Source organism: Dromiciops gliroides, chromosome 1 (genome assembly GCF_019393635.1).
Source record: "Dromiciops gliroides isolate mDroGli1 chromosome 1, mDroGli1.pri, whole genome shotgun sequence".
NCBI classification, from domain to species: domain Eukaryota; kingdom Metazoa; phylum Chordata; class Mammalia; order Microbiotheria; family Microbiotheriidae; genus Dromiciops; species Dromiciops gliroides.
In genome coordinates, this window is record NC_057861.1 from 467,791,587 (window position 1) to 467,842,081 (window position 50,495).

At 36.2% G+C, this 50,495-nt stretch overlaps 1 protein-coding gene across 1 annotated transcript; it reads right to left on the reverse strand.

Annotated features, from left to right (window-relative positions):
• Positions 1-5,550: 5,550 nt before the first annotated feature.
• On the reverse strand, positions 5,551-47,412 carry PGGT1B (protein geranylgeranyltransferase type I subunit beta). The gene is given in 11 exon segments (XM_043976881.1): positions 5,551-6,953; positions 16,996-17,104; positions 17,810-17,994; positions 18,867-18,912; positions 26,098-26,230; positions 27,563-27,714; positions 32,520-32,543; positions 32,545-32,580; positions 32,582-32,589; positions 41,517-41,635; positions 47,263-47,412. Coding segments are annotated over 11 exon segments (1,134 nt in total). The 5' UTR covers positions 47,403-47,412; the 3' UTR covers positions 5,551-6,771.
• Between the last annotated feature and the right edge of the window lie 3,083 nt (positions 47,413-50,495).

The following is a 50,495-nucleotide window of genomic DNA, read 5'->3' on the forward strand; positions in this document are numbered from 1 at the left end:
CCTCTAAGGCTAGCTTCCTTATACACTGTGCCACACTCTTTTTACCATTAGATTGAAAAAAAAAAGTTAAAATTTTCTATACCAAAATTAATAAAAATGAAAGGTAATACCTGCCTGATTGGCAACCAATAATTTGGGTAAAATATAAAGGAAAATCTACTTGGAATATGTAGCAGCAGAGAATGATTATTTCTGAATGCTTTAAGGAAATCGTGTAATTCATGACTATTTTGAGAGCTAAGATTAAAACAAAAAGTCAAATGTTTACTAAAATTGTTCAGTTATAGATGACAATTCTCTCTTAATTTTTTAAATGAACTTCCTTCTTCTCTCTCTCTACAGAATTCATCCTGAGTACATATTACACCTTCTTCTTTGGATTAGAATTAGCCTTAAACTAAAAGTCAGTGCAACTCCCACCTCACTCCCCATCTTCAACACCCCACCCCCACAATTTCTTCATCAAAAGCATTCTATTTCTTTCTGGTTTATATATCTCCTAATATAGGTTAAGACAATAAAAAATTCTAAACAATGGAATATGTAAATCAAATTTACTACATGAGATTGAAAACTATGAAGTTTCATGGTGTCTTTTTTGGGGGGGGGGGCAGGGCAATGAGGGGTAAGTGACTTGCCCAGCGTCACACAGCTAGTAAGTGTCAAGCGTCTGAGGCCAGATTTGAAATCCAGGACCAGTGCTTTTTCCACTGTACCACCTAGCTGCCTCTCTCTATGAACAGTTTCAGTGGCCATCTCCCTCCTGTGCAAAGCAATACTTGGGAATTTTAGGAGTACTAAATTAGTTATCTCGAAATCTGGGTTCTGCTCCTACCTCCACAATCTCTTGATTTTGCTGAGTCTGAGTTTCCTACTTTAAAAAAAAAAAAGATTCTATTTAACTAGATTAATTTCTACCTTTCTCCATTCATTTAGGTGTTAGGTTTGAGGAATTCAATGAAGTGTTTTGGAAAGTTCTGGATTTGAAATCAGCAGAGAACTAGGTTGAACCTATTTACTAGTTTTGTGAATTTTTAAGTCCCTTCCAACTTTAAGAGTCTGTGATTTTTAAATCAGAAGTTGAGAATTCACTGGCAGGTAATTCTCTAAGACAAGTTCATGATCTGCATTAGTAGAATGAGTTTCCACACCACAGTCCCAATGAAGTCCCCCATTTCTTAAAATAAGAAAATGCATATAGCATAATAATAATTTACATGTATATAGATGCTTCAAGACTTGCTATGAGAAGACTTCTACAAAAATACTTCAAAAGGTCATTCATAAGGAAGTGATTGATGTTTCTTTAAGATTATATGAGTGAGGGGCAGCTAGGTGGTGCAGTGGATAGAGCACCGGCCCTGAGTACCTGAGTTCATATCCGGCCTCAGACACTTAACACTTACTAGCTGTGTGACCCTGGGCAAGTCACTTAACCCCAATTACCTCACTAAAAACAAAACAAAAACAAAAAAAGATTATATGAGTGGACATAAGTACTCCCCAAGTCCTACCAAACTGGAAAGGCTTCAAGTATGGGCCTAGAATCATGTAAGGTATATTAAGCATATCCTTGATGAAAATGAGAAGTAAACACATGAAATTTCACAAATGTTCGAAAACAGCTAAACTTATACAATTAATTAAAAATTGGAGAGAACAGAAGATTCCATAGTGTGTTGACCATTAACAGAAAAGCATTTGATGTAGTAGATATGTGTATCGCACTTTAAAGGTTTCCTCCTTTAACAAGGCATCTCTCATGCATATATTAAGATAATATAAAAATAAAATTTTAAAAAGGATAATACAAAAATCTCTGCTACAACTGCAAATCACAAAAAGTAGATTATTGGGCAAAGAATTACCAAGAAATACACAAAAAGGAAGATGAATGTACACCAAAAAATTATGTAAATGTGAGCTGTTACTTTTGCTCAAAAAACATTCGCTCTATAAATTGAAACCTAGCCCCCAATCCGTTCTGGTTTTCACTGTGTTGAAAGTATTTTTAAAATGTGCTGGTCTGTCTTTCCTGCTTTTCCAAGAGCAATGATAGAACTAAATATTTCTTGATGACTGAAAATCTTAAAGTGTCTCATGGTTATTATCATTCTGAATGTCAATGATCATTTTATAATAGAGAATGTAAAAGATTCAGGGGATTCAACTTCAACATGCATCAAACTCAGGAATCATAGGATCACAGATTTAGAGGAACTTTAGAGGTCATTTAGTTCAACACCTTCATCTTATAGGTGAGAAAACTGAAGTCCAAAAAAGTTAAGTGACTTGTCCAAGGTAACATAGGAAAGTAAACATTAGATTTGAGATCTGAGCCTAGGTCCTACGATTGCAAATTGAACATTCTTTCCACTAAATCAAAAACAAAATACATCTATAATAAAGTTGTTTGGAATGCAGTAGTATTCCTATGGAAAGAATATTATAAATATGGATTGGGTTTCTAGGGAAATCTACCAAAGCCTACTTAGCAATAATTTAGTTGAACTATAATATTAATAACACTATAAAAACGAGTATCTCTTTTTAACACTGTGTCTCTGGGAAAACCGGAACTTAGAACACCAAGAACATCTCTCCTGACTTATCTTTGAAAGTAAGAATACTATTTGCTCTTTCTTCCTTAAACCAATTCTAACAGTAGGTGCTGGACTTCAGTAGTTCCAGTGACATTAGAAAGGGAAAGGAAGGGGGCAGCTAGGTGGCACAGTGGATTGAGCACCAGCCCTGGATTCAGGAAGACCTGAATTCAAATCTGGCCTCAGACACTTAACACTTACTAGCTGTGTGACCCTGGGCAAGTCACTTAACCCCAACTGCCTCACCAAAAAAAAAAACAAAAAGAAAAAAGAAAAGGAAGAGTGAGAAGCATGGAAAAGAAGAGAGTACAAGGATCACTAGTAGCTATGCTGCTGGGCAGAATAAAGTTAGATTAGGAAAAAATTTCAAAGCAGAAAAAGGCAAGGAAGTTGGAATGGAAATCAGTAGTTCTAGAAGATAATATAAGGTCCCCAGAGGCAATGGTAGTAGGATATGGAGGAAAAGAGTAGGAAATTTCCAGTGAGGTTTCTAGCAACTATGGTAGTGGAGAGGGGAAAAAAAATAAGGAAAAAGAGAGAAGGAAATCCCTAGTGAGAGCAGTAGGGATTGGGGAGTAAGGATGGAAGTAGAGATAGGCTACCCTAGCTAGGTAGCAATGGTTGCAAGTCATTTCTTAAAGGGGCCAGGATTCATAGTGGTAATAATGGCTGTAAGGAAAAGATAGCAAGGTGTCCCTGGCTGAAACATATGAGGGGTGTTTTAAGTCAGGGCCCGTCTGTACTTTAAAAAAAGAAAGAACAAATAGCAATTGGAAAGTAAGATTCATAAAGTTTTCTGCTTTCTTTAAAAATTTGAAAACTTAAATCCCTGGTGGCGGAGAAACCTTGTTTTATCATCAAGGTCTCTTCTAAATGTGGAATGCTAGAAAAATACAGTTAACTAAAGTTAGCTGAAGGTCTGTTTGAGGTTTTATTCTGTTTTATGCTTTTTCTCTTTTCTCCCTATTATTTCACCACTGGTAAAGAATGTGCGTGTACATGTGCATGCATGCACACACCCACACCCTATAATTTATTCATTAATACTTTTCTTGTAAAATTGAATAGAAAAAATTAGAAGTGGTTTTTATAGAATTACTTTTAGTCAAATAGTGCTTCTATAATACATACCTATGGAAAGCTAATATTGATGGGTCCAATAATAAAGGCAAAGATACAAAAAAGCCATTAACAATAAGCATATGGGGGCAGCTAGGTGGCGCAGTGGATAAAGCACCAACCCTGGATTCAGGAGTACCTGAGTTCAAATCCAGCCTCAGACACTTGACAAATACTAGCTGTGTGACCCTGGGCAAGTCACTTAACCCTCATTGCCTGCAAAAAACAAAAAACAAAGAAAAAAACCAGTAATTATATAATGAATCACTGCAGCTTATATATCTAGCCAAGTATAACATAGAATTTAAAGAGTTCTTTGAAAATGTCAAGAACTAAGGTCTTAGGGGCAGCTACGTGGCGCAGTGAATAGAGCACCAGCTCTGGATTCAGGAGGACCTGAGTTCAAATCTGGCCTCAGACATTTAACGCTTACTGTGTGACCCTGGGCTAGTCACTTAACCCCAATTGCCTTAAAAAAAAAAAAAGAACTAAGTTCTTTCATCATAGAAATCTCTTCTTTTTTGTTTAGGAATATTATTAGAAGTGACACAGAAGCTATTTTATGTATATTCACTAAATTTGGGGCTCCCCGACCCCCTCTCACCAACTCTACCTACATACACTGACTTAAATAACTGATATAGAAAAGCATGAATAGATCTTGAATATTTAATTGTGATTTACCAGTAAATGCCTTAAACAGAATTTAAATGAAAGGATTAACTAAGAAAGCATCAAGTTTTATTGCTGCCATTGCTTTTCTTCATTATTAGAGAATTTTTGTTTTCTCAATTAAAAAAGAAAGAAAAAAATTGGTTAAGTTTTGTAAATAAGTATGAAGGGAACAAACAACAGTTTGCTGATTTCACAGGATATCACTTCTTTATATTTATAGTATGCTTTTCTGGAAAAGGCTATTATTTAAAGAGTAATTTTGATGTCACGTTGGGAAAACAAAATGAACACTACTCTAGGCATGATACCTTGGTAATTTTGATAAAATGATGATTACTTACACAGGATGTTCCTTTGTCTTGGTGTAGTTTTAAGCCTTAATAAGGCTTTAAAAAAAATAGCTTGGGGCAGCTAGGTGACACAATGGATAGAGCACTGGCCCTGGATTCAGGAGGACCTGAGTTCAAATCTGACCTCAGACACTTAACAGTTACTAGCTGTGTGACCCTGGGCAAGTCACTTAACACCCCCTCCCCAATAGCTTAATAGCTTTAATTGCTTAAAACTTCACTAAGACTCTGGGGATATTCTGCATATAGAAAATATAACAGTCTGATCAGATGTAGAGAAAAAAACTTAAATCTTTCCTAAAGTCTACCCTACCCTCCTAAACTGCAGTAATTAGGCACTTAGATGGGAAGTGTGAGTCTTAATCTTAAGTCTGCCTATCTTTGAGCAGTATAGACAAGGTCTACAGATGAAGTGATCACCAAGAAAGACTCCAAATTACTACACTACCTCCTTCAAAAGAACACAATCAGTTTGCTAGTCAACATCATTCTTAGCAATCATTCAGGCTCCTCAACCTCTGTGGCCCATTTCATTCCTTTACAAAAAGGTTCATCAGAAAAAAAAATGCACATATCACACACACACACACACACACACACACATGCATGTATAGATACATACATACATAAATGTGTAGTAATAATAATAATAATAATTATATTGTGCCTAAGGTTTGCCAAGCACTTTAAAAATATTATCTCATCTTGTTCTCCCTAAAACCCTGTGAGGTGGATGCTATTATTATCCCCATTTTACAAATGAGGAAACTGAGGCAGGCAGAGGCTAAGTGACTTGCCCAAGGTCACAGAGCTAAGTGTCTGAGGCTGTATTTGAACTCATCTTTACAATGGCTGGTCTAGTGCTCTATCCATCATTCCAGATGCCATTGTTTATACATATATGCACTCTGGGAAAATATTATATTCCTGAATGTAGGTTTCAACTTGCTTAAGTAATGGATTAGTTAAACCAGGGAAGCACCATTTGCTGCTCACAAATAGATTAGAGGCAAAATATCAACAAAAACTCAAGTGGCCAAAAATATCCCAATCATAAAATTTTGAATTTCAAGTATGACATTATTATCTTTTTTAAAACTACTACCTAGTTACTTTAAAGCCATAGTTTTCTAAGATGTTGTTCTATTCTCCCAGAAAGGCAAAAGGGAACAAATATTTTGAAATCACAACAAAAAATAAATGGGACTTTTTCTGCACTTTGACTACACCCCCCCACCTAGCAAAACTGACTAAACAAATTAGGCTTAGTACAAACTTCTTTCGCAACTACATATGGTTCAATTTATATTACTCTCTTACTCTACTGCGGTTCAATTAAACACTTCATTATTATCTTATTTAGTAATAATCTCTCTTTAAAAAGCTTTCACAGTAAATAATAAGCCTACTTCCTCTTGGTACAAAATTGTTACTGAATTTCTTTAAATAGAATCTATATTTTTAAATGGCACACCAACTTAAGGATAAGACAGAATACTTCATTAAAAAAAAATTTGGAAACAACTCTGCTTTCAAAGAATAATGACTAGAAACATAATTTATCCCCCAAACCATCTATCTATTATAGGTAAATCAAGTTTGCAAAGGCCATTAAGGAGTCTCTGGAAGGTTGTCAGTGTTATATGAAGTGTAAACTTGTTTTAAAGATACTTTTTGATTAATGCACTTTGACATGGTTTGTATTGAAACTTCTAAAAAAATTTTTTAACAAATACACATATATATTTCATCTGCTTCAAGGGGTTTCTAGAAAATATAAGCCACTTGAAGAAGCATCTGATTCTACAGTGGCAAACATCAACACAAATGAAACACTCTTGAATCACAGTGCAAAGGGCTAAGCTCAAGACTATGTTTCAAAGTGACACCAGCATAAAATTTGATTGTATGACTCTATCCCTTAAAAAAAAATAGCACACTTGGTTATGCATGGCTTTTAGCCTTAGTCTAATATTATGCTATCAATTATTAACCCTATTCTTCTCTCACAAAATCCAAATCAGTCACGTGGAAATATACATATTCTCTGAACACTGTTTAGAGTCCTTGGTTTTCCAGCTCTGATGGAGATCCTGAAGGCGTTCAGAAGTCCGTGTGCTTATATTCAGGGCAGGATGAACTTTGCAAATTCCACTTTCCTCCATCAGTGACAGACCACAGATTCCAAAGTATGCATGCAAAGCATCTGAAAATACAATATTAATATTGTGATGGCTGTTTATTTTGGCATACACTGTAAGACACTGCATATCAGATTACAGTTCTTTGATTCAATTCAACAAACATTTACTGCGTGCCAACTATGTGCAATGCTATTTGCTTAGAGCTACAAGAGAATAGAACAGTGAATAAAATAGACTCTGACCTAAATGCAAACATTGTAGATGGGTAGATAAAACAGGTATACAAATAAAATACAAAACAGAATATGAAGTGTAGTCATACAGGCACAAATAGAGACAGAACTTCCTGCTTTGGAAGTGGTGGTAGTAGAAATAAAAGAAAATAATGATGAGGAAGCACCAGAAATGGGTCTTAAAGGATAGCCAAGATATCAATAAGAGGAGAGGAAATGAGGGAAAATATGTATATTACAAGGACAGAGGGAAGAAAAGGCAAGTGTGGATTGAATTTAGGCTATTAGTAAATAGTCTGGATGACCAGGGACATAAAATACATATATGAAAGCAAACAATTGTAAAATAATTTTGTTAACAATTAAGTCTTTTTTTAAAAAAGTATTTCTTTTAAAATCTCAAATGCCAGGGGCAGCTAGGTGGAGCAGTGGATAGAGCACTGGCCCTGGAGTCAGGAGGACCTGAGTTCAAATCCGGCCTCAGACACTTAACACTTACAAGCTGTGTGACCCTGGGCAAGTCACTTAACCCTCATTGCCCTGCAAAAATTAAAAAAATAAAATAAAATCTCAAATGCCATACTGTATAAAAGGTAACATCTGTAAAATATTCAGAGAACCTCAGATGGAGTTTGAATGTATTTTAAAGGCAACTGAAACCAATGCCTACAAGAACAAGACTCATATCTTAATAGATTGAAGATCTTAGGTGAGAGTGAATCTGCTACCTGTGGAAGCAGCTCATTCCACTTTTGAATAACTCCAATTGTTGTTAAGATTTTCCTTACAAGTCTAATACTGACTTTCTACAAATTCCAGCCACTGTTCCTACTTTTGCCCCATGAGACCAAGGAAAAGAAATCAAATCCCTCTCTTTCCTGTGAAATCCTCTCTTTCGTGTGAAAGTCATTCAAAATATCTGAAGACACTTATCATGTCTCCTTTTAAAGTTTTTATAAAAATGCATTTTTATTGATGTCACTTATTTTTATGTCATCAGTTTTCCCCAGTATCCCTCTCCCTCCCAGAGAGCCATATTATATAACAAATGGTATTTTTTTAAAGACACAAAAAAGGGGGAGGAAAAAAAATCAGCACAACCCATCAACACGTTGAAAAAGTCCAAAAACATGTATAATATGCAACACTTTCCACATATGGAAAGCAAGGGGTGGGGGACAAAAGGGAAGAGATTGGGAATATGCTTGATCTATGTAATTTTATAACATTCATTTCTTATTTGGGACAGGAGGTGTTCCTTCCATTTACATGGCTTCGTGGTCGTTCATTTACATTGCTTTGTGGGTCATTATGTACGTGATTTTCTTGGTTCTGCTCACTTCATTGTGAATTCGTTTATATAGATCTTTCCATGCTTCCCTATATTGTTCACATTCATTGTTTCTTACAACAGTAATATTCCATTACGTTAATGTATGACAATTTGTTTGGCCTTTCCTCAATTGATGGGCAACTAATTTGTCTCCAATTCTTTGCTATCACAAAAAGTGTTGCAATAAACATTTTGGTATGTATGTGGATGTTCTTATCAATGGTTTCTTTGGGGTATAAGTCCAGTAATGGAATCTCTGAATCAAAGGGTATGAACATTTTAGTCACTTTATTTACATAATTCCAAATCACTTTTCAACAAGTGGTTGTACCAATTCATAGCTCCATCAACAAGGCATCAGTGTGCCTATCTTCTGACAATCCCTCCAACATCTGAGTATTTACATTTCTGTCATCTTAGCCAATCTGTAAAGTAGAAACTCACAGGCTTGTTTTGATTTGCATAAATATTAGTGATCTGGAGCATTCTTTCAAGTGGTTGTGAGTAGTTTATAATTCTTATTTTGAGAACTGTTCATACCCTTTGACTACTTATCTAATGGAAAATGGCTATTGTTCACATATATTTACTGTTTATGCATCCTGAACATCAAACCATTAACTGATACTTTCTACAATAAATGTACACTCAGAAGAGGAAAGAACTGAGGAGTAAGATAGCACATTCATTTCCGGACATGTGGAGTGTAATAGGTTAATAGGACATCCATTAAAAGTTGTCCAACAGGCAGTTTGACTATAAGTCGGGAAAGAAGGTTAGGCTCTGAAAATGATCTGCATAGAGATAACTGAATCTATGGGAGCTGATGAAATCACCAAGTAAAATAGAACAGAGGGAGAGAAGAAAAGGGCCCAGGACAGAGCCTTGAGGGACACCCACAGTAAGCAGGTACAACTTGGATGAAGATCCAAGGATTCTTGTAGAACCAGGAGAGACTAATTTCTCAGAAACCTAGAGAAGAGAGTATCAAAGAAAAAAAATGGCAATCCACATTCTTTTTTTTTAATTAATAGAGTATTTTTCCCCATTACATGTAAAGATAGTTCTCAACTTTTGTTTATACAAGCTTGGCAATCCACATTCTTAAAGGTTTAAAGAGGTCAAGAGCAATGAGGAGTGAGAAAAGCTAATTAGATCTGGCAACTAAAGAGATCATTGCTAACTGGAGAGAGCAGTTTCAGTGGAAGAATAAGGGCAGAAGCCAAACTGCAGAGTTAAGAAGAGAGAAGAAAGGAAGTGGAGGCAGTGAGTGTAGGAGGTCTAAGATTTTAGCCACAAAATGGAGAGAAGATGTAGGAGATATAGAACAATAGCTAGTGGGAATGAAAGGATCAAGTAAGGGTTCTTTCAAAATAGAAAAGACATGGGCCTATTTGTAGGTAGTAGGGAAGTAGCCAGATTGAGAAACTGAAGGTAAGTGAGAGACTGGGGATGATAAAGAAACCAATCTGATAGAGAAGGATGGAATAGGATTATTTGTACATGTAGAAGAGTTTGCCTGGGTAAGTGGTTTGAAAGAGAAATGCGAATTTTGAGTGCATAATTTACGTCTTGAACAAAAATAATGAGCAGACTAGAAAAATGTGAAACTGCAATAGCAAGCCTCACCAAAGAAACAAAAGGCAGAAAAACAACAGACTGGGAATATAAATACATAGAACTGAAAGAAAACCTAGAAGAGAAGCAAAAAACAGTAACATCAAAAAGAAAATATGTGCTTACCATGCAAGCAAAACATACTGAACCTAAAGACAGGAAGCACAGAGACAACTTAAAGATCAAAGGTCTCCCAGACAAAAAAACCTTAACACCATAAATAAAGGAACTGTCTGGAATTCCTGTGTGTGAAAAGGATTCACACATCAGCTCTCCCCCCCCCAAAAAAAAATCCAATGAACTTTAAGACACATTTTGGTTAAATTTAATAATCCCATTCAGAAATATACATAAAACATTCAAATACATAAAACAAATCCATTCTGCACCCACAAGAAAAAGGGGTTTGTGTGAATATATTATGAAGAGCAATGAAGCTCAGAATGCAGCCTAGGGTGACCTATGTGGCAAATCTGAGTTTCACCATCCACAACAAAAGATAGATCTTTCAATAATAAACAAGAGTTTGAAACATTTTTCAAAAGAAAACCAGAGGGGCAGCTAGGTGGCACAGTGGATAAAGCATGGGCCCTGGATTCAGGAGTACCCGAGTTCAAATCCGGCCTCAGACACTTGACACTTACTAGCTGTGTGACTCTGGGCAAGTCACCCCGTTGCCTGGCCAAAAACAAACAAACAAAAAAAGAAAACCAGAACTGAGGAGATTATTTGCATCTCAAACACCCCAAACAAGAGAAATGAAGGAATGAATAAATGCAGCAGGCAAGGACAGTCAATCCCAGCAATAGAGTGACAATAGAAAGACCAAAAAAAACTTCTTTCTAAATATGCCCAAGGAGACAAGAGTAAAGGGAGAAATCTTGTAGAAGTAACAGTGAAGAGGTGGCCAGTAGGCATTATAGACAGAACGTGACATTCATTCAAGTAAATGAAGATGTTAAGTACAATATTTTGCATTTATTCCTATTAAATTTTCTCTTATTGTGTCTAGTCCATTGTTGTTGGAATCTTTCTGGATCTTGATTCTGTCATCCACAAGATGTGACCTAATGATTCCGGATGTTTATCTAGTTCAGATATGAAAACCATACTTTTAAAATGGTAACCAAATCACTTGGTCCTAAAGCTTCATTTATAAAATGGTAAAGTGCAGCTTTTACTGAATTAACATGTGTGTGTGTGTGTGTGTGTGTGTGTGTGTGTGCGAGAAATGTTCTTTTTTTAACTGGTCTGCATAACCACTGAGATATTCTTCTAATGTCCTTTTTTAAATTATGCATACCCTCTTTCAGAGTTACACATTTGTCATGGATGTCATAACAATGCAGGAATAGGTGGCACAGTGGATAAAGCACCAGCCCTGGATTCAGGAGGACCTGAGTTCAAATCCAGCCTCAGACACTTGACAAATACTAGCTGTGTGACCCTGGGCAAGTCACTTAACCCTCATTGCCCCACAAAAACAAAACCAAAAAACAGAAGTTAAGTACCACTCTTGTTGCACATCCTTGCTGTGTAAATAAATTGCCACAGATGAAGCAGAGTGATACACTTTGCTTCACCTTTTGTCCAGAGTTGCCTATTATGGATTGGGCAACTGTACAGACTGGTCGTGCAGAGATAGTTAGAGGACAGGAAGTTGCTATTACTAAATGGAAATATCACATTAGAAGTAACACTTATCTGGATCCCTCTGGTATTAATGTCCTTCACAAATAGGTGACAACTATTTCAGAGACTCCACTGCTGTAATGGATCCTCACCTCAAAGAACATGGCTCCTCAGGAACATGATTTTACCTCACTAACCAATGGTACTATCTGCTATGAGAGCATAATAAATGAAATGGTGGGCTGAAATTCAGATTGCATAGCTGGCATGTGAGAGAGCCTGGAGGGACAGGGCAGAGGAGATCTTTATTTACACTAATCCCTCAGCAGTAGCCATGAGTATGGCTAAATGGTCTTGATGTACAGAGGAAAGGACTAGAATAATTTTGCCAATGCTTCCTACTGTATGTAACTATTTCTGGATCATGTTAGCACCTATAAAAGACTTCATTAGCATACTAACGAAGCAGCATACCAATCATTTACCATATAAATAATAGGTTGGAGCTGTTATAAATACAACAGAGGTTGGGGAGTGGGTACAGTACGAATATGTACATTAGGGTGGTGACATCACGTTGTACTACTAAAAAACCATATGATCCCTTTAAGGACAAAAAGAACTAACTAGCTGAAAAGGAGCTAGTAAAGAGGGGAAGGAGAGACCCAGCAAACCCCTGGTAGATTTATAGGACATTTCTATCAAATTTTAAAAGAAAAACTACTAACAATACTACACAAATTATTTTCAAAAAATGACAACGCACCAATATAGTCCTAATGGCTAAACCATGGAAAGATAACACAATGAAAATTTATAGACCAAAATCATTAATGAACATAGACTGAAAAATATTTACTAAAATCCTGTGAATAACCTACAGAAATTCATATAAGAACTTATTCATTATGATTAGTTTGGATTTATACCAGGACTGCAAAGATAGTCCAACACTAGAAAAACAATAAACATCATCTATCATATGAAAAAAAAACATTTAAAAGCACATGATCATCTCCAAAAATACATTACAAGCCTTTGACAACAATACTGATCTATGCTTAAAAACAAAAACTACAAAATATCACCATGGAAAGATCTCTTTTTAATATTATAAAAATTATCTATCTAAAACCAAAAGCAAGGACAGTGCTATGCAAGCTTTCCAAATAAATAGAAAGAAAGCAAGGATATCCACTTTACTTGCTATTGATATAGTTCTAGAAATGTTGGCAATGCCCACAAGAAAAGAAAAATATATTAGAGGAATAAAGAACAACAAAGAAGATAAAACAGGGGCAGTTAGGTGGCACAGCAGATAGAGCACCGTCCCTGGAGTCAGGAGTACCTGAGTTTAAATCCAGCTTTAGACACTTAACACTTACTAGCTGTGTGACCTTGGGCAAGTCACTTAACCCCAATTGCCTCACTAAAAAAAAAAAGGAGGGAGGAGGAAGAGGGAGGAGGAGGGGAAGGAGGAGGAGGAGGAGGAGAAGAAGAATAAACTATCCCTATTTACTAATGACAAGATGTAGAAAATCCTAGGCAAATGACAAGATACTAATTGAAACAATAGCTTCGGTCAAGTTATAAAATAAAGCCACCAAAAACATTTGTGTAAGGATAAGAAAAAAATTCAAGAGTCAAAATAAAAAGAGTAAATAAATACCATTCAAAAGAAATAAAAAATGCATAAAATATTTGAAAGTGAATATACTAAAGTCCACAGAATCCTCATATAGGTTTAATTACAAAATGCTCCTTAAAGAAATAAAGAGCTTAAATATCTAGAGAAACATTCAGCACTCATGGCTGGGTTGGGCTGTGCCAATATAATAAAAAATAACAATGCTACTAAAGTTAATTTACAGTTTTAATTCTATATCAAACTATCAAAGTGATACTACACAGACCTTATAAAAAGAAAAAAGTTCATTTGGGAAAACAAAAATCTAGAATATCATGAGAAATAATGAAAAAGGGGAAAAGATGAAGGGGGAAATAGCACTTCTAGACTTCAACCTATAAAGCAACACTCATTAATACCATTTGGTATTTAAAAAAATAGAAAAATACACCAGTGGAATGGAATGGACAAGGAAGAATTAGACACAATGGAACTCAGTAATTCAGTATTTGATAAGCCTGAAAACAAATTATTTAGGAAATAACAATCGGATGAAAACTTTAGGAAACAAAGAAAACAGTCAGAGATTAGGCTTAAACCAACAATTTATACCATATTCCACAATAAATTCAAATACCTGACCTGAATATTAAAGAGCATAGCATAAGAAAATTAGAATAGAAGCAGATCACATACCTTTCACAGGGATAGGTAGATGATTTTTTTTTTTTTTAGTGAGGCAATTGGGGTTAAGTGACTTGCCCAGGGTCACACAGCTAGTAAGTGTTAAGTGTCTGAGGCCGGATTTGAACTCAGGTACTCCTGACTCCAGGGCCGGTGCTCTATCCACTGTGCCACTTAGCTGCCCCAGGTAGATGAATTCTTAACCAAAAAAAGATAAAGGTAAATGCAAAAGATAAAATAGACAATTCTGATGGCATGAAATTCAAAAGCTTCTGTGCAAAATTAATGCATCTAGAATAAGAAGTGGTTAAATGAGGAAAGGTGGTGGGGTTTTTTTTTTTTGGGGGGGGGTCATCAAATTATTTGTTAAAAAAGATACAAAAGCAGCTAGATTGCTCAGTAGATAGAGTGCTGAACCCAGAGTCAGGAAGACCCGAATTCAAACCCTGCCTCAGACACTGACTACTAGTTGTGTGACCCTGGGCAAGTTTACTTAACCTCTGTTTCCCTTAATCCATTGGAGAAGGAAATGGGAAACCACTCCAGTATCTTAGCCAAGAAAACCCCAGAGACAGTACTGATGTGATATGGTCCACAGGGTCACGAAGAGCCAGAAACGACTAAACAAATGAATAACAACAATCCAAGATACAGAGACAATTAATAGATATAAGACCAAGTGGTCAAAGGATAGGAACAAATAGTTCTCAAAAGAACTGAAAACAAGAACATGTATGAAAAAATGCTTCAAATCATTAAGATACATGTATATAAAAACAACCTGAGATTTCATCTCAGTCCTAACAAAAGATAGGAACAGTCAATGTTGGAGGGGTTATGGAGGGGTTATGGAATGATAGGCATGCTTACATTGGACATCAATACAACCACTCTGGAAAATAATTTGGAACTATGATAACACTCACCAAAATGTCCATACCCTTTTACCCAGAGATTTCACTGCTAGGCATATACCCCAAAGAGGTCAACAATAAGAAGAAAGTTTCCATTATACACCAAAATATTTATGATAGCACATTTTGTGGTAATAATGAACTGGAAATAAAATAGATGCTCTTCAATTAGGGAATGGTTAAACAAATTGTGATATATAAATGTAATGGAATATTACTAAGATATAAGAAATAATGGATATGTTAAACACAGAGAAGCATGGAGAGAAAATGAAGCAATGTGAAGTATGCAAAGTCTAGAAAACAGTAACGATATATATATAATTACAACAATGTAAACTGAAAAAACAACCATAAACAACCGAAAGTGAATTCTGTAAAATTACAAAAATAGTACCAAAAAAAGAGATATAAGACAACATTGCTCCCTCACTCCATAGGATTGATGGGAATTCATGGGTATGAAAAAGGGCATGTTTTCTTATTTTTTCAATGCATTTACCAGTTTTACTAATTGTTTTTTCTCTTCTTCCTCTTTCAAAAATATTCTTTGTCTTATGAAATGGCTCTCTCTAGGATGGAAATAGGAGGGGTACAGGAGGATGTTTAGTCAATATTAAAACAGAAAACATCAGTAATTAATAATAAAACAAAAAAAGATATCTAGCCATTCATTTATCTATCCATCTCTCCACCAATGAGCTTTCTATAACAAGATGGAAGGAGTTGTTGTTGCTAGCCCTGAATTCCAAATTTCTAGCCAATCATACTGTCCTATGATACATCTGACTTTGTAACCAAAAAGATTATTTTCCCCATCTACAATGCTGCCTTCTATTTTTTGGGGGGGGAGGGTGTTCTTCCTTTTGTCCATAAAAATGATCTGTCTGCTCTCATTTGAGGTCTTTTGGCTTGTTGAGGAGTTAAAGACCCCCTTTAAATTGAAAGTGCTCTAAACTTTGTGCCTTGGTTTACCTTAGTTTCCCCCCACAATATTCCCTAATGAACTTTCAATATCCCTTCATTTAGGATAAAATATCAACTCCTTTGTTTGGAAGTTAAAACCCTTTAGAATCTGGAACCAACCTACCTTTCCAGCATTATTATATATTATTTACCTTCTACCATGCTACTGTTCAGCCAAACTTGTCCTCCTACTGTTCTTCACACTTGACACTTTGTCTACTCTGTGTCTTTGCACTGTTTGTCCCCCATGTCTAGAAGAGTATTTCTCCCCCCTTCTCTTTACTGTTTGGAACCCATAATTTCTTTCAAAATTCAGTTGAGGTAGCACCTTTCTTTCCTGATTTCCTCCTCTTAGCTACTAGTACCTTCCTCAACATATATGCACATCTTCCCCAGAAAACAAACTTTAAATACGTATATAATTTTTTCCCAATTACATGTAAAGACGTTTTTAACATTCTTTTTTTTTAATTTTGAGTTCCAAATTTTCTCTCTACTTCCTGAGACAGTACACAATTTGATATAGGTTATACAAGAACAAACTTTTTAAGGGCAGGTATTATTTCATTATTGTCTGTATCCTAACTGACCAGCACAGAATTGGTACCTAATAAATACTAGATGATTCATAATCCAGGTACATAAAATACAGATAGGGCTCATTTAGCAGAACTCCATTAATTCAAGAGAAAAGTAGAAAAAAAAACAGCAAACGGGTTATCTTAGATGCAAAGTTATAATACCCATCAAGCTGGTAGTAGGCAGAGCCGACTACTAAAGATCACAGTGATAAAAGGTTTAAGGCAAAAAGCCTGAACAATACTTTTGTCATCAGACTATGAATTCTTTGAAAGAAAAGACTGTTTTTTGCCTCAGCTGATTTACCTGGTACATAGAAGGCACTTAACAAATGCTAGCTAACTGACAAGATGAGCTGTCCTAAGCAAAAAACCATTTAACATTTCTCCATATCTTCTGAAAACTTATACTTATTCTTAATTCCTTTTTTATTATTTTTAAGGAAAGTTTAATAATCCTAAATATTACATTTCTCCAAAAATGACAGGGAAACTCCTCAAATGAGAAAGAATAATTTACCTGGATGACTATCTGGCCACTTGGCAAATCCACCTACAAGGCGATCTTGAGTTGATAAGATATAATTTCTGTTTTTCTCAAAGTTTGTATACTGGAATATTTTCAGCAGCTGAAATGAGATCACAGAAAGGACATTTACTTATAGACAACAGTTTAAGAAACTATTTTGGTGCAAAATTCACTTTCTTACTATTTAAACAAGTTTCCTCCAGTTTTGTAGTTCTGAAAAATTAAGGGGCCAAGAGAACTTACATTAGAACAAATCTGGATTGTAGTTAAGACTTAAGCACTAAAAATCCTTGAAATCAGGAGAAACCCCTTGAAGCTTGATAGGAAAATAATACTTTATTTGAAGATTATCCAAGATAGTATGCAAGTTAATAACATAAATATCAATAAGTTCAAGAAAGTTCTAGAGAAACTAATTCATGAATAAAGCAACAATATATCATTAAGGCAAGATAAAGTACACCTTTAAAGGTTGATAGCACAAGGAGCCAAAGAGACTTTCTCATATTACCTTACTTCCACTGGTGCAATTGTCAAAGACAAAACACTTGGCTGATTGTCACAGTTTGATGAAATTATTTATTTCTTATTTCTGACAGTTAATTATTATTCCTTTTTTTGTTTAGTCTAGACTAGGAATCACTACCCTTAATACTAGAAGCTCAGTATCGTTACTATATAGTAATACTGAGAAAAAGCATGTACTATAAAACCAAACAATTCATCACATTGGTTGTTATTACATACTTTATATATCTTTCCATATTAAGTTTTTTTATTTTATTAATTTTTATTCCTGTCTTACCTTTAAAGTTGCTCCCACCCAAAAAGAATAGCAGGTATCTACAGGCTTATTGGGTCGTCCATGATAACCAGTTTGTTGCCTCATTATACACCATCTCTTTATCCTGTTCAATTCTTTTTCAGAAAAAACTTCTTCTAATTTATCCATGAGACATAATGATGCAATGCCACAAAAAGTTGATCCTCCTGTTAATCATAACCAGTCAATACTTTAAAATTCAAATAAATTAACTATTAAATATTTATAAAATGCCTCAGTCCTTGTCCTGACTGCCACTAACTAGATTTATGGCCTTGAACAAATTCACTTAATATCTCTAGGCCTCAGTTTTTTTTAACTTCTCTTAAGTTCCCTTTCAACTCCAAAATTCTGTAATTTATATAATCAAATTAATATTGCAGAGCTCTGTACCTAATGTAATGGTTTTATAATTTCATTTTATTTGGTCTTTTTTTGTTCTCTAGAATTTCCTGGTCTTTTCTCTAGTCATTTCAACATTAAAAGGTCACATAGTTACTCAGAACAAGGATTCTCTCAACATCCTTCCCAAGTAGTCAACTAGTCACTGGAGCTGCTTCAAGTGATCAGAAAATGTATCAGTTAAGAACCATGAGATAAACAGCTTTAATTGACAATTCTGTAAAGTCAATAGTTTCAGAAGAGGCTTCCAATTGTCACAGGGAGGTGGAGGAGGAAAAAAAAAAGACACACAGCAGAGACAGACTATGCTAAAAGAAGAATAAGGATGAAGTGGAAGAGTTTATGCCACTATATAGAATAAAATACTGTTGTATGAAAGTTGTCAAAAGGTAGCATTGCCAATGCTAAAATCCAACCTTTTTTTTTTTTTTTAGTGAGGCAATTGGGGTTAAGTGACTTGCCCAAGGTCACATAGCTAGTGAGTGTTAAGTGTCTGAGGTTGTATTTGAACTCAGGTACTCCTGACTCCAAGGCCTGTGTTCTATCCACTACACCATCTAGCTGCCCCATAAAATCCAACATTTTTAAAGGAGAAAAACCCCAACTCTATATTGTTAACTAGTTAAAGATATCTTACCATGAGATTCTAGTCCAGCTCCCTGTGCCAGTCCATTGTCATAAGACTAAAAAATAAAAATAATACTGTTTACTGTGAAATAGTAGTTAAAAAGCTATAAGGCTTAGTGGAAAGAAAATAAGAGAGTCATAAATTTCAGCCTCTGATACAAATTGCCTATGTGACTATGGGCAAGTCACTTTATCTCTCACTGTCCCAGGTAATTCTCTAAGACCATATGAACAGCTGAACAGCTAGCTGCATTGAGAGGGAATATCCCTGTGATTTTCCTATACCAATAGTCACAAGCTCGGACAAAATATAAGAACGCACTTCTTTAAAAGTCACCAATAGACAAAATTAAGTACTACTTTATCTCCTACTATTCTCTTTTGCGATTCCAAAAATACTATTTTTCCTCACAAATACAGGGCAGGATGGAGAGATGGACAGCCTTTTCAAGTACCTGACCTTCCTTTGCTCCATTAATCAGTGGCAAATTGAAAAAAAATGTATTTTAAAGTACTGCATATTGGAATTAATTTTCCATAACGTGATCATCTAAATTAGTTATGTAGGTCTAATTTTCTTTTTTTAAAAATCCATTCTCTCCCCTTAGAATTCTTAATTCTATTATCTTATGATGCATTAGGATAGTTCACTCTCTACATTATTATAAGCATGCCTACATCTCACACAACTGTCAGGAAAGTGTTCTGAAAAACTATCAACTTCTATATAAATATAGACTACTATTGTTAGAGTTAAATGTTCAAATAACTAATTTACAAAATATATTTACTATCATAATTCAAGTTTGTTGCTTCCAAAGGCTAATAATAAAAACAGTGATAGATGAACATTTGCATAAATAAAAATGAATAAAAATTCATTGATAAATAGGTCTTACTAATAAATAAATGATAGTCAAAATAGCACATCTTCATATAACAGTAGCCAAAAGACATGCTTTCCCTCCTATTATTAAAAGTATCATCTCACAGTGTGGCAAAGTGGAAAGAACACTGGATATGGACTGAGAGTATCTGGGTTGGAATTCTGGCTCTGCTACTGTGTGACTGACCTTGGGTAGTCACTTCATCTCTCTAGACTAGCAGAATTCTGAGCTCCATTCCAGCCCTTAATGTAAGCTTAAGTATATTACATTTAGGTCTTATTCTTTTTTTTTTTTTTTTGGCAGGGCAATGAGGGTTAAGTGACTTGCCCAGGGTCACACAGCTAGTAAGTATCAAGTGTCTGAGGCTGGATTTGAACTCAGGTCCTCCTGAATCCAGGGCCGGTGTTTTATCCACTGCGCCATCTAGCTGCCCCCAGCATATTACATTTAAATAAAAATATCCATAATGACATTTCATTTATTTACATTTTTATAAGCACAATTAAAAATTTAAAAAGCAAAAATTGGTTTTTGGCACAAAATCCAAGACTGATGAGACCTCAGAAGGTCATCTAGGCCAACATCTAACCTGATGGCCAGACTACATGTTATTCTTTATGATTTCCAGATGAAATATTGTTACTTCACAGATTCACAGAATTTGAAAGTCTGGAAGAGGCCATATACCCCAATTCTCTAATTTTTTTTTTTTTGATGAAGCCAAAGCACAGAAAATTTGCTTAAAGCCATATAATTTCTAGATTCTGGTCCCTCCTTTTATAGGACTATATACCTAATCCAGTATACTGTGGAAATTTATTTGATTTGGGGACCCTACCTTGGGCTGAGATTGCAAAGCCTTAGGCCCTCAGGGTCTCTTCTGTGTGGGAGGGGCTGGTGCCCCTCCCCTTCTGCTTCTGCTGAGCCAGAAAGCCCCATGGGCTGTGCAAGACGCTGGGTAGGACAGCTGGGGGGAAAAAGCCCCCAGCTCCCTCTGACCTGAGCGGAAGTATCTGAGAGATGCTGGGCTTTGGGTAGCCTGTGCTGAGGTACGTGAGGCTGGAGCGCACCCCCCCACCCCAGCCACAGCCCTGGCTGGCAGATTAGCTTGGTCTGTGGGGGCACAGGAAGCCCCGAGATTTGAGTGGAGAGAAGAAAAGGTATATATAGACCTGGGAGTTAGATTAAAGGGAGTTTGGTCTAGGAGACGGGGGCTGAGAAGGGTTCGGACGGACGAGAGGAGACGGACAAGAAGAAGTCAAGAGGCTGCTGACGAGATTAGAAAGGTTGGAGCATGGCAGACTAGAGATGGGGCTACAAGGACGCAGGAGAAGATGAGAAGGACTAGGAGCAGGGAAAAGAGAGGTCGAAGGTCAGACTGACGGAGCAAACAGACAGAAGGTCGGTGAGAGAGAAACACAGGGGTTCAGCAGTGGCAGTAAGGAAAGGAAAGTTAGAAGCAGGGGGATTTACAAAGTGAAAGGGGCTCAGAGTTAGAATAAAGGACCTGAATACCCTGAGGCGAGAGGTGGCTAGGCCCTTATTGTATTAAAAAAGGTCGAAGGCAGCAGGTGGGAAAGAGACACAGCAAAGCACTCAGGTTGTACATTTTATTTCCCTGTATTCTTAATTTTAAATAGTATCTCATAAATAAACTCTGCTTTGATTATTTAGTTAAGAGGCTTCTTAATATTTTGCTTATCAATTTGGGAGTGGAGCAGTGTGGTGGAACTTTATAAACGGCCCACATTAAATTAATAACAGTCAGCCCATTAGTCAAAAGTCCCCAGATTAGTCCTCCAATCAGCATTAGCCCCCAAAATTAGGCCTAGTCATCAAAATATTTTTACATTTAATGACGATCCAGATGGGACTCACGGCCCAATTATAATTTCTCTAAACCTATATCTTTTCATATAGTTATAATTTTTCATAAGTCCAAAATTATATAAATTTTCCAGGTTAGATTAGCTAGTGAATAATTATTTTTTTATAATACTTTCTGCTAAGTGATAGTGACTCCCTTGTAAACATGTTTCAGTGTATAGAAATCTTTATCTGGATTTATGCCTCACATAGCTAACATAGAGCTTTCTTTTGGGAATTAAAAAAAAATTTCCAAAAATGTCTTCCTTGTGGACAGAAACAATTAACAATTAAATTATCTTCATAAAAATCCTATTCATATATTTCAAAGTCAAACCACCTCTCATGACTAATTCACTCCTTTCTTTCCTAACACTTACTATTCTTATGTATTCTTTATAAGTCCTATTGTCCAGTCTTCCAGCCTCGTTATGTACCTCTGAATTATTATTATTATTATTATTATTATTATTATTATTATTTTTAAATGGTTCCTACCCTCAAAGAGCTTACTTTCTTTTTTTATTTTTTGGCAGGGCAATGGGGGTTCAGTGACTTGCCCCAGCTCACACAGCTAGTGAGTGTCAAGTGTTTGAGGCTGGATTTGAACTCAGGTCCTCCTAAATCCAGGGCTGCTGCTTTATCCACTGCGCTACCTAGCTGCCCCCTGAATTATTTTCATAGTTGTACTATTTATAAACTTTATTAAACACTTTCATATATTTAGTTAAAAGCAAACCTTCCTATACATTATCTTCCATTCTTTCTAAACTTTATTATGAAATGTTAAAACTTTTTTGTCCAAACTTGCAATTTTATTGGTGTAAGGAAATTACAGGGAATAAATTCTCTCTACTTATGCATACAGCAAGTGTTCTGCATCTTATAGTCTCAAGGGTGCCTAGGACACTTAGAGTTTAAGTAACTTGCCCAGTGTCAGCTAATATGTGTCCAGAATTCATTTTTTTCAGATTCCAAAGATAACTCTCTACACCAAAATACCTTGTTGACTTAAAAGCATTTAAAAACTTCATACTTGGGGGGGCAGCTAGGTGGCGCAGTGGATAGAGCACCGGCCCTGGATTCAGGAGGACCTGAGTTCAAATCCAGGATCAAACACTTAACACTTGCTAGCTGTGTGACCCTGGGAAAGTCACTTAACCCCTGTTGCCCTGCAAAACAAAACAAAACAAAACTTCATACTTGGGAAATAATATATTTTGCAAAGTGAAAATTTTTTTTAAATTCTACTCAACCTTATAAAAGAGAAAAAGAAAAAGGAATTTTGCAATGAAACTATATTTCCTTCTTAATGGTACTCTATGGGCTTTTTCAGTAAACTGCTTATACCAGAACTAAAGAGGGGGAAAAAACCCACATCTATTTTTCTCCTTAAAAAACAGTATAACTTACTGTTTCATTACAAATGCTTATAGGTCTTTGCTTTGCAAGGAACCAATTAAAAAATAAAATAATGATCCAATTACAGCAAAAGAATTTGTTTTTGAAACAGCAAGACACTTAAAAAAATTACAATCTTGTAAATCTATAAAAATCTAGTAAAAGGAAAAAATAGCAGGAAAAAAAGCACCAATTCATGTTCATGATTTTAGGAAAGTTAGTAAGGCAGCATAATGGGTAAGTTAGCCTTGGAGGTAAGAAGACCCAGTTTCTAGTTCCACCTCTGAAAATTACTGTCCATGTCACCCTGGACAAATCATTTCAATCAATCGATCAATCACTATTAAATGTATATGAGATTAATCCAAATATCAAGAGACAGACTCTCTGGGTAATTACTAATCAATTTATTAATTAGGCTAGCCAGCAATCAATAAACTGGAATTTCTCTCTGTAACCAAAACCTTCAAGGGAAACCCTAAAACACAGGTGAAAATAACCCATGACTGGTGGACATTTAATAAGGAGGTGGGCTAAAAGTCTTCAGTTCCTCCTACTGAGAACATGGCATGATCATGAGACTATAAAGTCTCAAGAATCTGGGCAAGGAGAAGCCATTCAGAGCTCTCTAGCTATTGTTCTCCTCCATGAGCTGGGTTGCCCTAAACTTTAATGGAGGGGAACAAGGACAGAGGGCTCGTCCTCCAGGTAAAGGCTTACCTAGAATGGATTCTGTTTATATTTTAAACAGAAATTAGGTTTTCCAGTTGGGTAGGAACTCCTTTTCAGGCACTGGGTTTTAACTAAAATTCAAAAAAGGTGGATCACAAATAATAACAGCATAATATTAATTTCTTTTACCTACTATGTGCTAGGCACTGTGCTAAAAACTGGAGATATAAAAAGAGGCAAAAAATACTGTCCTCCAAGTTGTGGTATATGAATACAATGGAATACTATTGTGCTGTAAGAAATGATGAGCAGGAGGAGTTCAGAGAAACCTGGAGGGTCTTACGTGAGCTGATGATGAGTGAGATGAGAAGAACCAGAAGAACATTGTACACAGTATCATCAACATTGAGTGCTGACCTACTGTGATGGACTATATTCTTCTCACCAATGCAATGGTACAGAAGAGTTCCAGGGAACTCATGATAGAAGAGGATCTCCAAATCCAAGAAAAAAAAGAACTGTGGAGTATAGATGCTGATTGAACCATACTATTTCTTTTGTTTTGGGTGCTATTGTGTTTTTTTTCTATTTTGAGGTTTTGCATTACTGCTCTGATTTTTTCTCTTATAACAGGATTAATGAAGAAATAGGATTAATGTTATTATGTGTGTATATATATATGTATATGTATATAGATATATAGATATAACCTATATCAGATTACCTGCTGTCTAGGGGATGGGGGAGGGAGAAAAATCTGAAATTGTAAAGCTTGTATAAACAAAAGTTGAGAACTATCTTTACATGTAACGGAAAAAATAAAATACCTTATATGTAATTAAAAAAAAAAAGAAAAAAAGAAAAAAAGAGAAAAAAATACTGTCCTCAAAGAGATTACAATCTAATGAGGGAGACAACATGTAAACATATACAAAGTAAGCTATATACAGCACAAATAGAAAATAATAAACAGAGGTAAGGTACTAGAATTAAGAGAGGTTGGGGAAGGCTTCCTGTAGAAGGTACAATTTTAGGTGGGCCTTAAAGGAAGCCAGGGAGGTCAATAGCAGTTCATAGTTCTCTAAGATTACAAGTGAAGAGGCTGTGTCCTGAATGTCCAGTCCTTATCCTATTCGTGATTTTATAAAGGAGAAGGAAAGGGAAAATAGTATCAATCTCAAATTATTGTCATTAAGAATTGCTAAAGAGGGGCAGCTAGGTGGTGCAGTGGATAAAGCATTGGCCCTGGATTCAGGAGGACCTGAGTTCAAATCTGGCCTCAGACACTTGACACTTGCTAGCTGTGTGACCCTGGGCAAGTCACTTAACCCTCATTGCCCCGCAAAAAACCAAAAAAAAACAAAAAAAAAAAGAATTGCTAAAGAGGGGGCAGCTAGGTGGAGCAGTGGACAGAGCACTGGCCCTGGAGTCAGAAGGACCTGAGTTCAAATCCGGCTTCAGATACTTAACACTTATTAGCTGTGTGACTCTAGGCAAGTCACTTAATCCCAACTGCCTCACAAAAAAAAAAAAAAGAATGGCTAAAGAAGATCTTAAAATTATATCAAGGCAAATCTCATTAAATACCACAGGAATTGGAGCTGAAAAAAGGTCATCCCTTTTCAAATATGGAAACTAGAATTAAGAGAGGTTTAGAAACTTGCCCAATGTTACATCAAAAGACCTAGCTTCCAACAATTAGTAGCAAGTCACCTAACTTCTGCAAGTCTAAGTTCCTTCCTGTAGGTTAATAACTATAGTACCTATTCTCATCTATAGGTTGTATGGGGTGTTCAGGAAAACTAGCACCTCGTTTGAGGGCTTGCCAAGGCTCTTTAGGGCTGCTCATCTACATTCAGTATCCACCTGATTCACTCAACTCTCACATGTGGCTCCAAGAAGCTGTAATATGGCGCAGCTGCCACACCCTGATAAACCATCTCAGCAGATGGGCTAACCCAGGGTGAGGGTAAGCAACAGGCTTCAAACCTGTCTGTAGGTTGGGAGATGTCTACCCCAAGTACATGAAGACTTTCCCTGGAGGAATGGGCAGATGAGAACAATTTATTCCAATGGACATGAAGCATGGTCAGGCATCAAGGACACCATGGTCATCTACTGCATTCCAGACAATCGTCAATCATCCTGCCACTTCAATGACTCGAGAAGAGACAGTGAGGCTGACAACTTTGTGCAACTCTGCCTCACTTAAATCCAATTTATGAACAAGTCAAGACACTGCCCCGTGATGTCGTTGGTCCTCTTCAAAAACGAAGGACAAACAACAACCATAGGGATGTTGTAAAGCTTTAATGGGATATGGTAGGTAAAGAAATTTGAAAACTTTAAGATGTTATATGTAATCGTTTCTATTAAGTAACAAAGGGGGAAAAAGCATTCTTCAGCAAAACTCACCATACTTCTTCTAATATAGTCTATGGCTTTCTTCATGTCCATGCCTGACCAATTGTTGAGCATATAGCAAATACAGGAAGCACAGTAGACAAACCTCATGTCATTCTCACTACCTTCAGGTATAGCACAAAAACTGAAAGAAATAAAGATTTTGCATATATTCATATTTATTCACTTCGTTTTTATGTTACACATACAATGGTTTCTCCCCATTAAAATATAAGTTCCTTTTGAGTAGGGATTCTTCATTCTTTGTACTCATGTACTCAGTTCTTAATACAGTGCCTGAGAGAGTTGGTGCTTAATAAATGCTTATTGTCTGGTATATTTCAATCAGATATTCTGTAGATACTGTCAAGTGATAGCAGGTTCAGTTAAATTCTCATCCGAGGTCCCCACCCTAGGATCCAATAAGGAAATCCTCAAGAAGAATATAGCCTGAGAACAATGCTTTACTTTTAAAAAATAAAGTCCTTAACTGTTTCACTTCAATTTCTTCACCTAGAGGATTCCACTAGATTAACCTTTAGGTCCTTTGTAGTTCTAAAAAGTACAATATATTAGTTGCAAAAAACCTATTCTTTATTTAGGAATATCCTGTGGACAGTAAAATCTTAGTAGCACTGAACTGGTTCTTCTATTAGAAGGTCAACCACAGATGATAAAAGCAGAGCCAGGAAGTAAATGAAAACTTGAATTTCGTGCTATTAAAGCAGTCTTGACAATGTTATTAGAGCCCCAAGTCTATATAATATGCTATTAAGTTCTAATTTAACCTCCACTTAAAAAAATCCCAGAATATATTAAATTATGTTTAAACTCAAACTAATACATTTATTTCTATATTTATACCAACATTTTCCTTTTATTATTACTTCACTACTAGATTTCTTTACTTCACTGGTTTCCTTTCTATTTTATTTTATTATTTTTGCTGGACAATGAGGGTTAAGTTCCTTTCTAATTTAAAAACAATAGTTTAGGAATTGTAAAATGCTTTAAGGTTTACAAAGCACTTTGTGATCACCACATGCTTCAAAAATTGTTTAATTATTTGTACTTTCACTTCTAGAGGGTAGAACAGTGCCCAATCCACAGAAGGCACTTAATAAATATCTGACATTCAAAAAAAACCCCATGTTTTCTTCAAAATTATCCACATACTTCCATTCTGAAGGAAAAGATTATTTAATTAGGTACTTACTCTATATTGTTTGGATCTAATAAAAAGATTATTGCCACTACAACAATCACCATTTTTAATCATGAAAGGAATCAGAGGCAATTTTCTTTATTAGGAATTCAACTACATACAGGTTGTCATTCATACCAACCTTTGGTTGGTTCAAATAAGAGTTTAAAATACTAAAAAGAAAAAACTGTTATACCCCCTCTTTTTATTTCATTCATATCTATTCAAATCAAGTAACTTATCTCTTAAAAAGTGACAAAGAATTAATCATACCTTCCATCTTCCAGCTGAAGTGCTCTCAATCCTGCTAAGCAGGCTTCTTTATTTACTCTACTTAAATCATCTCCAAGAATAACTAAACATGAAAGACCAGTATAAGTCATTGCTATATGTCCACTGTCGTAAGGATGAGCTGTGCCAAGATCCTAAATTTAAGATGATAATACAATTACAATTAGGAAATTGGTTGTCATACCAATAAACAAACTAGTGTTACATGACTAGTGAATAATCAGATTAGATTTAACTTCCTAATACTTTACAGGTGGAAAGCATCTTAAAGGAAGTCTAAGAAAAACCACAATTCTATCACATACAAATATCAATAACAATGGACATTACATGTATTCCAATATAAATTTAAAATTTATCCTGCTTAAGTTCAAAATTGCCAACATTATAAATATATTATAAATACTTCCTGTGATTCATTAGTTTATTCAAGCTATAGTTAAATCAGGTACTCTTTCTTCTGAATGATAAAGACTATACAATTAATTTTTTTCTAAACTTGAGCACTAAAAGTATTAATATCATGAAAATATTTGCAATAACTTTAATAAAATCCAGCCTCCCTCCCCAATTTAACATCCTGGAAATGAGAAAAATATTTACCCAGTTGATATGCTCCACTCTCCAAAGTATTTAAACAATCAGACACAACACAAAGGAACAGAAGAAATTGAGGGACTTTTAGACAGTCTACCAAAGTATCAGCTTAATCCTATTCCTCAAAGTTTAAAAATAAAAAGCTAAAAAAAAAAACCAAACCAAACAGGAGAAAACCAACTATAGAGAGAATTGGAATGGAAAACTGGGAAAACCTATTTGGTAGGAAATGGGTTTACATCGACATCTTGGATTATATTTTATAACGAGTTCCAAATGGATAAATCGCATAACTAAAAGGTCATATAATAAAGAAATGAGAGGCTAATAGAAGGATGTACCTTGTATAGCTAAAGGAAGAATTCTTAACAAGGGATAGGTTACACACCATATACCAAGACAAGAACCAATGGGTACATAATTTAGACATAAAGGCTGACATAAGCAAATTAGAAGAAATTACCTGACAGGTCTATGGGTGGGGGAAGAGTTCACAACCAAAAAGAGAGAAGAGAGGGAAGAAAGTAAAATGGACAGTTCCAATTATATAAAATTTAAATGTTTTTGCACAAATACAGTCAATGCAGCTAAAACTAGAGGAAAAAGGAAAATAGGGAGAAAAAAATGACAGCACCTAGCACACAGATAGTACTTAATAAATGTTTTTGATTGATTGCAGCAAGTTTCTTTGATAAAAGCCTTATTTATATCCAAGGTCTCATTTATATCTAAGATATAAAGGGGAGCAAGTCAAATTTAAAAGAATAAGTACAATTCTTCAAATGATAAATGATCAAAGGATATGAATAGGAAGTTATCAGAAAAAGGAATTCCAGCTATCAATGGTCATATAAAAATGCTCCAAATCACTAATAATTAGAGAAATGTAAATTCAAACAACTTTAAGGTACTCTCATCTGTCAGATTGGCTAGGCCAACAAAAAAGAAAAATGACAAATGCTGGAGGGACTGTCATAAAAGAGTATTTTAATGCACTATTGATGGAGCCGTGAATTGTCCAGCCATTCTGGAAAGCAATTTGGAACTAAGCTCAAAAAGTTTAAAGTTTAAAAACTGACTCAGTGATGCCAAATAGTATATCTATATCCCAAAGAGATAAAAGAGAAAAAGGACACACACACACATATTCTCTCTCTCTGTCTCTCTCTCTCTCAGCATCTTTTAATGATAGCAAACTGAGGGGGTACCCATCAACTGGGAAATGATTGATCAAATTATGCAATGTGAAAGAATTCTACTGTGCTGTAAGAAATGATGAAAAGGATGGTTTCAGAAAAACCTGAGACAACTTGTATGAATTAATGCAAAGTGAAGTGAGCAGAACCAAAAGAATAATTTATACAATAACAACACTTTAAAGACAAACAACTCTGAAAGACATAGGAACTCTGATCAACACAATGACCAACTACAGTTTCAGAGGACTCATGATGAAGCATGAAACCTCCATATAGACAAGGGATAGACTCAGAATGCAGTTTGAATTTTTTTTGACATAGCTAATACAGTAATTTATTTTGCACAACTATACATATTTTGTAATGGGTTCTATTTATTTATTTTGTTGTTGCTTTGTTTTGTTTTGATGGGTGGGGAAGGACATAGAGAAAATTCTAACTGAAAATAAAAATAAAACTGAATAAAAGGCAAAGGCTATGTGATTATAGTAGATTAAATGGGATAATTTTAATTCCATAAAATTGAAAAGTTTTTGCACAAATAAAATCAACACTGCTAGCATTAGAAGAGACAGTAAAACGGGAAAAATCACTGCAGCTATTATTTCTGATAAAAGTCTTGATGTTTGAGACTTATTGAAACAAATATGTAAGATAAAGGCCACTTTAAGGACATGAACGGGCCCTTTTCAAAAGAAGTCATCACTAATCATATAAAAGAATGTTCTAAATCATTAATAAAAAATGAAAATTAAGACAACTCTGAGGTTTCAATCACCTCAGACCCTGACTGACAAAAATAATCCAAAATGAAAGCTGAAAATATAGGAAGATATGTACATTAATGTACTGTTGGTGGAACCGGAAATTAGTCCAGTCATTCTGGAAAGGAATTTAAAATTATACTGAAGAAGTAACTAAAACTACCGCTATTCTATTTAGCATATGACTACCAGGCATAGGGAGGCAGCTAAGTAGCTCAGTGCACAAAGCACTAGGCCTGACTTCAGGAAGATTCAGTTCAAATCCAGACTCAAGACACTAACTAGTTGTGTGACTGTGGGCAAGTCACTTTCTGTTTGCCTTAATCTACTGGAGAAAAAAATGGCAAACCACTTTCTTTGCCAGTAAAACTCCATGGACAGTATGATCCACACTTGACTAAAAAACAACACTAAGTCAAGAATAAATGAAAAGGTCTCATATATACAAAAGTATTTCTAGTGGTGCTTTTTGGAGTAGCAAAGAACTAGAAGCAAAATTGTTGCCCAGTAACTGGGGAATAAGTGAATACTTTCTGTGGTATATGAAGGTAATGAAATATTTTTTAATGAAATATTGCATCATAGCAAATGACTCCAGGTGAGTCCCAATTAGTGCAAATAATGAATCCCATGAAGTGGTTACATTTTTTTATGGTAACTGATTCCAGCCCAATGGAATATGCAGTGAAAGTTTGAATAATATAAGCACTTCACAGTATTTATTATTTAAAATAATTGGTAATTATTAGACTTCTATGAAACTTAAGAAGACAAAAAGATGAAGAGCAAAGCTGGCAGATAAAATCATCAGGAAGGAGAATAGCTTACGCAATGTAAGAAACTGTAACGTAAAAGAATGTAGAAGATAACAAAAATAAATGCAAAATAAAATATAAATATAAAAGAAAAAGAAAATCTTATCAAGGCAGAAGTCCAATCATGACTTCAGAGAACTAAAGGCTTCCTACTGCTTGGGCAGAGAGGTGGTGAATTATAAATGCAGAATGAATCATATATTTCTAGATACAGCCAATTAATTGATTTATTTTGCTAACTTTTTTTTTTTTTTGGTGAGGCAATTGGGGTTAAGTGACTTGCCCAGGGTCACACAGCTAGTAAGTGTTAAGTGTCTGAGGCCGGATTTGAACTCAGGTACTCCTGACTCCAGGGCCGGTGCTCTATCCACTTCACCACCTAGCTGCCCCTAACTATTCTTATTTGTTACAAGAGTGGGGGAAAGAATAACTAGAAAGTAACAAGGAAGAGACTTAATCCTTTATTACTTGCAAGACTTATTTTTTATAGAAGACTGGTTCAGTTAACATCAAGGATATAATGTGTGCCAAAATTAAACAACAGTAATATTTTAGTAGAAATCATTGTCTTATATTATTAATGGATTCAAATGAAAGAGCAACCTAAATCATTTTAGAAGAGTTTCTATCTCGTAATGTCTACATTGAACTTTAATTCTGACCATTAGAACTAGGATATAAACTCATCTTTTGAGTTCATGCATCAGGTGATCAATTCAACAAGCATTCCTTTAAAGAATACTGAAATGAGTAGTTTATGTAGTATATAACTGTTATACAACCCTCATAACTTTTTCCAATGATCTTCTGTTGACTTAAAATTAGAAATAATAAATTACTAGAGTAAAAATTAGGAACATACTAATTCTTGAGGTTTTTTTTAAAGTCATAATTGAGAAAGGTTACTTGGTCTTCAGAATTTAGAACTTGGAATACTGCATATCCACAGTACCTTAAAAACTTTTGATACAGGTCAAATATGCACAGAATGAAGGAGAAGCATCTGTAGACAAAATAGGAAGTCAAAAGAATTACAGCAGTTGCTCTAGGACTGCCATAAAGGAATGACTGCATAAAGGGGGGAATGTATTTAACTTTCAAAATTCCCCTATAATTTGATCCCATCCTGCCTACACCTAAAATGTTACCTTAGATGGTTTGCTACTAATGTTTCCCTTACTCTTCTTCCTATAACTGAGCAGTTATTTAGCCACATTAAAAAAAAAATCACTGTTTATAAAATCAGAGGAAGAAGAGACATATTTTTTGCACGAAATAGCAGGAAGGGTAAATAACACTCTCTAGAAATACTGTTTACTAACAATAATAATAATAATACCTTTGCTGGATTGAAGATTTGTATTTTTAGGAGGAGAGGAAGAAAATTAGAAATAACCACATTCTAGTGTATTCCAGGAATAACCCAGTTTTTACTGTATTACTGTACCCTATTAACACAGGTAACCTGGTTCTAGCTAACGATGGATATTTTAACACACTTCTGAACTTTCTTTGTACCATGCACCCTGCCCCTTTTTGTCCCCCAACATACAGCTAAACTAACCTTAGATGGATTGAATGGAATACACCAGGTATGAAGAACCTCGGAAACCACAGCGGTTTAAAATTTGATCCTAGAAAATAAACATACATATTTACTTAAGTTAAAATGAACCTTTATTTTTGCTAGGTAGTTAAACAGTGCAATATGCCAAGCCAAAAAAAAAAAAAAAAGGCTATCAATTGAGATGTATAGGGATAGGTAACTTGTATACCTTTTTTGTCTGCATTTGTGATTTCAGGTAGAGGGGACTCCCAGTGAAGCCTCTCAATTCCTCCATTAATATAGACCAGCAACTACTATTTACAGAATTGGGGAGTTGCCTAGGCAATTAAGTGACTTGCCCAAGGATACATAGCCAGTCACCATGTATCAGAGGTGGGATTTAAACAGAGGTCTTGATTCTTACGTTGTAATATGCAGTCTCAAACATATTTACATATACTTTCAGAAAATATATATCCTCTTTATTTAGGCTTTTCCAGTGTGAGGCTAATATGAGTCATACAGTCCCTAGAACAGTTGGAGAGCCCTCCAAGGAAGGCATTCATAATAGTGAAAGTCCTTGGGATGATACTACATAAGGATTGTTAAAGAAAGTGGAAATATTGAACAGAGTAAAGGAGCTTTGGAATTATGTAATGACTGTCTTCAAGTATCTGAAGGACTAGCATGTAAAACAGGGACTGGATTTCTTTTGCTTGGCCCAAAAAGCAGAAATATTTAAAAATTAAATAATTTCCCAACAATAAGAGTTGTCTAAAAATAGAACGAGATGAGGTACTAGGGTCCTTCTCACTAGAGGTCTATAAGCTAAAGATGGATGATTGCTTGTCTAGTAGACTGCTGAAAGGACTCTTGTTCTGATATGAGTTAGCCTTTTAAATCCTTTGCAACTGATATTTTGTGAAGTTAGTATTTAAAAACTAACATGAAAAGGCAAAGTATTCAGCCTACATACTCATTCACTAAAACTCATATTTAAAATGTTATAGATAAAACCAGAAATGATAATTTGATTATTAACACAGAAAAGAGAAGATGGAAGGGAAGTACAGCTACAGCAGACACAGAAAGAAGAAAAATGACTAGTGAGAAGACAAGAAACCTCAGATGTGTCTACATATTAAAAAAAAAAGATGATATATGAAATTTGATTTTATACACTCTGGTGGAATATACCATACACATGATAAAATCAGAGAGTTCAGATTAAATCAAAATTAGCATTTTTTCCTAAGATACCCCCTCCTCAAAACTGAAAAGCTTTTCCTGGCAAATAATATTTTTAAATCCCCCAAATTTCTTTTAAAAAAGAAAGTAGGGGCGGCTAGGTGGTGCAGTGGATAAAGCAACGGCCCTGGATTCAGGAGTACCTGAGTTCAAATCTGGCCTCAGACACTTAACACTTACTAGCTGTGTGACCCTGGGCAAGTCACTTAACCCCCATTGCCCCGAGCAAAAGAAAGAAAGAAAGAAAGAAAGAAAGAAAGAAAGAAAGAAAGAAAGAAAGAAAGAAAGAAAGAAAGAAAGAAAGAAAGAAAGAAAGAAAGAAAGAAAGAAATATTTTCCTAGGCTCTTTTTCTTTGCCTGAGAATTTAACAAAAAATATCTGTTAGTATTGGTCAGGTCATTCATTATCTTTTTTGTTTTGCTTTTCCTCATTTGTTCCATGCCTCTTTCTGATACTGTCCTTAATGAACTAACCTGATTGAAAGATTAACACCAAAAATAGCAAAGTCTCATCAGTTTTCAGCTTAACTTTAAAGAGTTTTTTATCCTGATACCAACTAAATACATTTATTATGTATCTGCCTGCGTTAAAAAAAAAAAAAAAGACAGAAGGATCCACAAAGAAAAAAAGAAACTCTTTGCTCTTGAGGAACTCCCTATAATTTTTAATAGAGTTCAAATTTTACCTAAAATTTCCCTCAAGAGAGATGAATCCCATTCAATTGAACTCAATAAGTATTTATTAAATACCTGATACCTGCAAAACCTGATATTAACAAACAAAACATCATCACTCCTATCTGTCAAGCAATCGAGTACGGTCCTGTGAATAGGGATTGTTCTAATACAATGCCTGGGACATAGTAAGCACCATATAAGTGTTAGCTATCATCATCATCACAATTATTATTATTACTTATTGACTGACTAATTCTGACATTTGAATGAGAGACTGTTGGAGGAATGCTTTTAAGGATAGTACTACTGAATCTACTGCTCAACTGAATCCATCTTTTTTTTCTATTAGGACATAAATAATAAGCACAATGAGTGTTTGTTTTCTTGAAGTTTTTGTCAACTGTGTGATGGTAAAGATATAGTCAGTTACTAATAAAGTTGGAATACTGCTTGTGAAAGACATCCCACTTCCCTTCTAATTCTCTCATCAATAATGCCCCAAAAGGTAATGGAAAAAAGTATAGTGAGTATGAATAGGTAGAATAAAAGACATTAGCAAAGAAATGTATGACTGGAAAGATGGACTACATTATGTGATTAGAATGAGGAAGGGTCAAGTGAAAGCCCATGGATTCCACTAGTATTCTTGTGACCTTGGTAAAGAGGAAAAAAAGGAATGTCTCTAACATATGGGGTGGACTCCCTAATGCAAGCAACTTCATTAGATGAGAAGGCATAAACATGATGTGATGTTTATGAATGGAGAGACTATCCCACAACAATGAGAGCAAAGATCCATTTGACCTTAAGCAAAGTACTATGATAGGTAGGCCCAGTGGGCTTAATATAAATCTTATGAAAAACTATGAGGCTTATTCCAATTTAAAACATCAATTTAATCATAACGTGGTGAATTTACTCATCAGAAATTCAAAAATGGTCAAATCTCTGGATAAGTGACAAAAAAGGCATTTCTTTTTTCTTTCTAGCTGGTAAGGAGGACTATTATGCTAATCACTGTAACAAACTAAACATGTTCAAGGAAATTATCTCACAACTGTTTAAGTACATGGAAGTTATTTAATAGCACCATCTACTGTTCCAGTTTTAATATCAAAGCTAAAAAGTACCCAGTGAAGAATTATGTTTTGGGAGCTAGAAAAATTCAGTCGGGATTCAAATCAGTATGCCATTAGGAGAGTCACAACCAGGTCTCTAAGACTACTGCTTTTATGCATTGGAATTAAGAGTTCTCTACATCAATAATAACATGTTTAAATAAAAAAAAAAAGAAAAGTACTAGTCAAAATAATTATTTTCAGCCCATGTCATTGTATGGCACTTCCTTGGTTTCTAACTTTTTAAAAAATGGCTTTCGTTATGCATACTCATATAATCTTTTATAGTGTTAAGAGTATTGTTGTCTAGTACATATGTTAATAAAACCCTAAAGTTCTTGAATGAGGCAGGCTATGTCACCTACTTCTCAATAGTTTTCATAAGAACACATTTTTATGTAAAAATTAATAAAAAGCATAATAACTAATAGACTTTTCCTTAATATGATAAATAGTATCCATCTAAAACTAAGAGCTAGCACTATCTAATAAAATACTAGAGGTTTTTCAGATAAGATCAGGATTAAATGAAGATATCTACTGTTGCCACTATTACTTGATATAATTCTAGAAATCCTGGCTATTGAAATAAAGCAGGATAAACTGAGGAAAGAAGTATAAGCAAAGAGGAAACAAACAGCTTTTTGCAGTGATAAAATGGGTTAGTAAGAGAATCCTAGAGATTCTTAGTAAAAATTAACAGAACCAATAAATAACTTTATTAAGGAGCAGGACATAAAGTATGCCTACAAACACCCTCACCCTTTCTGTATATTACCAACAAAATTCAGGAAGAGATAAAGAAATTTCATTCAGAATGTATAAAGAATCTAGGAATCTACTTACCAAACTACAGTAGGAATTACATGATTACAACTTCAAAGCACTCTTTAAAGAAATAAAGAATTACTTAAATAACAGGAGAGTTATTAATTGCTCATGGTTGGGTTTTGCAATATAATAAAATCATACTATTAGGATATCTCTGGGTCTCAATTTCCTCATCTGTAAACTAGATCTCCAAGATTCCTTTTTACTTTAAATCCAATAACTGAATATGATGAGAAAGAAAAGAGGAAGAGGAGAGAAAGATGTTGTATTTAAGGAGTTACTAATAACTTTTCTTTACTATTGAATATTCCCGTCCTTCTTTTAGTTAACTCTAAGCTAATTAATTTGATATACAGAGAATTTCACATATTCCTACACAGAAGGAAATCCAGAATACTCCTAAATATCTGCTTTACTACATTTTCCTTCTCACAAGTCTACCTATGTTCCCTAAGAACCATTAACTATTTATCTGGTCTCATAGTACTTCACCCTTCAATTTGGTAAGAGCTCCAATACTGCTTACTAATAGAGAACCTGACTAAAAGAGGTTAAATTAGTAACAGGATAAATGAAAGAACTGGGAGGTTAGTGACAAAAGCTAGATACAAAGTAGTAGGAAAGGAGTAAAAAGTTCACTGGGCTATGGACTAAGGAGCTGAACCCAACTGACATAAAGCTTCCAACTCCTGTCCAAAGGTTCTGAGACAGTGAAGTCTCTGGGATCTGGGAACAAGATCTAGATGGTTGGCAGTCAGATTCATTAAAGGTTCAGATATGCAGCTAATAAGTTGATTCAAAAAACAATGTTATTTTTTTAAAATTTTACAGTTATGAGAAATAATTCATTTGGACCTCTACTCTTCCAATTAATATTAATCAGTTTGATATGGCTCCACAGGGGAAGTGATTATAAGTTCTGTATATTAGGCCCCAGAGCTGTTGTAAGTTCACTTGCTTAATCATAGAAGTTAACTAGAGGTCCTCCACCCTTGTTTTTCCTTGTCATGGTGACTAATCCCAGTGTGGCAGAGGTGACTCAATTACATGGAAAGTCCTCCAACTTACTTTTGTATCTCTGGACCATTCTTTCTTGTCCAACATAAGCAGGTGGCCACCTTATGGCCACTTAAGTCAATGGAGATGCCCCATGCTTCGCTGAAGCTAGGAAACCCTTGCCCCCCCCCCCCATAAGTCATTTTTGGTCCTCAAGAACAAAGTCTATCAATCAATGAGATTCTGTATTTTACTGTGCCTCTCTGCATATTTGAGAATCAAACTATAAAAACGAGGTCCTGGAAGAAGAGGGCATATCAGATCATGAGGAAGATCTGGGGTCCACTTCATTAGAGGGGACCATGGACCCTTTAATAAAGTGTCAATGGCTCAGAGCTCTGCCTCAGTCTCTTATTGTAGGTTAGACAATTTTAATCCCCACAGTCATATTTATGAGAAGCTTTACAGAGGTAAAGGAGATCTGGTTCTTCTCACATCTGGAACTAAAAAATGGCAAATTAAAATTAAATGTCTTCATATCCAAGGACCCAAGGTATAAGCAGAAAGCAAAAATGTTACACTCTGTAGTTTGAACAATTTATTCCTCAAATAATCCAGAAAACATAGCTTTGTTTATGTATGATTGGTTGTGTTTTGCTAGAATTCTTTTGATATTCAAATCGAGAACCCTCAAATGAACTAGGAATTAGATTTTGCACTGCTTTAAGGAGAAGTACTCACCAAACACACTGCTTTAGGAGAAAGTACTCAGCAATGTGTGAAACCTGCAAAGAGGTATAACTTGGCTTGATGTAACAAAAATTTCCTAACAAATTGGAAGAGGGAGAAGAGGGTCCCAAACATAGCCCTGTAGGACATCCATAGTTAGTGGGCCTAATCCAGATGAAGATCTAGCAAAAGAGACTGAAAAGAGGAAGAAACAGGCAAGAATAGTCTCAATAACTCACAGAGAAATGTGTATCAAGGAAGAGAATGCAAAGCCTGTAGAGATGCCAAGAAAGATGAGGACTGGGAAAAGGTAATTAGATATGGCAAGTAAGAGATCATTGTAATTATAGAGAGCATTTTCTACTGCATGATGAGATTGGAAGTCAGACAATTAAGAGGGAAGAGAAAGGGATATGGAGGCCCCAATTATAAATGTCCTTCTGACAGAAGTTTGTCACAAAAGAAAGGATATGGAATGAGACTAGGATGGACAGATCAAGTGAGAGATTTTTGAGGATGGGAGAGATATGGGAAGGGAAGGAGATATAAGCATTTATATAGCATTTACTATGTTCCAAGTACTGCACTAAATGCCTTTTAAATATATATAGTTTGTGTGTGTGTGTATGTAAATACACATATTTTTTAAAAATCTCATTTGATCCTAAAAACAACCTTGGGTGGTAAGTGATATTATTATGATCAATTTAGAGTTGAGGAAACTGAGACAAACAGAAGTTAAGTGACCAGCCTAGGGTCACACAACTAGTAAGTACCTGAGACTGGAATCGATCTCAGGTCTTCCTTCCTCTAGGACCAATGTTTTTACCCACTGCACCACCTGGCTGCCTCCATAGGTACAGACTGAAAATTTGTGAGAGACAGAATGACAAAGGAGACAATCTTCTGGAAAAGACAAGATGGAATGGCGTGATTTGTGCATGTATAGGACATAGTGAAGGAAAACACCCGAGTCATGTAATGTCAGTCAAATAAGCATTTATTAAGTGCTCAGGATGTGTCAGATTGGGGATACATGTGAGAGAAGGAAAAAGAAAGAAGTGGAAACTCTCAGCAAATGGTTTCAATATTTTCAGCAAAATATGAAGCAAGTTTCTCAGCTGAGAGGTTTGGAAGAGGGAGAGTCACTGGAAGCTTGAGAAGGATGGAAAGATTTGGAAAAGGCATTTTGGTGAGATAGTAAATTTTTTAAAAAAATCTTTATTATTAACTTAATCATCCCACACATTTACATATACAAAAAGGGGGGGGGCATGTTTAAAACCAGAGACTTCTGTTTTATTTAGCTGGGGTTTTTTTTTTTCAGTATAAATGAATATATGCATATTTTTACTACCCTGTTAAATTATATACATGTGTTTATATGGAAATAATTTAACAAGGTAGTAAAAGCATTATCTTTGTGTCCCTTTCTGCATTTTTCTTCTTTGCATTAAAATACATATATTATATATAAATAAAACTGATCTTTTTTATCACTGTCCATTAAACTAGCCCATACCCAAAACTTCCTAAGTAGAAGTCCTTTCCCATAACAAATGTTTACTGTACAGCAATATTTATACTACAGCACATTGGTCATGTCTGAGAATGTATATTTTATTGGGCAACTCTTGTCTATTACCTCTTTCTCAAGAGGTAGGAGGTATCTTGCAGTATTGGTTTATTGAAATTTAATATCCACAGTGATCAGAGTTTCTGAAGTCTTTCAGTTATTTTTCTTCAATAATATTCCATTATAATACTATGCCTCAATTTGTTTGAACATTGTCCAAGTGATATGCACCTATTTTGTTTCCAGGTTTTTGTTACTATACAAAGTGGTGCTACATATATTTTTGCACATATGGGTCCTTACCCCTGTCCTTTACCTCCTTGGAATATGTGCCTAATATGTCGTTACAAGATTAAAAGCTACATTTAAGTGCTTTTTGGTTTTGTTTCCAACATTTTTTTTCTGAATGGCCAAACCAATTCCATAGCTCCACCAAAGTGCATTAGTGTTCCTGTTCTACAACTCGAACAATTTTTCCCCTATCAAGCATAGCTGGGCTAGATAATTACTTGTGGGGTATGTTGTAGAAAGGATCCTTGTCTATGTATGGATAACTTAATTATACAGCCTCTGAAGTTCCTTCCAACTGTGAGATTCTGTGATCATATGATCATATGCAAACACTTCAATTAGGTATGTTGGGATGGCTAATAAAAGCTTGGAAAACAACTTAAATTGGCCCTCATATGAGGTTTAAATAGTTCACCTATAAGTGAACACTCCTGTCCAAGGAATCACCTTTAGGACTCCTATAAAAATTTGCTATTTTAACACACCATTCTACCCTGCAATTTAAGGAAATTTTGTTGTATCCAATGTAACCACAGAGGCAAAACTTCCATTTACCTTATAACACTTTTACCTCACCATCCTCACCCCCAACTCCCAGTAAAAGAAATGCAACAATGCAAATCTTTTACTTGCTTGGCAATATTCCTGATAAAGATCCATTTTACATGAGCAAATAAGTTTTGCTAAGGTCACAGGCCAAGGGACCATGCCAATAAGGAAGGCAGTGACCAATAAAAAAGCTGAAATACCTCAAAGCATAGACTGAGAAGCAGTAACAAGCTTCTTACTAACCAGGATGCTACAAAGTCCAAAGTGGAGACTGGAAATTGAAGGTCAGAGATAGAACCCCAAAGCCAGTTCCTGGGAAAATGAAATATATCAAGGCAGCCCCATCCTATCTTTACTAGGCCAGCTGTTTGCAGAGTGTATACCTCTTACAGGTTATTACAAAAGAAAAGTAGAAACAATTAGCTGTCAATATATGTATTATTTCTGTTTTATGAGGAGCATAGTGTTTTGTTACTGAGCAGACCTCAAAAGAGGAAGAAAGGGACAGATCACCTCAATTTACCTTGGAAGAACCTAGTATAGTGCTTGCCTGTAGCTCAAGGGCCAATGAACTAAATTCTCATCACCCAAAACCAAAAGGGAAGAAGTAATATCACCTTTCATTTAAATAGGACTTTTATCCCCTTTTTCCTTAATAGCAGATTGGTTCCAGATTTAGTTAAACTCCCTGGGGAGTTTTTGTTTCTCCTTGTATGCTCAGGAGATAGCATGTTTTGCATACAGAAAGAAGATGATTAAAGAATGCTTTGTACATTTATAAAATCACATTTTAATGAATTGTTTTTTACCTTCTAAAAGCTAGCTAATTCTAAGTAGAACATACAAACCTGTTCCACAGTCACTTCCAGAAAAATGAGCAAAATGACAAAAAAAAAATGAAATTCAAGATTTGCAAAACTACAGACTAGGTCCAAAAACCAAAAGCACTCAATATGAAATAAAATATATAAAAAATAAAGATGCTAAAAACTCACTCACTGTCTTCTGTGGGAAGAACCTGAAGGGAGTAAATCCATTCTATGATATCATCTTTGTTCACCACATCTAATGAATCCAACATATCCAGCCCAGAGAGTGCAAAAAATGCAATTGTCAACCTAGAATATGTAGGGAAAAGGGCAAAATTCCACCATAACTATCAAACCATTGAACTCCATATGATCATAGACAAAGATGAACTCATTCTACTTTTGCAATAATTTTAATAGTACTTCAATTCTATTCAATCCAATAAAAATACTTGCTTCTCCTATAAATCATAGGATGAATAAAAACACAGAGGAGCATGAGTGGAACCTGAGGAATGGGTACCTGAGAACAAAACATGAGTTAAAAAATGCAGGAGGTGAAAAATAAGTGTCTGTATAGTCTAATAAAAGAAAATATCATAATATTTATTACCAATACTAAAAGAAAAGTTATAAAATATACAGAACAACTCAATTTCTATCCAATCAGCCAAGGATATTCTTATAGGGGAATGTTTGCTTCTTAAAGTAAAAATTAGTCAGAATAAGTCACTTTCGGTATTCATATAAACACACCAAGAAAATATTTCTGTAAGATATATTTATATAGTATAAATTACAACTGATCATATAATGATCTGGAGCAATGAACAGAAACACTTGATGACTTTTTTTTTTTTTTGGTGAGGCAATTGAGGTTAAGTGACTTGCCTAGGGTCACACAGCTAGTAACTGTTAAGTGTCTGAGGCCGGATTTGAACTCAGGTACTCCTGAATTCAGGGCCGGTGCTCTATCCACTGTGACACCTAGCTGCCCCACACTTGATGACTTTTGAAAAAGAACTTTGATTCATCAGATATAAGCATTGTCTCAGAGTAGATTAAAAATATTTCCCCAAATTCAATGATGAATCAGTATTAGAAATAATTGTTGGTATTTTTGTACAGGGATTAATGTAGCTAACAATCTCCTACTACAAATAAAATTAATATACAATATTATTTGCTATAAAACTATAGCTTCATTTCATAATTTTAAGAATTTCTATGCATTTAACTTTAACAGAAAATTTTCTACTTATACACATTTTCCTGATACCATCTGATAAAACCTTTGTTTTGCTTATTTTAAAATTAAAGGTTTGGCGAGATGATAGGTCCCTTCATCTAAAATACAGAAAGCTAGTACATATTTAGGTAAACGTATTGCAATATTTCTGTTGACAATTTTTAAAAATGCATCATACAATCATAGATTTACAACTGAAAGGGATTTCAGAGGCCATGTAGTCCAACCCCTTCATTAATTATACAGATAAGGAGCCTGAAGCTCTGGGTTAAGTGACTTGCCCTGGACCACAAAGGTAGTGTCAGAGGAAGGAAATGATGATTTTTTTTAAAAAAGGAAAGAAGAAAACAAAAGAAAAACAAACAGACAACACAGTTTAGGACAGTATAATAATCATTCACTAAAACCAATACTTTTTGCTTTATAGTCACTAATAAAAACCCTTACCATTGAAAAGAGAGAAGTAGTTGACAACAGGAAGGTATAAAAATTTATTTTTGTGGGGAGAGTATTCCCAAGTTTGGGGAATTATTTGCCCTGTCAGTCCCAGAACTGGTACTTATATCTGCCTTCAACTGAACAAATGGCCATACTTCTTCCTGGTTCTCAGTCAAGACTGTAATAGATAAACCAAAATACCTCAGAGATAATAGTTCTACAATTTAAGAGGTAAATTAAATTTACTAGCAACTTAAAGGTCCGATCCTCTGAAAGGAAGTACATTAACAAACAGCTGTTTAGGAAGTACTGATGACATTACATCTATTCGTAAGCTCCACTCTAATCCATAGTCTAAACTTTATCAAAGTATTACTTTATTCAAATGATTTCTTTCTATGCAATGATAAAATGCCAAGTCAGGATTAACAGTGAGCAAAAAAACCCCAGCAACTAGCAAGAGTGATGATTATGGCTCTAAGGTATTGGAGGCCACTGCAAAAAACAGTTCGATTTTAAAAGGTATATATACTCAATTTGGTTAGAGTGTGTTTACATCTTACTCCATAGCTACTGTATTTCAACCAGTAGTTCATATCATCTGTTATATTAGTATAAATGCTAAAATGCCTCCTTAATTTAATTGCAGTTATAGACTGAATAATTTGTTTTCCTGTCAGAATGCCCTAATACCTATTTATAATACTCAGGAATTTTTAGCCACAAGAGAAATAAGACAATGGACGATGGGGCAACTGGATGCTCTACTAGGTCTACCTTATCTTCCCATTATCAGAATACAACAATAAAAATATAATAATGATGATGATATTGTAAAATAAAAAAATACAATTTATAGATCTCTTGACCATTCGGAGAAGAGAAACCCCACTCAATATTATGATTTTAATAACTATATTTTTTCACTTAAATTGTATTATATTTTAGTTAACTAAGACATTTATGGTGTTAGCAGAAAAGGAAATCAAAATAAATTCATATTAGTATAAGAAATCTCAGATTAGTAGGAGCAGGAAAAAAACAATAAACAACCTACATTTCAATTAATTTCTTTCTTCTTAGTAACTTATTTTCCTCCCAAAGTAATTAATTACTAAGGGAGCAGAATAATATCAGTTGTCAAACTAAAAGGTATAGAGAACTAACTTGACAAAAATCACACACATTAAAGCAGGAAAAAGAGACATCATCAAAATTTAGTCTAGGATTTTCCCTAAAAAGTCTCTCAGAAAACAAAGTCATTTCATCTGTACCAATGAAAGCACATGAACATAAAGACTGCTATACTGAGTAAGATCTCTTCTTTGACCAGTGACACCTGAGTGCTTAGGCTAGGGCTTGACTGGTCTCTGGTCAACTTACAAAGGTTAACAATGTACCTTAAACACTCGTTTCCTTTTAAGATTAATCATGAACTTCTCAACTATCATGATCTATTTACTCCTCCACTACACCTCATATACACCGGGGTGATCATACTCTTGACCTTGCTTCATCAATGAATAAACATTTATTAAGCACCTACTATGTGTCAGGCACTGTGCTGAAGTCCTACATATACAAAAAGAAGCAAAAGACAATCCTTGTCCTCAAGGAGTTTATAATCTAATGAACACAAGTGTTGCAGTTCTGTAATCAAGAACACTGATTATAACCTTCTATCATTCCATCTATTATGTCTTTCTCCTAACTATTCGTCATCTTCACAGCAACCTCCAGTCCTTCTACTCCTCAGTTCTTTCCCATGCAATCACCACTGCTCTGGCTACCCTCTCTTCATTCCTCAATCTTACTCTTGTAGTGAATCTGTTCAATTATAATTTCCTCTGATCTCAAATGCTTTGTGTAGACTATTGCTCATCCCCTACTAAACTCCAATCTTGGATTACTCTCACAGTTTGTCACATCTGCTCCTACTCATGTGCTGATAGGAAGTCATGAAACAAAGCTGGCTGGGGGGCAACTAGGTGGTGCAAGGGATAAAGCACCAGCCCTGGATTCAGGAGGACCTGAGTTCAAATACAGCCTCAGACACTTGACACTTATTATATAACCCTGGGCAAGTCACCTATCCCTCACTGCCCCACAAAAACAAAAACCCCACAAAGCTGGCTGGGTGCACTAAACATTTGTATTACCTAGTTACCTGACTGTTCACTATAGCAAAGGCAATAATTTTACTTCTCCCTGATTCTCCATCTCACTCCCCAGTGACAGTATCGAACTGTCCTTTCCCTAAGCTGCACTTTTATCTGTAAACCTCACCTCATCTCACCTACAGCCACCACATGAACTACAGCACTGACTTGAGATCTCCCTGCCTTCCTCCTATACCAATCTATATTCCACACAGCCACCAAAATAATTTTCCTAAAAAATGACTGACCACATCACTACTCTACTCAATAAACTCCAGTGACCTCTTATCACCTCTAGGATTAAATACAAACTACTGTATCCAAGTCTCTTTACAATTCGATTCTCTGAGGTAAAACTGTAGATAAGTTTGGATACAGTCAGGAAGACCGAAATTTAAATTATTCCATCTCAAACACTTATTAGCTGTGTGACCCCAGGCAAGTAACTTAACCTCACTCAGCCACAATTTTCTATCTATAAAATGGAGCTACTGGTAGCACTTACTTCCCGGTTTGGGAGAATCAAACGAGATAATTTGCAGAGGCCTTTGCCTTCCCCAAATAATTCTGCATTTATTTTGTATATTACGTTTTGCATACTTATTTCTCTTTATCTATGAACAAGGAATAAACTAACAGTAGAAAGTAAGGTTCTTGGAAGCAGGCACTTTTGTATTTGTATATTTTGTGGGGAATCCTGTTCTCTTCTCTCTATATACTATTTCACTTGGTGATCTCATCAGCCACGGTGGTTTTAATCATCTTTATGCAGATGAGAGGGGCAGCTAGGTGGCGCAGTGGATAAAGCACCGGCCCTGGATTCAGGAGTACCTGAGTTCAAATCTGACCTCAGACACTTACTAGCTGTGTGACCCTGGACAAGTCACTTAACCCCCATTGCCCCGCAAAAAAAAAAAAAAAAAATTAACATCTTTATGCAGATGCTCTGAGAGCTATTCTAGTCTTAACTTCTCTCCAATCTCACATCTCCAACTTTTTTAGACATTTTGACCTGGATATCCCGTAGACATCTTAAACTCATTTTGTCCAAAACTGAACTCATTATCTTTCCCACCAATCTGCCCCCCACACTCCTCTTTCTAACTTCCCTATTACTGTCAAGGGTACAAGTCACCCAGGCTCAAAATACGTCATCATCTTCAAGTCCTCTCTCAACCACTATATGCAATCAGTTAAGTCCTGTCGTTTCTATCTTCCTACTCTCTTAGACACTGCAACCACCCTGGGGCAGGCCCTCAAACACCTCCCCCCTGCACTGCTGTGTCTAGCTGGCCTCCGGCCTCCCCCCTCCAAGCCATCCTCCACGAAGCTGGCAAGGTGATCCTCGTTAAGGACAGATCTGACCGTGCCCACTGTTCACTTACTATTCCCATCCCTCTCCTGTTCATAAACTCCAGTGACTCCTTATTGCCTCCAGGATAATATATAAAATCCCCTCTTTGACGTTTAAAACCATTTATAAGGCGGCCCCTTCCTACTTTCCCAGTCTCCACGTACTCTGCCACGCCGGGACACCGGCCTCGGGCTCGGACTCGGACTCCGGCCCCGGCCCCGGCCCCGGCCGCTCATTGGCTGGCGGCCGCCACGCGCCCGGCGCTCCCGCATCCCGCATCCCGCATCCCAGCTTCCTTCAAGTGCCGCTTCCTGCCCGAAGCCTTATCCCTCCCGGTTCCAGCCCCACCGCCTCGGCGGATTAGCTCCGGTTTCCTGCCTCTATCACGTTTGCACGCAGGTGTTTGCACGCTGTCTCCCCGTCGGAGGGGCCCTTGGGAGCAGGAACGATTTTTGCCTTTCTTTGTATCCTCGGCGCTCAGCGCAACTCGCATCAGGCGTTTAATAAACATGTACCGAGTGGACTGAATTCCTCCAAACATAACCAGTGCCTGACGCGTAGTAGGCAGTTTAAAAATGCCCGTAGGTTGATCGCCTAAGGTCACGTCGATGGGACGTAACAGAAGCGAGAAGTGAACCCAGGTCCAGAGCCTCTTTCCACCGCAGCGCGGGCTCCACAGCGCCATCCCCGAGCAATGCTAACGGCAGCCGCCAAGGCTCCCTCGGGCAGTCATTACCTGCTCGTTTCGAGGGAAGAATAGCGCTCGGGTAAGACCTGGAGACAACGCTGGAAGAATCGGACGTGCCTATCCCGTAAGAAATCTAGCCTCTCCACATCTCCGTCAACCAAGGTCAAGCACTCTCCCTCCGCCGCCATCTTGCTCCGGATCAAGTACCACACCTCTCGCCGGAAGTTTTTCCTCCTCGGTAAAAGAAGACCCGCCTCCCGGCGCCGAGACATTGACGTCACGCAAGAAAGGAATTTCATTGGTTTCCTTTGTACAGTGGAAAGTTTAAAACCCTCGAGGGCTCTAAGCACGGACGGAGTTAGAGATGTGACCATTTCAAGCATTCTTGAGAGCCGGGCGGGCGTCCTATTTTATAACCTCATTAACCTCATTTATAACCTCCCCATCCCCATCCCCACCCCCACCCCCGCCCCGAGCACTTTGCCGCAAACCGTGTTTTGTGGATCATTTAACAGATGAAGCAATTACAGGGTCCTAACGCGTTGTTGTAAAATTTTAACAACATAAGACTCTTCGAATTAAGTTAATCACAAAAACTACTTTGAAAACTCCATCTCCATTTTAGGAAGTTTTTCGTGTTTACAGACACGCTCAGCGAGCTCTCCCTTCCCTACCGCCCCCCCCCCACACACACACACACACAGGTCCCTCTCCCTCTTTCCTGGGTCAGTGCTCCTGCAATTTAGTGCACTGCCCGAGGAGGACTGGTTCACGATCGCGAAGCCGGTGCGCAGGCTGCCTACTCCAAAGCCAATCCTACTATTCTACAAAACAAAGAACACAAACCCCAGAAACTCCCTAACAGCCTCACCTAGACTGCTAAATGAATAGAAAGCTAGGTGGATCAGTGTCTAGAGCGCTGGGCCTGGAGTCAGGAAAGACCTGGATTCGAATCTGTACTCAGACATTTAGTAACTGTATGACCCTGCGCAAGTCACTTAACCTCTGTTTGCCTTAATCTACGGGAGAAGAAACTGGCAAACCACTCCAGCATCTTTGCCACGGGGTCACCAAGAATCTGACATGATTGAAACAGCAACAGTTCACAGTAACTCCTCACCCGCATTATCTCCTCAATCCCCAGCAATCTGACTTGTTTCTACCACTCTTGTGAAATTATACACTCCGAGGTCAGCAGTGATTTGACCACCAAATACTTTTCTCAGTCATCCTTCTTGTCAAAATCTTCCCACTCAATACCATACCAAAAACTTTCAGTAGATCCCCAATGTTTTAGGACAAAAATGCAGAGTCTAGAATATAAAGCCCTCCACAATTTGGTTGTCACTGACTTTAACTCATAACCACTCCACTTCCTGAACTCTTTTGTAGGTAAACTGAATTGTTTCTGAATTGGAGAGTCCCATTTCTTGCTTCTGGGACCTCTCAATTCCCTGATTGCACTCCTCCTCATCTTTACTTCTGACTATCCTTGTCTTCTGTGAGAAACAGATGCAAACCACCTTCTCAAAATAAGTTCTTTCAGAGACAATTTTAGTATTACAAAAGCCTTTATTGCATTCTCATGAGAATGGGCACCCACAGTAAAACCAATGAATTAGCTATTTTACTACCTCTCTTAGGTTTACCATGATGCCCCCAGTTCTTATTTCCTCATCAGTTTTCCTTGTTACCACTTTCCACCCTACATCAGAAAATAAATTCCTTAAGAACAGGTATTTGTTGTATTTTTGTTCTTTCTCCAGCATCTAACACTGTGCATTGCATATATAGAAGGACTTTAATGAATACCAAATTGAATTTTACTTCTCTGAAACATGACTTTCTCTCCCTTCCTGATATTTCTACTTAACAGCTTCCTGACCTCTTTTATGGGTTCCAGTGTCATTAAATAGAAGTGTCCTCCAAAGTACTATGGTCACCTTCTCTGTCTTAGAAATATCCTTCATCCTCAGAATTAACTGTACAAATGACTCCTAAATCTATATATCCATCTCTTCCCTGAGCTCCAACACTGCAATTCCAGTGAATTGTTGACAAAAAGAATTCCTCTAGACTTGTTTCCTAATTTGTAAAAAAAGGGAGTTGGCTTACGTATCCTTAAAATTCTTTCCCACTCTTTTTATGATTCTATTATCTCCATCTGGATGTTACAAGTTATCTAGAACTCAAAACATCCAAAATCTGACTCTCTTTCTCATGGTATTCTCTGTCACTAAGACTTGGAACTACAGAGACTTCATTGAATCTTCCCTCTCTCTCCCTTTACTCTCATATCAATCAGTAAGGTTCTGTTCCCACCACAAATCCATCCTCTCCACTCTTCACCATTATCTTCTTCTTTTTTTTTTTTTTTGTGAGGCAATTGGGGTTAAGTGACTTGCCCAGGGTCACACAGCTAGTAAGTGTTAAGTGAGGCTGGATTTGAACTCAGGTCCTCCTGAATCCAAGGCCAATGCTCTATCCACTGTACCACCTAGCTGCCCCTCACCATTATCTTCTAATTCAGAAGTTCATCTTTTCCTACCTACATTAAGTTTCCTAACTGTTCTGGCTCCTTTCTCCTCTCCTTCAGACAGAATTAATCTTCCTAAAGTACGGATGTGATTCCTGAGTAAGAACCTTCAGTGTTCCTCTATTGCCTGAGATGAAATACTAGGTCCAGGACCTGTCTGCAGAAGGTCTTGGCCTTCTTTTCTTTCTACACACTCTTGACTTGTTGACCTTATCAGCTTCCATGGTTTTTATTCTCATCTCTATGTAGACCATTTCCAGAGTTCCAGTCCTACATCATCAACTATCATACATTTCAAACTAGATGTCCTAGAGTTACCTCAAACTCAATTTGTTTTTAAAAATCATCTTTCCCCACAAAACCACCAACCCTCTTCCAAACTTCCCTATCATTGTCAAGGGCACCTCTAGCCTTACTCATTCAAGTTTACAACCTTAGTGCCATTATAAACTCCTCACTCTTCGGAGGTAAGTGGTACTGGCTCTACAGTCAGGAAGACTCATTTTTCTGACTTCAAATCTGGCCTCAGATACTTACTGTGTGACCCTGGGCAAGTCACTTAACCCTGTTTGTCTCTGTTTCTTCATCTGTAAAATTAACTGGAGAAGGAAATGGCAAATCACTCATCTTTGCCAAGAAAACTCCAAAAGGGGTCATGAAGAGTCAGACACAACTCAACTGAATAACACCAAAAATCTTCAAAAAATATCTCAAATGTCCCCTTCACTCATCTCTTGCCTCTTGA